Raw genomic sequence first — 58,245 nt, 5'->3', positions numbered from 1 at the left:
TAATTGATCAATCGCAAGTGGTTGGCGCGACGCAATGGGTAGCCTAGATTAGATAGATAAACTAGAATTTTTTTCTAGTGTGAGAAATCGGAGGTATGGCGTGTGAGCATGTGAAGACAATCAAATGCGTGTGTCTCACGCTCATTGCGTGAGAGTTGGCAGCCCAGCAAAAGTACAGATGCCGAGTAATATTTCAAGGCAGGTTTTGTACCAAAATGTTATGAGAAATTCCAGATAAAGAAAAATACCTTATTATGACAAAGGTAAGCTCAAATGTGGACTTCTAATAGTAGTAAACAAGCCAGGGCCTAGATCTAGCATATTTTATGGAGTTTAGCCAAGTTTGCATCATCCGTTCATAACAAACACGCTGCTCGTCTCACCAAGAATTAAGTCTAATAAAATATATCACATCCAAATCACACATCCAGATCTATATTTTAACGTTGCAGAGCTTTCATCCTAACCTGATATAAAATGTTCTCCACACACACGGGAATGGTTTTATCATCCGGTTTACCTGTTTAACTGCAGCTCACCATTTTTCTCATCTTTCTGGGTTCACCAGGAAGTGGTGAAAAGTTAAACTAGGCTTATCTCTACGTCTGTTATTACATCCAAAAGCACTACACAGGTCTCTTGTTCTTTTAGATGTAACTTCTACAACTTTAGTATCTGTAGATCTTTACTGAATTGGGCTTACAAGCACTCGTGTACACTTGTGCTAGTCGCTGGCAAACACAAAGCTCACCAGGCAACATGGCCGCGTAAACAAATCCGCAGTTGCGATGACATCATGTGAAAGTCCTCTATAAGCCAAATAGACATCTCAGGTCATGTATACTGCATGCTTACCAACGCTACCGATTCAGGCGGTAGTCTACGACTTTTGACAGGTGAATACCACTGACTGCATTACAAAATAGTCAGCGAACACTGTTGGATTCACTCTTCTGATCTCGCTTCAGCTGTTTTCAGCACAGGGGATACAAGGATACAGCGTCAAAGTAGTCACATTAAGTGAAGCCGAGAGCCAATGGAACGGCGCGATAATAATTATAATGAATCTATATTCCTTTGGCTCTCGTTATAGCTCTACCCAATCAGCAATGAGGTAACATGTTACAACAAATTATACCAGTATTTGTAAAAAAACAACACACACACTGGTGAAACTCTGAAGGCAAAACAAGATTCACTATGACAACAACGTCAGGGAGACTTGGTCATCGGGTCATCCAGCATCAAGGCGAAGTGTGAGAAGCAAAGTAAAACCACGATTGCTGGGTTTTTTTTTGCTGATCAGTACAATTGAACTGGTCAGTGTGATATGCTAATGCATTTGAGATGGATGAAGAGAGAGAACATGAAATACATCTCAGATGTAATTATAGTTTATATACAGTAATATAGCTAACAACCGGCTAGTGGCCTAGTGGTTAGCGTGTCCGCCTCTCTATCGGGAGATCACTCACGGTCCGGTCATACCAAAGACCATCATAAAAATGGTACCTACTGCCATCTGACAAGGTACGCTGCAATACAGATGCGAGTGGGGAGTCAAACTCTCATGGTTACCAGAGGACTAGCCCCCCACTGTAACCCTAGCTATGTAAAAGGCAAGAGGCCGAGGGCTACGGAAATGGAGATCGGCGCTGCCCGATGCGCCACATGGCGTGGGAAGGACTTTTGAATATAGCTAACAGCTTCAGTTCATATTAGAAGTGTTCAGGTCATCATCAGGTGAAAGTCTGAAAGCTGAGATTCAAGTACTTATAATCGTTATTTAATATTTATTAAATTCTTATGATTGCATTATAACTTGGCTCAATCTGCTGGTAATTTGTAATGCATTTCAATTCAGGAAATGTGCTGTTCAAAGAAAAATTATTTTATTTCAAACATCATTGTTTTATTCTTCCCCCGTTTACTTCCTAATTTAATCTCGGCTAAAACCTAATCCCAGACCAGCATAACACACTCCAAGGAAAGCGCTATCTACCCTCTTCTGCATATACGAGCTTCCAACTGCTTGTCTCATTGTGATTGACAAGTGAAGGAATCTATGCCCCTCCCACTCATTGGGAATGCCCAATTTTGCCATCTTGGACTCCTGGTCATGGATTTGAACTCGAGATATATCATTTGTTCAGTAAGATCACTGGTATAAATTTTTCTGCACTTTTCAACCTCTGACTTTTTTTAGTTTAAATGCCAGGCTTTTTATTTACGGCATGTCATTTAAATTATAATTATAGACCAAGTGTTAATGGAAATGCATTGAATGAATATTTAACTTTGAGTACAGCCATATCTCACACACTCCTAATCACGCACTCATTTATAATCACTTGTATAATTTTCCCTTGTATTTAATCACCCACTATATCACTCAGTCACTTATGTTAATGAGATGGGCGTATTTCTCAGCATCATCTGTAATTCCATTGGCTGATTCATGCACAAGACAGGCTTTCCTTTTTGAGCAATGCAGCGCTACCAAGAAAAGATGCCAGAGCAACCTGGTTTCCATGCACATGCATATTTTATTCGTCTAATCGATAATCAACAATGAATGTAAACATCATTTAACGAGACAGACAAATGTTATGGAGTTAAAACTCTGTACTCTGAGCATCTACGGCACCTGAAACAAAACAAAACTTTTTTTTTTTTATTTTACTGTAACATCGAAAGAACATAGCAACACATTCAGGATCGCAAGCTCCATGAAACCTTTCCGAAAGCTCTCGACACGAACAGGTTTCTTCTCGCAGTGTAGTCGTGACAGTGACGAGGACCGGGCACACGGGTGCGGATATGTGCCAGATAAATAAATGCCTGGTCTTTCTGTGCCTGCAGCTTGGCAACAAGAGTAGCTAATGGGGTTCTTTTCAGTTGAACAAAAAAAATAGAAGTTAAATAAATATCTTGGCATATCACAATGAGTAAAATATATATAAATATAATTTTTTAAAAATGAAGACGTTTGGTGTTTTGGACCAAAGCTGTGTCGGTACCGTGAAGGATTCACATTGTGCTGCGAGTTTCGAGTGATTCCTATTAAGGTTTCGTACAAATAGCACTTAGTTTTAAATGTAATTCCAAGGATCACAAGCACCATTAGATATGTAAGCATGACACGACTGATTTTAAAAGAGAACGATGACTAAAAGAAAATAAATTTGCATAAATAGGGTGAAGAATGGAAGGACGGTGGGCTGGAAATTTGCACGTCTCCAAGGGAAGCTTCGGTGTCATTTCTACACTTTTACTCCAACTCGTCCTCTGGGGCCACAGCGCTCACCTGCTCTGACGTCATACCTAAAACACACACACACACACACACACACACACACAGAGTAACCTTTATCAGTGATACGATGTGAATTCTCAAATCTGATTGGTCACAGGCTGTATGTAGCTGTTGATAAAGACACAACATTAAATGAAACTATAAACGGATAAAAAAAAAAAAAAAAAAAAAAAAACACTGCGTGGCTCTGTCCTTGATATAAAATAGTTAATGGTGAACAATGCCTTGGTATAAGAGGAATAAAACACTTTATGCCGTGTTGTTCGAGGAAAATAATCAACTTCAGAGTGGTAACAGTAGCTCCACTTTGTCATACCATACCGGCATTGATTAATTTCCTCTAACAGCACATCCCGGAGTGTTTTATTCCAACCATAATCCGTGTATCTAGAGCTTTCTTCTTCTTCTTTTTTTTTATAACCTAGACTGTATCTTAAATGTCTTTGGAGATATATACACACACACACACGCGTGTGACCAACAGAAATTATTTGTCACTGTTGAGATCAGCAGAAAATTAAAGGCAGCATGAGTGATTTTTAAGTCGTTACAATTTTCAAATCCTGTCAGGTGAGAATAATTTTGTCACGTGTTTTTGGCTAAAACTGAAACTCTTCCTTGAGACTGTCCGGTGTCAGTAATGTGAGTGTGTGTAATTCAGAAAGAGAACAGATGAGGCAGTGACTCTGTACTGGGTTTTAGACGGCGTGTCCTCCAGTGTACGGTGTGTGAAACGTCCTCAGGGTGACTCGGAGTTCAGCTGCAATCAAATGTTGCCAGTAAAGAAGTGGTTCTTCTGAGTAAGTGCATCACTCGCAGATGGTTTCTATTTTTAGTCCCGGTGTTTCTTAATGCTGTTATTGATCCGCCTCGGCAACTCGCAAGAAACACGTGATGAGTATAACCCGACAGCTCGTGAAGGAAAGCACGCACTGTGACGCAACCGCAGAGCAAAACACTGAGGGCTCATACAGTTCGGATCATTACCTCAAATAAATCCCTTTCGTTTTCAGCTGCTCTGGGAGGAAACAAAACCACCTGCACCACACTGCACACCACAATAAATTATTGGACAAATACCAGGTACTTATTAGACAAATACCAGGTAATTATTGGACAAATACCAGGTAATTATTGGACAAATACTAGTAAATTAATGGTTAAATATCAATAAATTATTGCATTAATACCAGGCAATTAAATGGTTAAATATCAATAAATTATTGGATAAATACCAGGTAATTAAATGAATAAATACCAGTCAATTAATGGTTAAATATCAATAAATTATTGGACAAATACCAGGTAATTATTGGATAAATACTAGTAAATTAATGGTTAAATATCAATAAATTATTGCATAAATACCAGGTAATTAAATGGTTAAATACCAATAAATTATTGGATAAATACCAGGTAATTAAATGGTTAAATACCAATAAATTATTGGATGATACCAGGTAATTAAATGAATAAATACCAGTCAGTCAATTAATGGTTAAATATCAGTAAATTATTGGACAAATACCAGGAAATTATTGAACAAATACTAGTAAATTAATGGTTAAATATCAATAAATTATTGCATAAATACCATGTAATTAAATGGTTAAATACCATTAAAATTATTGGACAAATACCAGTTAATTACTTTACTGGTATTTGTCCAATAATGGTTAAATCAATAAATTATTTAATAAATACCAGGTAATTAAATGGTTAAATACCAGTAAATTAATCAGACAAATACCAGTTAATTATTGGACAAATTTTGAGTAAATAATGGATAAATCCCAGAATGTGCTGCACTGATCAGAGTCTCAGAAGTCTTACTTGAGTTGTCGTCATCAGGAGACTTCTTTTCCTCCTCCATATAGCCAAAGCTCAACAGTTTGGACATGTTCACCGGAACGGTGGCCTTCTTATCATGTGACCTGCAAAGGAAAACAATCAAAAACTTACTTTTTCAGCACATTACCGTTTCTATAGTAACAGCTCATACACACAGGTGTACCACTCAACATTGAGAAAAAAAAACAACCCTTGAGTTCTTTTTTAATTTTCTGTGAGAATGTGATGAACACTTCTGGAAGGAGTCTCCAGTGTGAGTTTTGCACCACAGGAACGCTGCATCCCCTTGGCAGTGTATATTTGTGTTTGCTGTTAAAAAAAAAAAAAAGTGGGAACCCTGCCATCATGGAGAAACCTACATTCTTTTGTACTTGTTGGCCTCATCGATCTCCTTCTGGCTCAGGGAGAGTTTCTGCATCTCCTGAGTGGCGTGACCCACCGGTGACTTCTGTACGAGGGAGAAAAACATCATCACTCCATCATCCACCTTTCCTTTAAAATGAAACTATGATGCACATGAGTGGTGGAGGTGAGAGGGTGGGTTAACATGCTCTTTAAAAATACAAGCATTATTAAAATAATGAAGACGACCAATCCAAAATAGCAACTGAAAATCAGCAGCAGAAATGAAAAGGGGAGATGAAAAGGACGAGCTTTAATGAGGGATAATTATTCCATTTGCTCCAATTATGAACTAATGCCTGTGGAAGAAAATGTCCACCTCCACAGGTCCTCATTACCCTACAGCGACGCACGTTACTGTCTCAGGGGTTCGTGAGAATAACACCGCAGTGGGGGCTATTATTATAAACCCCTGTGAACTTTCTACCAAAACATTTCTCATTAAAAAAAAAAAAAAACTGGCATTAATGTTAGCATAGTAGTGATAACTTTTATCTGTTGATAAAAAAATTTAAAATAATAATTCACCAATCAAACTAATTTGATATTTGTATCAGTTAATTATGGAAAATATATTATTAATAAATAGAGATGGCATGATACCACTTCTGCTTCCAACAATGAAGCTGTTTTTTTTTTAAATTAAAAAAAGCTTTTCATTTTAAAATGATTTTTAAAACCCGAAACACTGTACGATCATGACAGCTTTGCTTATAAGATTAAACTCCTTCACACAAAAATCATTAAAAAAAAGTATAAATATAATAATAAAATCAAGCTGAATAAAAATAGTCACGTCTCTTTACAGGTAAACATTTCCAATTATTCCAAAACAAGCACACACAAAAAAAAAAATTCCAATCTCAAGCTTTTCCATTTATTCCAGAATTAATCCAAATCAATTTATTTTTTCCTCCAAATATCTGATACACCATTTTATCAATCTGATACTCGTCCTGTGTATTGGATCAGTGCCATCTCTAATTAAAAAACACAACAAAAAAACCCCACACAATAAAACCAGAACTAGTAATAAAATAATATGCGTAAGTTTTTCCCTCCCCAGCCCCCTTTAAAAAAAAAACAACAAAAAAAAAAAAAAAAAAAATTTTTTCCTCTCCTGTCTTTTTTCTTTCATTTTATAATTAAACTTGCATTATCACATTTACATGATTATTTTTTTCTTTCCTTCCTTTTTCCTCTCTCTCTCAGTCTCTCTTTAATACAGGCGGTTAGTTAAAGTGTCCATGCTGCAGCAGTAAGGTGGTAGTGGGAGGGGCTAAACAGAAAAAAATAATAATGCAGTGGGGAAAGTGAAATCTGTAAAGGATCCACTAGCAACTAAATGATCATGAATGACACAGAAACAAGAGAAGAGCGTTTCCTATCTAACGCAGATGAAATGCGGTGGCATGGTGGCACTGATGCGGCGGCGCTTTGTTTCACCTTGTCTTTGCCAGCACCAGAGTCATTGTCCCATGCTGAACAATCATCAGTCCCAAACGGGGCCACCAGCTTCTGCGTGGGTGCTTTAGGCTGGCTGCAAGCACAAAATCACCGTTTACATCTGCCATTCAATAAATAAACCAGAACGATAACAGGAACTAACTTGTTTCAAAAGGCTGTTAAACGTCACTATAAACGGATAATCATTATGACCTCGTTCTTTAATCAATACAAAATCGTAACTGTTTTCAAACCGCTGTAGTGTTTGAGGAATAAAACACTTCGGGACGCGGTGCAACTTCAGGGTGCTGACAGTAACTACAAACTACGCTTCCTCACACCATGCCGTCGTCGATTATTTTTCTATAACAGCAGGACACGGAGCGTTCAGGGTTATTAATCGCATCATGGCAACCTGAATCCAAAGTTTACTCATGAAGTCCTAAAAACAGACTCATCTAAACTGCTACTCCAGATGAAATCCCACTTGTAGGAACGCAAGACGCGTCCCTGCATGGGAGGAAAAAAAAAAAAAAAAAAAAGCGTGAGGCGACAGTTTCAGTAACAACTCGCCAAGTCATCGCTTCCTACCCGGCGTCTTCATTCTGCTCAGCTGCCTTCTGCAGAGACGTACGACAGAACAGCGAACGCAGCTGATAATCAGATCTCACCTTTCTTCATCACCAGAGAACCAGTCCAAGGCCTGGGAGGTTGTGGATTTGGCGTTGCCTTCCTCAGGGTCAAAGGACAACAAACCTGGAAGGGAAAATGCCAAACAGTCAGGATCGTCCCATTCACTGCTTAAACTCGAGAAGTGTTGGATTAGAGTGCTTTCACACTTGACACAGTGCAATGGGAGGACAAAAATATACAGTGCACATGTGTGACTGAAAAACAACTTCTTTCCATGGGCTGCCAGGACACTTTATACGCACACGGGTCGCTAAAATCCTCTTTTGCTTACTTTTATGAAGTGCAATAACTTTTAACTATCTTGATTTTACTTATTTGTTCTATTTTTATGACACGACCAAATATGTTTTTAATACACCTTTAGTTGTGACACGTCAATTTTGTTGTATGGGTGACTGTGCAAGGACAATAAAGGCTACCTTATCTCTTATCTATATTATCTTATATTCTGTTTTTCCCCCTCTATTGCCAGAGCACACTCTCTCCCCAATCAGCACTATTATCATGTCCTGTATCACATGTTGCACTGTTATTGCGACAGTTCCACCAGACCTATGGCTCTCTCACTTCACACGGCTCTACGCTACTATGGATGTACACTTGTGTTCAAAATAATAGCAGTCCAACACGACTAACCAGATCAATCACTGTTTTTGGTGGAAATTATATTACTACATGGCAAATAATTTATTAGTAGGTGTAGTAGAGTCATAGAAAACCAACAGACCCAACATTCATGATATGCATGCTCCCGAGTCTGTGTAATCGAATAATTAAGTGAAAGGGACGTGTTCAAAATAATAGCAGTGTGGAGTTTAATTAGTGAGATCATTCATTCTGTGAAAAAACAGATGTCAGTCAGGTGGCCCTAATTTAAGGATGAAGCCAGCACATGTTGTACCGTACATCCATTTCTCTCTGAAAACCTGAGAAACATGGGTCGTTCCAGACATTGTTCAGAAGAACAGCGTGCTTTGATTAAAACGTTGATTGGAGAGGGGAAACGTATACTGTAAAGAAGTGCAGAAAATGATGGGCTGCTCAGCTAAAATGATCTCCAGTGCTTTAAAATGGACAGCAAAGCCAGAGAGACGTGGAAGAAAACAGAAGACTACCATTCGAATGGATGGAAGAATAGCCAGAATGGCAAAGACTCAGCCAATGATCAGCTCCAGGGTGATCAAAGACGGTCTGAAGTTACCTGTGAGTGCTGTGACAATTAGAAGACGCCTGTGTGAAGCTAATCTATCGGCAAGAAGCCCCCGCAAAGTCCGACTGTTAAAAAAAAAAAAGACGTGCTGAAGAGGATACAATTTGCCAAACAACACATCGACTGGCCTAAAGAGAAATGGAAAAACATTTTGTGGACTGATGAAAGTAAAATTGTTCTTTTTGGGTCCAAGCGCCGCAGACAGTTTTTCAGACGACCCCCAAACACTGAATTCAAGCCACAGTCCACTCTGAAGACAGTGAAGCATGGTGGTGCAAGCATCATGATATGGGGATGTTTCTCTTACTGTGGTGTCGGGCCTATTTATCGCATACCAGGGATCATGGATCAGTTTGCATATATCAAAATACTTGAAGAGGTCATGTTGCCTTATGCTGAAGAGGAAATGCCCTTGAAATGGGTGTTTCAACAAGACAACGACCCCAAACACACCAGTAAGCGAGCAGCATCAGGGTTCAAGACCAACAAAATGAAAGTTATGGAGTGGCCAGCCCAATCCCCGGACCTTAATCCGATAGAAAACTTGTGGGGTGACGTCAAAAACGCTGTTTCTGAGGGTAAACCAAGAAATGCAGAGGAATTGTGGAATGTTGTCAAATCATCCTGGGCTGGAATACCTGTTCACAGGTGCCAGAAGTTCTCAGAAACCGTGGTTATACAACTAAATATTAGTTTAGTGATTCACAGGAATACTAAATCCTTAAGATTTTTTCAGTTTATACAGTAAATATTTGGAGTTTGTAATGAAAAATGCAGACACTTATTTTTTTGAACAGCCCAATGTTCATTTTTCTTCATTTTCTGTGAAGTAATTAAAATATTGATACATTTTTCTTCACGTTTTGATGTAGAATATAATGTGCATTGTTCCCAATGCATGGAAATAAAAACTATTATAAGGATTTTGAGCTTTACTCACGTTTTTAAACACACTGCTATTATTTTGAACACAACTGTAGATGTAGTGCCAAGACCAATTCTTGTTGCTGTCTTTTGTGAGCAATTGTCTTTATTTAGCTCTGTCCTTATTCTATACTATATTCTATTAAATTACATTTATTATACGTTTTTATTCCATCCACATTCACTGGATATGAGCAATCGTGCGCTCTGATTAGAGCAGCCAATCAGATACTCGGATATCAGCTCATATAGACCCTTTTCACGTGACGTCACGACAAACGCGGCCACCATTTTGGACATGAACTACCAGTAGTCTACCACAGCCAACAACGAGGAACGACGGCGAAGCATCAAAAGGAATATAGCCATCAAAGAAAGTTTTTACTTTCAGCAAGACTTCCATCATGCCATTATATTGTTGTGCACCTGGATGTAGTAACCATCAACACACAAGGCAAGATTTATCATTTTATCGGATCCCGACGGAGAAGATGCATGGTCTCTAAAATATTGGCAAAATAATGTTTATTGACATAGCAATCGTGTGTAACGGGAAGCATTTGCATATCCGAAGTGTTGTGTTTACATCAAAGATAAAATAAACCGATATGACAGTGACTGCTGCTGCCAGGTTGGGGACACAAACTAGTAGAAATGAAGTGTGCCAACAGTGCCAACACACTTCCTTTGGGGTCGATTCTGCTTTAAGGTAAGATGCATTTAATTATTCGTCTGCTGTGGGTTTGGAATCGGTAGCCTGAGCGATTCGTTCATGTTTGTGGTGCCGTTTGTTTGTTGACGCGTGTTGAAATGGAAGATTGGTTGTTGACATGATTTCCAGTGATGCTTTGGTGCTGCTGTGGATCAGATGTGTTGAGTAGCCTGACTGTTTTTTTTCTCTTGCGTGTGGTATCACTGTTGACGCGAGGTTGTTTTTTGAACGTGCCAATGCGGACACGATTTCCCCTGATGAGTTATGACTTCAGACGCGATGTGTGTGTGGAGTCCGCGTGATATGTGCGTAAGATAGGCTTCTCATGTGTTTGGAGATCCGCGCTCTGAGACAAGCGCAAGCACCCCCCTCGGGAAAAAAAGGGACCCCCCGAAAATATCGGCATAGTTCGAACACTGGGTTGGAGAAAGTAATGGCAAATAGTGAGTGCACAAACCATAGAAGGTAAACTGTACACAGCGCCAGGGCAGTGTGATGGTATGTCTACTTTTAGATTGTGTTAGCTTATCAATGAACACACTCATCACTCGACGAGTTTCACGTCTTTACGACGGATACTTAAATGTGTGTTAGGTATTATTGTTGCAGTCTAAGCAGTCATTGTAGCAGCTAGATGAGCGAGAACCGAAAGGGTCTGTGCCATAAACCGTTATTTCTTCATGTCCAAAATGGCGGTCGCGCTTATGAAGGTCACGTGAGTGAAGAGTCTATACTGTGAGTAGAGAAAAACAAAATGGCGGAGCGTGTTGCTGAACCAACCGAGGATGAAATAAAAACTACTCGAAAACAAAATACAAAGCAACAAAATATGGAATGAAAGTATTTGATGGTAAGAATGCATTTTTTTCCCCCCAAGAATTATTATTATCGAATTTTTCACAAGTTGCTCCTGTCATTTCAGCAGTTTGTTTACATTCTTCACCTTTTTTAGACTGGTTCAAAAGCTCAAAAGAAGTTTAAAAAAGTTACAGAACTGAAATGCCCAAGGAAGAGTTAAATAAATGTCTGAAGCTATTCTATACCTTGGCATGACAACAAGACGGCACTTCCTACCAAAAAAACAAAACAAACCACTAAAATCAATTCATGCAGCCATCGATAGGTTTTTAAGAAGTCCGTTTAAGCGGAAATGATTGTGTCAGACATTTTGCATAAAGTTTTTATCGATTGAATTTGAAAAAAATTAAAAATGCCCCATTTCTCAAAATCCAGTGAATGTGGAAAGAATAAAACAGTTATTCCACTCAATCTCGTCACTATGCTATGCGCCTCACCAGCTCGTGTACGACCCGATTTTGTGGAATAACTTAATTGTCTTATCTTGGCACTTTGCTGGGATGAAAAACTTCTCAGCATGACCTCGGACGCTTTTTATCTCCTGACCCATCAGGTCGTGAGTTTGTGAGCGGCGAGTGAGGAAAAACAAACAAGTGCTCATGAAAAATCTTGACAGGCTGCGAGTATGAGGAGATATCAACCTGGATACGAACAAATTTATTCGTTTAAAAAAAAAAAAAAAAGTCTCTATTCACAGAACTCATAAATTCAGAAAACATTCATATCCCACTCGTGCTCGTGAGTGGGTGTAAATTTACGCAGATGTCGACTTGATCAGCTTTAGATCATATAATCTGCATGGCGCTCCATCAGAAACACATCCTCAGGCTTCTTCATTCGATCAGGGCCTAAGAGCACCAGTGAGAACTCTGAAACACCAGGGCTTTATATTACTGCCATTAATTAAAGAAAATGTCAAAATGAATCATTCAGGTACGACAGAGACTGCTGCAACGATTTATCGCCCACTTATTATTATAGATGACTTGCAACCACATGATCAAAATGTGCTACGTCATGAGCGTCCGCCATGATGGTGGATATACAAAGCAACGAGGACGGCAGCCACTGAAAGCGTGTCTGCAAACAATGCTGAATTTTCTCAGTATTATCATGATTTGAATGCTTGAATAAAGATTCAATACAAAGAGAAGATAGATATGTGTGGGTTTTGACCCATATTATTTAAAAAAGTCAGGTTTTTCTGAAGATAAGATGCTTCTACCGACCATCGAGTACGAGTACAGGTAATTTCGTCCAAAGCCTTTTTTTATCGGCACTATCAGTTACTTTATATTTCAGGTTTGTTTGTTTGTTTGAAAAAAGGAGGAATTCTCAATGGAACTTGACCAAAGCAAAACACTTTTTTTTTTTAAAGCAAATGAGTGCCATAGTATGGATCATGTTAAACCTTTAGGTGCAGAGCAGCGCTCTCGTGGGGGCTTCGCTTGCGAATCCCGGGCTGAGGCGCAGTCCTACTGACTCGAGACCGTGCTCTTTCGAAGGGGGATGCTTAGAGGGAGGTGCCTGTAAAATTTGGCTTTGCTGCGAGCTCTGTTGGCCGAGTTATTAATTACAACCCCGATTCCAAAAAAGTTGGGACAAAGTACAAATTGTCAATAAAAACGGAATGCAATGACGTGGACGTTTCAAAATTCCATATTTTATTCAGAATAGAACATAGATGACATATCAAATGTTTAAACTGAGAAAATGTATCATTTAAAGAGAAAAATTAGGTGATTTTAAATTTCATGACAACAACACATCTCAAAAAAGTTGGGACAAGGCCATGTTTCCCACTGTGAGACATCCCCTTTTCTCTTTACAACAGTCTGTAAACGTCTGGGGACTGAGGAGACAAGTTGCTCAAGTTTAGGGATAGGAATGTTAACCCATTCTTGTCTAATGTAGGATTCTAGTTGCTCAACTGTCTTAGGTCTTTTTTGTCGTATCTTCCGTTTTATGATGCGCCAAATGTTTTCTATGGGTGAAAGATCTGGACTGCAGGCTGGTCAGTTCAGTACCCGGACCCTTCTTCTACGCAGCCATGATGCTGTAATTGATGCAGTATGTGGTTTGGCATTGTCATGTTGGAAAATGCAAGGTCTTCCCTGAAAGAGACGTCGTCTGGATGGGAGCATATGTTGTTCTAGAACCTGGATATACCTTTCAGCATTGATGGTGTCTTTCCAGATGTGTAAGCTGCCCATGCCACACACACTAATGCAACCCCATACCATCAGAGATGCAGGCTTCTGAACTGAGCGCTGATAACAACTCGGGTCGTCCTTCTCCTCTTTAGTCTGAATGACACGGCGTCCCTGATTTCCATAAAGAACTTCAAATTTTGATTCGTCTGACCACAGAACAGTTTTCCACTTTGCCACAGTCCATTTTAAATGAGCCTTGGCCCAGAGAAGACGTCTGCGCTTCTGGATCGTGTTTAGATACGGCTTCTCCTTTGAACTATAGAGTTTTAGCTGGCAACGGCGGATGGCACGGTGAATTGTGTTCACAGATAATGTTCTCTGGAAATGTTCCTGAGCCCATTTTGTGATTTCCAATACAGAAGCATGCCTGTATGTGATGCAGTGCCGTCTAAGGGCCCGAAGATCACGGGCACCCAGTATGGTTTTCCGGCCTTGACCCTTACGCACAGAGATTCTTCCAGATTCTCTGAATCTTTTGATGATATTATGCACTGTAGATGATGATGTGTTCAAACTCTTTGCAATTTTACACTGTCGAACTCCTTTCTGATATTGCTCCACTATTTGTCGGCGCAGAATTAGGGGGATTGGTGATCCTCTTCCCATCTTTACTTCTGAGAGCCGCTGCCACTCCAAGATGCTCTTTTTATACCCAGTCATGTTAATGACCTATTGCCAATTGACCTAATGAGTTGCAATTTGGTCCTCCAGCTGTTCCTTTTTTGTACCTTTAACTTTTCCAGCCTCTTACTGCCCCTGTCCCAACTTTTTTGAGATACGTGTTGCTGTCATGAAATTTCAAATGAGCCAATATTTGGCATGAAATTTCAAAATGTCTCACTTTCGACATTTGATATGTTGTCTATGTTCTATTGTGAATACAATATCAGTTTTTGAGATTTGTAAATTATTGCATTCCATTTTTATTTGCAATTTGTACTTTGTCCCAACTTTTTTGGAATTGGGGCTGTATTAAAGCCGGCTGGATCATGTTAAATCTTTAAGTGTGGTGCAGCGCTGTCATAGGATTTCGTTTGCGAATGCCAGAATACCTGAAATATAAAATAAATCGATAGCGTGTATGAAAAAGGCTTTGGACGAAGTGTCCTGATCTCGTCTCCTCTCCTCTCCGTACTAAGCCTCAGAGGTTCCTCGCCCTCTTTCCGAATCACGGATGGAATTCTAAAAAATCGGAACGTGCCACGGTCACAAGTCCTGTTGTGACCACAACCGTATACAGCACAAAGATATAGCATCGCAACAAAGAGAGTTGCGCACGCGTGACTACGTTTTGTATGGAATGTCGCTTGACCTCACCTTTGTATCTCCAACAATACGGCCGACATCCGGGTTTCTATTTTGCTTTGACGTCACTTGGAAGTCAAGGATTATTATTATTATCGACAAAGAAGAGAGTTAAAACATCTTCCATGTCTCTGTTTTTGACTTTACCCTGACTGCTCATTTCGTGCTCCAAACATTTCAAGCCCGTGACCTTTTATGGAGATTTGTGGGCAGTACCATATGCAAATAAGCAATTAACATAATGTACTAGAGTACTCCAAAAAAATTAATTCTGTAAGTCAGCTTGAGCAAAATAAGGCCCAAAGTGTGTGTTATTGCAATGTTTAGCATTACATCACACTTTAACTGTTTGAAATTCTGTTGATTAGGTTAGTAGGACTAGCTGGGACGGGTAAGCGCGTTGCTATGGTCACAGTGTGAGCGTTCATAAGAAAGACGTGCAGTAATGAGAGTGAGCTGAAGATGGCACAGGAGCAGAGAAGACGCCGAGTGTTCACCCTTGTGGCCTCCTTGCTTGGCGAGTTTAACGTAGTCCGAGTCGGTGGCCTGAATTCCCACTCGCCTGCCCTTGCTCTTTTCCACCGGCGCCGTGTTGGCACTCTGCGACAGCCCGGGAATCTGCGATGCGGGACCGGTGGCACCGTTGGAACAAGGAATGCTGGCTTTCATTCCTGCAACAACATTACAACCACAGCGTCATCAGTGAAGAAAAGACACAGCGGTTAGCTTTCAAACCTGCAGGAATCTCACAGCCATGTTGCACTGATGGTTAAAACCTCACCGGGTTTAGTCCGGCGGTAGTTGGGCTCTGTAGACATGTCCGATGTTTCAGATCAGCACAGAGATGCTGTGAAGAACAAAAGAGCAAAAACGGCATTAACCAACAGCTCAAGGATCTACAGAAAGACTTCGGTCAAATATTTCCACGTGCACGGTGTACGGAAACGTCCGTATACTTTCCCAACACATCACGAGCGCATAATGAATTATTCATCACTCTGATATATGAATTAACCCAAGCCTCACTAACTCAAAACACAAATCTACTGAAAAACAAATAACTCGAACCTAATATGCTTTTTGTCAGTGGAAAGTTCAGGAATAAAAGGTCTATGGCTCATATACCAGCGTTTCCCCAGGTTTGACCACCATAAATTTAAGACTTTAAGACCTTTTTAAGACCACTTAAATGAGAATTAAGACCTACATCGCACCCATTATGCGGTCGTAGAACACCAGATCAAATTCCCAATAATGACAAATGTTTCAAGTAAAAATACTTTTATAATAAAAGTTATATACTTCAGTCATTATGTGCACTGCTTATCGAATCTTCACATTCAAGACAAAAAAAACAAGTCTAAACCTGGAAGAAAGGAGCACAACGTAGGGTCCACGTCACGGCCTTAAAGGTACACAAAAATGCAATCGGCATACCAACACATTAATGCCAAAGGTGTGCACTCACCAGTCAAAAAGCCAAACTGAGGGCCTCACTCGAGGCCTGAAGAACTGTCTCTGAACTAATTATGACCACGCACCCAGAGATGATACTTAAAATAAAAAAGTGATGTGGGTGTATTTTTTTAAATAAAATATCAAAACATTCACAACACTCTAAACAGACAAACTCTTTGTCTTAGTTTCCCAGCACTTGCTTCAACCATTTTACATTTTGTACCCTTGTAAACGAGGGAGGGAGAGAGATACAGAGGGGCATAGATAGATAAGAGACGAGGGGGATAGACGGGAAGAGAGATAAGAGGTAAGCCTAAAGTCTCTTAAAAGATGCACAAAAATGCAATTGGCGTACCAATACATTGGTACAATGGTGTACACTCACCAGTCAAAAAGCCAAACTGAGGGCCCAACTCAAGGCCTAAAGAACTGTCTCTAAACTAATTATGACCAGAGATGATAAACAGACAAACTCTTTGTCTTAGTTTCCCAGCATTCAACTTGCTTCAACCATTTTACTTTTTGAAGAATAAAAAGAAATGTAAATACTCCTAGTAAACAAGGGAGGGAGGGAAGACATAGATGTGGAGGTGGATAGATAGGATGTCCATTTGTTTACTTTTCATTGTCTTGTTAAGACTTTCGTCGAACATTACGACGAATCCACTACTTGCCTCGTTAACGTCTTTGACCAACTCCGGTATATAAGGAGCAAGACCGAATTTTGTCATGCAAGACGTTTTGTTTTTTCCACAGGAGAATGTTGTGGCGACTTCCGAGTCTAGGAACATAGCCTTAAAGAGTTCGCTTATGCCCTCATTCGAGCTGTACGAGTGGTGTTCCGTAATTGTTTTTAAAATCCAGAGCACCTCTGCCCGAAGTGTCGGGGTTCCACCGACACCCATCATGCCACTGCTCGGCCCTTGTGTTGTTGCTAGCCTTGCCGATGATGTCTGGCTTGGCTGATGCTGCTGACGTTCGACAGTGGTGCTCGTGCCAACTCCAGGTGCATTCAGAGATTGAACCGTGCAGAACTGAGCGATGGGCTGGTGGCGGTGGAGGGCAGATGCAATGTGCTTTGAGCTCTTCATGAGAGACTCTAAAGCGAAACGACCTATAGTGGACAACTTGAAGGTCTTTCGACAAACAGCATCTTGCTTCAACGTCGCTTCCAGGAACCTCCCTCACCCAATCACGGTACCTTTCATCTGAAAGCCACTGCTGATTAAAACGACACTTCCCCATGCTGCGATTCGCGGAGTCTCCTCTCCACCACGGACTCCGATGATTTCGCCGGCGCGAAAATGTATCAATATTGTTTCTTTCTTTGCGCATACTCCAAGAAATTCACTGATGTTACGCAAAACCCACGTTTTCACATTGTAGAATAGTATGAGTAAATTTAAGACCTTTGTTTAAAAAAATTAAGACTTGGGCAAAGCAATTTAAGACTTTTTAAGGCCTTAATTTTGGAATATTAAATTTAAGACTTAAGACCCCGCAGCTACCATGTATATGCGAACAGCAACTTAATTATTGTACAACAGCATGTGTGATAAGACAAAAATATATCACGATACACATCATACAGGTATGATGATTTTATTGATGCAGTTTCGCAAGCACAGAAGAACATTAAACTGAGAAAGCAGAACTTTTAATTCTGGGGGATGCGACGATATAATACTGATCTCATGATAACCATACATGATCATATGAGTAGTAGTAGTTGTGCTAGTAGTAATAATGATAATAGCAGTAACAGTAATAGGCATTAGTATAAGTACACAGGTGATTATTGGAAATTGAGTGCGCTGATTGGTTGAAAAATTTGGACTATTTCTCAATAATCACCTCAAGCAACTTGGCAAAATGGCGGCCGATCACTTTGTCATCGTAAGTGAGGAAGAATTACAAATGATGAAAGAAAATGCTGTTCTTAAAATATAAAAGCACTAAAGATGCTCCAAAGTTTGGTCTGAAACTATTCAAGTCAAGTCAACTTTGTCAAATATGCTCTACATGCTCGACATACAGCACAGATGAAATTTCAGTCCTCTCTGACCCACGGTGCAAACAGGCAATGCAATAAATAAAAATAGAATAACTGAAACAATATAAACACTCTAGATAAGAAATAGACATAGACCAAACACTCACAGGTGTGTGTATATAATTAATATATATAAAAACAGTGTGTGTTATATTATATATATATGCAAACACCAAATAAATAAATATGTGGAAGTTTCAAAATTCCATATTTTATTCAGAATAGAACATAGATGACATATCAAATGTTTAAACTGAGAAAATGTATCATTTAAAGAGAAAAATTAGGTGATTTTAAATTTCATGACAACAACACATCTCAAAAAAGTTGGGACAAGGCCATGTTTCCCACTGTGAGACATCCCCTTTTCTCTTTACAACAGTCTGTAAACGTCTGGGGACTGAGGAGACAAGTTGCTCAAGTTTAGGGATAGGAATGTTAACCCATTCTTGTCTAATGTAGGATTCTAGTTGCTCAACTGTCTTAGGTCTTTTTTTGTCGCATCTTCCATTTTATGATGCGCCAAATGTTTTCTACGGGTGAAAGATCTGGACTGCAGGCTGGCCAGTTCAGTACCCGGACCCTTCTTCTACGCAGCCATGATGCTGCAGTGTTTCCCACAGACCAGGTAGCAATTTGTGGTGCTCCACTGTGCCGATGAGGGAATCGTGCGCGGTGGTGTCGTGGCGGTTGGTGGAGTCGGTCATTGGGGTGTATGCAAAGTGTTTACAGCGGGCGGTGTTCAAACACACAGTATTTTTCTTCAGAGTCCCCTGCTGGGACCATTTTAAAGGTACAAGAAGCATTTGAGATTATTCAGTTCAATCTAAATTCTTTTAAGTTCTTTAAGAGAAGACAGCTAAAACAATTTTTACCAGAACCCTGCCTGCTTTCATTCCTCGACCCAACTCTACATTACAGGGCAGGCCATTAGTTTGCTGGGCTTGATGTTGGTGGGAAACCTGTCTTTTAAATTTATGAAAATTACTCACCAAAATTGAAGTTAAAGTTTAGTTTTTACGGGAGATGCACCGATTGCAATTTTTTGGGCCGATTCCGATTTTCCATGGAGCGTGACCTGCCGATACTGATTTTGGCCGATTCCGATTTCATTTTTTCAAACCACTTCACAGCACACACAAAGACTATTTTCTTTTTATCTTTTCTTTAATAGAACATTCTGCCAGATTTTCAGTAATAAATTTTCAACACCTCAAAGGTTGAAAAACAAACAAAAAGACATTGTTCTTTGTAAAATCTTTCTTCATGTTTGGTATTAACATATTAATTCCTGAAATAGGAAATTCACACAAACATTTTTTCTTTTCCCATCCAATATCTGGCACAAAAACAACTTCCCCCTCATATATTATTTGCCTACTGCTATGGAACACACTTTCATAAGCCTGTTTAGATCTGAAAACGTATGCCTTATAGAACAACCCATTTCCTCATTCAGTATCAAAATACAAAAATAATTTCCAGTCATACTTATACCATAGCCATTCTATCATCTTTGTCAAATGTGTATTTGTAGAGTAATTTCCAATGGAATCAAGTGCAACCAAGGTTGTAAAACAGACAAAAAGACGTTTTTTTTCTTTCTCTCTTTGTACAAATCTAACTAGATGTTTGGTAATAGGCTAACGTATTAATTCCTGTAATGGGAAATTCACACAACCACAAACATTTTCTTCTTTTCACATCCAATGTCTGGGACAAAAAAAAAAAAAAATCACTATATTTGGATATCCAAATATAGTGAATTATTTTTTTGTTAACGGCGCGCGCTGGAGCCAGTTAGGCGCGCAGGACTGACGCTGTTCTGCGCAAGCGCAACACAATCGCACTAGAAAGCATGTTCAAGCTGCCAGTGTAGCTGCAGTCGTTTTAGATGCGAATTACGAGTATTTCCACTTTCATCTCTCTGTAATACACAAGTTTTGATCGGCAGAAAATTGGCATATTTTAATTTTGGCCGGCCGGTCGCCGGTCATGGCCGATTACATGAAAATCGGCCGATTCCGATCAGCAGCCGGTCAATCGGTGCGTCTCTGGTTTTTACCTTAGTTTTTTGCCTTTTTGGTGGCAATCTTTCAATCATTCTTTAGTTGACATTCAAGGAATAAATTGCAAAAAACAAACTGGAGGTTTTTATTTTAAATATTGAACTCAACCAATACTAAAATGAAATAAATAGTATAATGTAACAAAATAAAATATCATAATTAGATGTAAGAAACCACTTAAGGCAACACCAAGGCAACTAATAATAATAAAGCATTACCCTAATTGGTGCAAAGCCTGCATGCCCTATCAGAACATTTGATTCTGCGTGGCTTCCTGAAAAAAACCTCAAGTGCCCTATCGTAAGGGAAGTCACTGCTGAAGCGGGATAAACGGGATAATGCAATAAGGCCGGTTCCTCGTGTCAAGCTGCTACTGTATTAGGCTGGGGAAGATTCACCGATGCACATCGGAAAATCGATACGACCTGTTAAGATGCAGTTGCATCGATTTGCAAACGTCGCATCGGAAAAAACCGCACATAAACTCGAGATGCATCGTATCTAAACTGTCTGCATCGATATAAACCGATTAATATCTTAATTTAATACATATAATGAATAAATTATAACATAACAGTTTAGAAAAGGGTCTGGTATTTCTGGGTTTCATCTCTCTATCTCTCTCCTACTCAAGTCTCGCGCGAATAGGCGGGTCCAACCTAGCTTTCGAATAGGATAGAGGCGGAAAGTCAGCCAGATAGCGGTTAACATGGAGGAAGACAAAACAGACATTGTTCATTCGGTGGTGGGTTTCAAGTCTAACGTATGGAAAGATTTCGGGTTCTACAAGCAAGGGGGAGAGCTGGACAAGACAACGGCCATATGTAAACTCTGCCGTTCCAGAGAGACCTGTAAGCACTTTATGTTGTACTTCCTGTGTTTCAAAATAAAAGGCACAGCTTTAATGCTTCAAGTGCCATAACTTGAACTACTCTGTATTCCATGGTGCACTTTTTTTCTGCATTGCATCGTATCGAATCGCATCGTATCGCACTGGACCGCATTGTATTAGAATTAAATCGTACTGTATCGCAGCATGCGGGAGAATCGTATCGCATCTTAGCACTGGCAATTTCATTAATCTTGAATGTATCGAATCGTTGGCAGTGTATCGAGATGCGTATCGTATCGCTTTGATTATGAAGATTCCCATCCCTATACTGTCTGCATCAAAATTGGTTTATAGCCTGACTCAGGGATGTCCGTTTCCTGTAAGCCAAGAAGGCTATGATAAAGCTCATCACGAGCACGACGTAGGCTACCTTTTAAAATAAGGGGGCGGAAGGTGAATCGGGAAGGCTGTGTTATTTTTAATTAGCCTAACAGGCCTATTTGCAGTCCGGGTATATGCACACCGGCAGGCCTGTGGACACGTCTCTCTCTCTCTCTCTGTGTGTGTGTGCACGCACGCGCGTGAACGAGAAGAAAGAGCACTATGAATGAACGGAACGATACGCAACGGAAAATTTTTTCTTCAAAATCGCGAGTCTGATTGTGTGGCGATAGGAATCCATTGTGCGCCACACAATGGTCCATGTATGGGAAACCCTGTGCTGTAATTGATGCACTATGTGGTTTGGCATTGTCATGTTGGAAAATGCAAGGTCTTCCCTGACAGAGACGTCGTCTGGATGGGAGCATATGTTGCTCTAGAACCTGGATATACCTTTCAGCATTGATGGTGTCTTTCCAGATGTGTAAGCTGCCCATGCCACACGCACTAATGCAACCCCATACCATCAGAGATGCAGGCTTCTGAACTGAGCGCCGATAACAACTCGGGTCGTCCTTCTCCTCTTTAGTCCGAATGACACGGCGTCCCTGATTTCCATAAAGAACTTCAAATTTTGATTCGTCTGACCACAGAACAGTTTTCCACTTTGCCACAGTCCATTTTAAACAAGCCTTGGCCCAGAGAAGACGTCTGCACTTCTGGATCATGTTTAGATGCGGCTTCTTCTTTGAACTATAGAGTTTTAGCTGGCAACGGTGGATGGCACGGTGAATTGTGTTCACAGATAATGTTCTCTGGAAATATTCCTGAGCCCATTTTGTGATTTCCAATACAGAAGCATGCCTGTATGTGATGCAGTGCCGTCTAAGGGCCCGAAGATCACGGGCACCCAGTATGGTTTTCCGGCCTTGACCCTTACGCACAGAGATTCTTCCAGATTCTCTGAATCTTTTGATGATATTATGCACTGTGGATGATGATATGTTCAAACTCTTTGCAATTTTACACTGTCGAACTCCTTTCTGATATTGCTCCACTATTTGTCGGCGCAGAATTAGGGGGATTGGTGATCCTCTTCCCATCTTTACTTCTGAGAGCCGCTGCCACTCCAAGATGCTCTTTTTATACCCAGTCATGTTAATGACCTATTGCCAATTGACCTAATGAGTTGCAATTTGGTCCTCCAGCTGTTCCTTTTTTGTACCTTTAACTTTTCCAGCCTCTTATTGCCCCTGTCCCAACTTTTTTGAGATGTGTTGCTGTCATGAAATTTCAAATGAGCCAATATTTGGCATGAAATTTCAAAATGTCTCACTTTCGACATTTGATATGTTGTCTATGTTCTATTGTGAATACAATATCAGTTGAGATTTATAAATTATTGCATTCCGTTTTTATTTACAATTTGTACTTTGTCCCAACTTTTTTGGAATTGGGGTTTTTTATATATATATATATATATATATATATATATATATATATATATATATATATATATAAATTGGAGCAAAAGGGACATAAAATAACAGTCAAGGGCACTTGAGGTATAGCAGGTAAACATGAAATAAGCAGTATAAACAAACTAATAGCTGTTAAGGTGAGGTAGTGCGGAATAGTGCAAATGAGCGAGGTAAAGTGAAATGTGCAGTCCCTGAGTTCAGTGTGCGAATGAATGTTGAGAGCATGTGTGTGTGTGCGAGCAGAATCTGTGGCAGGGGGCAGAACAGGGAGGGAGTTGAGCCTCCTGACCGCCTGGTGAAAGAAACTGTTCTTGAGCCTGCTGGTTTTGGCCCGGAGACTCCGCAGTCTCCTCCCCGACGGCAGCAGGCTGAAGAGGCTGTGAGATGGGTGGGTGGGGTCACCTGCAATCCTGATGGCTTTGCAGGTGAGGCAGGAGTTATAAATATCCATAAGAGAAGGGAGAGAGACACCAATGATCCTCTCAGCTGCTCTCACGATGCGCTGCAGAGTCTTGCAGCAGGACACGATGCAGGCACCGTACCACACGGTGATGCAGCTGGTCAGGATGTTCTCGATGGTGCCTCTGTAGAATGTGTGCATGATGGGGTCCGGGGCTCTTGCTCTCCTCAGCTTGCGGAGGAAGTACAGACGCTGTTGGGCTTTTTTGGCCAGTGATGCGGTGTTGTTGTTCCAGGACAGGTCTTCAGAGATGTGCACACCCAGAAAATTGGTGCTGCTCACCCTCTCCACTGCAGCACCGTCAATAGTTAGTGGAGCATGCTGGGTGTGCGCTCTCCTTAAGTCCACAACAATCCCCTTCATCTTCTCCACGTTCAGGCGGAGATTGTTGTCCTTGCACCACATGGCCAAGCGGCTCACCTCACTCCTGTAGATTGTCTCATTGGCATTGTTGAGGAGACCCACCACAGTCGTGTCATCTGCAAACTTAATGAAGAGGTTGGAGCTGGATGTTGGTGTGCAGTCGTGGGTCAGCAGAGTGAAGAAGAGGGGGCTCAGCACACATCCTTGGGGGGGGGGCTGTGTTCAATGTGATGGTGTTGGAGGAGTTGCTGCCGACCCATACATTGCACAGTTGCACAGGGAGGTGTTGAGTCCCAGCTGGTCCAGTTTATGAAAGAGCTGCTGAGGAATGATTGTGTTGAATGCTGAGCTAAAGTCTATGAACAGCATTCTGACGTACGAGTCTTTTGTCTCCAGGCGGGTGAGGGCTGAGTGGAGGGCAGTGGAGATGGCGTCATCGATCGAGGGCAGACTTGATATGCCGCATGACTAGCCACTCGAAGCACTTCATGAGGATGGGAGTGAGTGCGACAGGGCGGTAGTCATTGAAGCAGGACGGAGACGGCTTCTTTGGGACTGGGATGATGGTGGTGGCTTTGAGGCACGTGGGGACAACAGCCTGGCTCAACGAGATGTTGAAGATGTCTGTAAAGACATCTGTGAGCTCCTCGGCACAGTCTCTCAGGACACGACCAGGAATGTTATCAGGACCCAGGGATTTCCGTGCATTTGTCATCCTGAGAGCTCTCCTCACGCTGTCTGGGGACAGCGTCAACACCTGGTCGCCGGGAGGTGGTGGGGTTTTCTGTGCTGTGGTGCTGTTGTCTGCCTCAAAGCGAGCGAAGAAGTCGTTCAACTGATTCAGCAGAGAGGTGGAGTTATCACAGGTCTGTGGCGAGGGCTTATAGTCTGTGATGGTCTGAATCCCCCGCCACAGGTTCCTGGTGTCTCTGCTGTCGTTGAAGTAGTCAGCAATGTTCCTGGAATACTGTCTCTTGGCCACCCTGATGCCTCGTGACAGGTTGGCCCTAGCTGTCCTCAGGCCCACCTCGTCCCCAGCTCTGAAGGCGGCGTTCCGAGCCCTCAGGAGCCTGTGGACTTCCCCTGTCAGCCATGGCTTCTGATTTGCCCAAATGGAGATGGTTCTGGTGACTGTAACGTCGTCCATACACTTCCTCATGTAGGCAGTGACGGTCTCCATTCAAAGGGAAGGTGGAATTGGGATTTATTTTATCCATTTCAAAACAAAAGTATTTTATATGACGGCGTAGACAAGTGATGCAAGTCTGCGCTGCACCGTTATTACTTTTACATGCGCTTTTGAAGTTTGAATTAAAAAAAAAAAAAAAAGTGTATTTATGCTTAAACATTTATCCGCCTCAGGCTCAGGGAATATCGGTGAATAACTGAGACAAAGTTGAGGTTATTATTCACCAATATTCACATCAACTTCGGTGTATAATTGTTAAATAATCGTGATACTCTTTGATAAAGCAGTAGGAACAGTAGTATCACTTGCAGTCGCAGTAGTAATGATCATAGCAGTAACAGTAGTCAAAATAGATGTCATAAAAGTAGAAGAACTAATTGTAGATGAAATCATAGTCATAGTAAACAAACATAGCACGGTGATTCTTCAGCAGAGAGGCCAAAAGGATGATATTTATTAACACTGCTTTAACTTGCCAGCTCAGTGACGTTGCTAAAGTATGGAATCCAAGGCAAAATGTACTGAAAGCCATATTTAAAAACCATCACAACCCTAATTATCGCAATGTCGCTTTGTCTCATCTCATCTCATTATCTCTAGCCGCTTTATCCTTCTACAGGGTCGCAGGCAAGCTGGAGCCTATCCCAGCTGACTACGGGCGAAAGGCGGGGTACACCCTGGACAAGTCGCCAGGTCATCACAGGGCTGACACATAGACACAGACAACCATTCACACTCACATTCACACCTACGCTCAATTTAGAGTCACCAGTTAACCTAACCTGCATGTCTTTGGACTGTGGGGGAAACCGGAGCACCCGGAGGAAACCCACATGGACACGGGGAGAACATGCAAACTCCACACAGAAAGGCCCTCGCCGGCCCTGGGGCTCGAACCCAGGACCTTCTTGCTGTGAGGCGACAGCGCTAGCCACTACACCACCGTGCCGCCCTTAAGAAATTCAAGTTCAGTTTTTTCCTGACGCAATTCCGTTCCCGAGTTTTCTTTCCTCAGAAAAGATTTTACGTTTAGAGTTAAACATAGGCAATTTTTCTATGCTTTTTGAGGGGCAAAAGATACCCCATACAGTGTGAAATTTTTATTTAATACCATTATCTTGGGGGGCGGCACGGTGGTGTAGTGGTTAGCACTGTCGCCTCACAGCAAGAAGGTTCTGGGTTCGAGCCCCGTGACCGGCGAGGGCCCTTCTGTGCGGAGTTTGCATGTTCTCCCCGTGTCCGCGTGGGTTTCCTCCGGGTGCTCCGGTTTCCCCCACAGTCCAAAGACATGCAGGTTAGGTTAACTGGTGACTCTAAATTGAGCGTAGGTGTGAATGTGAGTGTGAATGGTTGTCTGTGTCTATGTGTCAGCCCTGTGATGACCTGGCGACTTGTCCAGGGTGTACCCCGCCTTTCACCCGTAGTCAGCTGGGATAGGCTCCAGCTCGCCTGCGACCCTGTAGAACAGGATAAAGTGGCTAGAGATAATGAGATGAGAATGAGACCATTATCTTAAGCACTGCAAGTTAAAAAAAAAGTTACCACATTTTGCTGTGAACGTAATTCCGGTACTGAAGTTCCCAGTAGTAGTTCTAATAGTATCAAGAGTAGTAATAGACATAAGAACAATAGTAGGCGTAACAGTGTTGTAGTCGAGTCACTAAACCTCGAGTCCGAGCCCAGTCTCGAGTCCCAAGTGTTCAAGTCCAAGTCATTAAAGAAAATTTCGAGTCGAGTCTGAGAACAAAACTCCAACTGCACCATTTGACGGCGTCTGTTTTAGCGCCATTAACACGAGTTTGTTCCTGAACATGCCGTATGAACAGGTGAATGGGCTTCTCTTTATCAGGGAGTGTGAAGTATTCTGTCAGAGATGGTTGGGAGACGGATGTAAGTGCAGAAGGTGTGTTTATTAATACAAGTGAAGACGGCAAACAATCCAGAACGGCAGGCAAAATCGTAAAATGGTGAAATAGGCGACAGGTCGAGCGAGGCACAAACAGGCTATCGTAGACTCGGCAGAATCAAAATGAGAAACAGGAAATCAGGAAACCAAACAAGGCTCGGTCATGTGTCAGTAACACAACTGAATACTTTGCAAAGTAAGCACGTTTTTAGAGTTTTTATATCGGCGCGCTGATTGCACCTTAATCCTGTGCAGGTGCGAGTCGTTTACGATTTAGGATGTCGATAACTGTAGACAAAGGTGTCACATGATCTGATACGCTAAGTAATCAGGAATCAACTCTTTTTTTTTTTTTTTCCAGTGGAAGTTTGAGTAATTATTCATGCACAATTTACGTACTGAAGGTCTTTTCTACTTTTGCAACGGCCAAAAGATCGTTAAGGTGTCGATAATTGTAGCCGCCGCTTTAAAAATAATCAAGAATGGCTCGAATGTCTCTCGAATATAACCCTGAGATTAACAAAGCGAGTTTTAATTAAATTATCTTGTTAGGTGACAAATAAACGCAAATGTTTTTGAAATAGTAACGTACACTACTGTTCAAAAGTTTGGGGTCACCCAGACAATTTTGTGTTTTCCATGAAAAGTCGCACTTTTATTTACCACCATAAGTTGTAAAATGAATAGAAAATATAGTCGAGACATTTTTCTGGCCATTTTGAGCATTTAATCGACCCCACAAATGTGATGCTCCAGAAACTCAATCTGCTCAAAGGAAGGTCAGTTTTATAGCTTCTCTAAAGAGCTCAACTGTTTTCAGCTGTGCTGACATGATTGTACAAGGGTTTTCTAATCATCCATTAGCCTTCTGAGGCCAAGTTTACATTAGACCGTATCCGTCTCGTTTTCTTCGCGGATGCACTGTCCGTTTACATTAAAACGCCTGGAAAAGGGAATCCGCCAGGGTCCACGTATTCAGTCCAGATCGTGTCTGGTCCGGTGCTGTGTAAACATTGAGAATACGCGGATACGCTGTGCTGAGCTCTAGCTGGCGTCGTCATTGGACAACGTCACTGTGACATCCACCTTCCTGATTCGCTGGCGTTGGTCATGTGACGCGACTGCTGAAAAACGGTGCGGACTTCCGCCTTGTATCACCCTTCATTAAAAAGAGTATAAGAGTATGAAAATACTGCAAATACTGATGCAAATACTGCCCATTGTGTAGTTATGATTGTCTTTAGGCTTGCCATCCTTCCACTTGCAAGTGGTAAGTGACTTGCGCACAGCGGCTCAGTCCCGAATCACTGCTCGTGTGCTTCACTCGCGCGCTCTGTGAGCTGCGCAGGGCCGGAGTGCGCACCCTCCAGAGGGCACTCGCTGTTCAGGGCGGAGTGATTTGGAGCGCAGCCGCTGAGGAGGAAGCGATGAGCCGCACTGACACATTTCAACTTAGTCATGTGATTAGTGTATCCGTGTATTGGCGTTGCTGTGTGCACGCGAATCGTTTTTAAAAACGTTAATCTGATGATCCGCTGATACGGTCTAATGTAAACCCCACCTAAGGCAATCAGCAAACACCTTGTACCATTAGAACACTGGAGTGAGAGTTGCTGGAAATGGGCCTCTATACACCTATGGAGATATTGCACCAAAAACCAGACATTTGCAGCTAGAATAGTCATTTACCACATTAGCAATGTATAGAGTGGATTTCTGATTAGTTTAAAGTGAAAAGAACAGTGCTTTTCTTTCAAAAATAAGGACATTTCAAAGCGACCCCAAACTTTTGAACGGTAGTGTATATTTACTAATATCTGAAGCAAAATACTGTATGTATTTTATTTATCTGTTGACCTACAGGAAATTTTAGTGCCACTGATTTATTTTGCACACAATTAAAATTATTTCTGCTTCTGACTCAGCTCAGCTCGCCCATCAATTAAAACTGAGTGTCATCTTTAAATGAGAGCACAAGTTAATATCAAATATACATGGCTGGTAGAGAAGTAAGTAAGCAAATAAATAAATAAATGTCAGTGGTGTGAGATTACGTCGAAGCTACAGCTAATTATCTTCAGCTAACCGTCCACACACATTAGCCAGCTTTCATTTCGACCTCTTTCACTTTACAAACAAACAATTCGGGAGAAAAAAAAATTCAACTAAACTGATGAAACATATATTGTTTTAGTCAGGTTAGCCAGGCTAATTAGCTCCCGTGCTAAAGGCAGGGCGAGGCTTCTGGTCGCCTGGTAACACACACACAAAAAAAACAACCCACAGGCTCAGGCGCGCGCTGTTAGCCTCGATAGCATCACACAGTCCAGAAGGGTTTCGCGGTTAAATATAAAATAAATAAATAGATATTAAAATAACGCGTAAGTCTCTAAAATACAACCGTCATCCTGTGTATGGTTCGGTTATATTTAATGGTGATATTTAATAAATGCGCTTACAGTGTCGGAGCGAGTGGAAGAGCAGACTGCTAGCGTCTCCTCCTGAAGAAGCCTCCGCTCTGCGCTTCGTCGCCGCGTCACACTGCAGCGCTGCTGAACACAAAGCGCACCGGCGCCCCCTACTGACACAGGAGCAACACAACACACACACAATGCTGCATTATGTGACCCATTTAAAGCGAGACGGCCTTTCATCTCATCTCATCTCATTATCTCTAGCCGCTTTATCCTTCTACAGGGTCGCAGGCAAGCTGGAGCCTATCCCAGCTGACTACGGGTGAAAGGCGGGGTACACCCTGGACAAGTCGCCAGGTCATCACAGGGCTGACACATAGACACAGACAACCATTCACACTCACATTCACACCTACGCTCAATTTAGAGTCACCAGTTAACCTAACCTGCATGTCTTTGGACTGTGGGGGAAACCGGAGCACCTGGAGGAAACCCACGCGGACACGGGGAGAACATGCAAACTCCACACAGAAAGGCCCTCGCCGGCCACGGGGCTCAAACCCAGGACCTTCTTGCTGTGAGGCGACAGCGCTAACCACTACACCACCGTGCCGCCCCTGTGGTGATTGTGATATATGTTTATTTCTGTAATATCTCACAAAAATGGCAGCACGGTGGTGTAGTGGTTAGCGCTGTCACCTCACAGCAAGAAGGTCCTGGGTTCGAGCCCCGGGGCCGGCGAGGGCCTTTCTGTGTGGAGTTTGCATGTTCTCCCCGTGTCCACGTGGGTTTCCTCCGGGTGCTCCGGTTTCCCCCACAGTCCAAAGACATGCAGGTTAGGTTAACTGGTGACTCTAAATTGAGCGTAGGTGTGAATGTGAGTGTGAATGGTTGTCTGTGTCTATGTGTCAGCCCTGTGATGACCTGGCGACTTGTCCAGGGTGTACCCCGCCTTTCGCCCGTAGTCAGCTGGGATAGGCTCCAGCTTGCCTGCGACCCTGTAGAAGGATAAAGCGGCTAGAGATAATGAGAATGAGAATATCTCACAAAATATCAGGCCATTCTGTTCTGTGGCTGGGAAGTTATTTAATTTGATGAGATTAAAGCAAATAATGTGCATGAAATCGCTCGCTTTGCGCAGTCAAGCAGACAGAGGAAGTCCGTGTGTGTGTGTGTGTGTGCGCATGCACAGGTTTACCATCATTCTGTCACTAAATGAACAGCTGATCACACCGAGGTGCTCGCTGAGCACCGATATTTATTAGTTCGGTCCTGCGTTTCCTTTCCTTCGTATATGGCCCTTTTCCACTACCCTTTTTCAGCTCACTTCAGCCCGACACGGCTCGCGTTTCGACTATCTAAGAACAGCACGACTCAGCTCGCTTCAGCCCTGCTCAGGCCCCAAAACTCGCACGGTTTTGGAGTGGGGCTGAAGCGAGCCAAACCGAGCTGAGTGAGGCTAGGGGCGTGAGCAGACACTCCCCTGTGCACTGATTGGTGAGGAGGAGTGTCCTCACACGCCCACACACGCCCCGCGAGCACGCTGGGATCTGTAAACACCGTAAACCCGGAAGAAGAAGAATTATGAATTACGAGAATTATGAAGCCTTATGCGCCTCGCCTCATCTATACGCTCTTGCCAGTATCTGTTGGCGTTGTCGGTGACAACAAGCCACAGCACCAAGACCAGCAACACTAACGACTCCATGTCCTCCATGTTTATTGTTTACTCTCTGGGTTGTGAGACTACCGCTTAAAAGGTCACTGATGTCACTGTTTGTGCCGCCTAACAACATCACCTGACGTCCACCCACTTTCGCTAACTCCACCCAATGTGTCCACCCACTTCCAGCCAGCACAGTTCAGCTCGATTGTAGTCGAAATGCAACTCCAACAGCCCCGCTCAGCTCGACTCAGCCCAACTCAGCACGGCACGGCTCAGCCCAACTCAGCCGCGTTGGTAGTGGAAAGCGGCAATAGAGTGCTTCGAGATCAGCGCGAACCCGGCGGCGGCCATATTGGAAGTCAAACGTCGCTGTGTCAGTGCATTGTTGTTGCTCAGCGAAGCAAAATGGCGAATACGTGTGTCATTGTTGGCTATAGTAGCCGGGGGAAAAAGGGTGGCAAAAGCTTCCACAGACTCCCTAAAGTCGTGACAAACCCGGGAATTGCAGCACAGGAGAAAAGCGAGCGGAGGAGACGACAGTGGCTGGCTGCCATTAACCGATCAAATTTAGGACAACTTGACTGTATCCAGATTTGTTCTGATCACTTTGTGACAGGTAGGTTAAATTGTCTTGAATTTCATAGTTACTAAAATAAATGTGATACAAACTATTATCTTTCCTATGTACTTTCAGCAATGATTAATGGATATATTTGTCACATTAGGTAGCTTATGTCTACTGCAGTGCGTTGTTGCATCAAATGGCATTTAAGATCTAGGCCTAGTAATGTTTATGTACACATGCTGTTAGTACAAGTTACATACTAGGCCTACATTTTATTCACTGACTAAAATAATTGATAATTATGCGGCAACAAGCTGGGGTCAGCTTTCCATTCCTTCTCACTAACAGCGTATGGATCTACATTCCCAATGAAACGTACCTTCTCAGCATAACGCTCCCGTGCCTGCTTATCCAAACTTTCACAGTAGTGCTCCATCACTTCAGATGTCTAAATTCTTAAAAAATCAAAGCTTCTAAGCCCTCTAACGCGGAAACGAATCGGTGAATGTGTACTCTATGATGTGTACTCTATGCGCGCTCTGGAGCGAGTGACTTCCAAGATGGCCGCGCAGACCGCATGGTTACTATTTTTAGCATCATCTCGGAGCACTCTATAGAACATAACGTCTTTTCTTCTCGCTTTCTTTCTGTTACTGTAGTCGGTCTTTCACGTTTCATTTGCACACTCACGTCCTCCATTTTTCTCTCCTGTTTCAAATTTGTATCCCACAATGTCTTGCGCGAACGGTGAAAGCCCACCACGTGATGTCATGCACGGCGTAGTATCTTGAATTGAGTCATGGTGAAGCAGCGTAGAATTTAGGGCCATGTGGCTCTAAAGTCATTAATTGTTCTATTTTAAAATAATAATAATAATAATAATAAAATTGGAAGTCTGTGATTCGAATTCAGTAGCTTTCGGTCACTAAACAAAAATAATTTGGTGTCGGGGAAAATTCTTTTTATGACCTACAGTTGAAAAATCCGAAAGGCCGTCTAGCTTTAAACATAGTTCTAAATCTTCTTATTATTTTTTGGTCCATGAGAGCTGAACTTTAAACGCATGACTAGAATATGTGTTTTGGGTAAAGATTAGATTTCAAAACCATACAAACCTACACTGTAGAGGGACAGCCATGATCTAAAGTTTAGAGAAGCAGCCTTGGGTCCAAAGGGTTGCTGGTTCGAGTCCCTGGCCCAGCAGGAAAATCCATGGCTGAAGTGCTCTTGAGCGAGGCACCTCACCCCTAACTGCTCCCCAGGCGCTGTGTGTGTGCTCGTTGTATGCCACTGTGGATCAGAGCGTCCGCTAAATGTCTGTAATGTAACTTGTAAAAAATGTCCAACACTACGACTAATATATATATTTTAGTCACTAAAGACTAAAAGAAAGCCGAGCTCCTGATGAGTGCATGAACAAAATATTTGCAAAGGCACAAAATCAACCTGAATAGAATAATAATATGATAGCACGTGTGTGTATTTCACCTCAATAAACTGCTGCATTGTCTTGTGACAGTGATAAAAATTTCGTTGTCCGGTGGTCAAGTGTTTATGAGATACGTTGCCTTGTATTTAGTAATATTACTACTGTTACTACCATGACTATAACTACAACTTCTACTCTTATACTCACCGGCCACTTTATTAGGAACACCCCTACCTCCACCTGCTGTTTTGTTTTCTGCAGTTCTCTAATCAGCCGTTCCCTCGACAGCAGCACGATGCATCAAATCACGCAGATACAAATCAAGAGCTTCAGTTAATGTTCACAATGTTCAAACATCAGAATGGGAAAAATTGTGATCTCACAGTGAAGTGTGACTTTCTTTCACTGTGGTATGGGTGTTGGTTCGAGTCAGATGGACTGCTGGCTTGAGGATTTCAGAAACTGCTGATCTCTTGGGGTTTTCACATACAATAAACAGTCTCTGGAGTTACACAGAATGGTGCGAAAAACAAAAAACAAACACAGAGTCAGTAAGTGAGAGACCGTTCTGTGGGTGGAAACGGGAAAAGCCTTGTTGATAAGAGAGGTCAGAGATCAGAAAATGGACAGGGCTGGGTTTCCCAAAAGCCTCTTAACGCTAAGAGCATCTTAACTAGGAGAGAGAGTGTTCAATGTGCTGCTTGCTCTACCGTTTAACGATTATCTTTGTGCTGTGATGCTTTTGGGAAACTCAGGCCAGATTGGTTCGACTGGCTTTTTTGCCCGGAAGGATATAGTAACTCATATAATCACTCTTTACAGCTGTGGTGAGCAGAAAAGCATCTCAGCATGCAACAGCAAACAGAAGAACACCAGAGGTGGACAGTAATGAAGTACATTTACTTGAGTACGGTACTTAAGTACACTTTTTGAGTATCTGTATTTTACTTGAATATCATTTTTTTTGGAAATATATAACTTTAACTTCACTACATTTGAAAGACAAATATCGTACTTTTCACTCCACTACATTTCTGTCAAGGTCCTCGTTACTCATTACTATGAAGCAGCTTTGAAAGCGGATGTTTTTTCTTTTCTTTTCTAAAACGTGATGGTTTTTCCGCAGGTGACACTGAGAGCCGATCAGTAATCACTAGGGTCACGTCACGTCCATAGACTGGATAAAATCAAGTTCAATTATTTCTCAACAGCGTTATTTAACACGATCAGTTGATGGCAGAATGGAAGGAGGCGGTTCTTCTGGGGAATGAACGCACCCACGGCTTTACCTGGAACCCATGTTTCAGTTTTCAGAAAGGAATAAAGTGTTGTTTTGTTTTAAATGTTTGCTTTGTTTGCCGAAAACGAATCGCATCATGGCCTACAAAAACTCGCCAGAAGCATATTGAGGGATATAAACGTTTTATGCCAAGAGAAAGCTTGCAATGAAGCTGTCTGTGCTTTTAGAGCTAGCGATAATGTTGCAAACGTAGCTATGCAGTCTGGTTAGTCAAATGACTTTCTATGGATTTGCCCGCCAAGTTGCCGTAGCCTTGTCCACGGCTAACGTTAACACATAGCTAGTTAACTTGGACGCTGTTAGTTAGCATGTAAAAACAGAGTTACGCTAACATGAATAACGTTAACTTATCTGAAGTCCTTTCAGAAATATGTTTTAGCATCATCTTGCCAAATAAACAGAATGTAGAAATGTTTCTTTTCTAGTAACGTTAGCTACCCAATATGATTTTGAGTTTGAAAAGCGTTTGCTAGCATGTCAGGTGGAGTTTCACTGACTAGCTAGCTTAACGTTAAACCACCGTGATGCACAGCATGCGTTCATTTTGTGAATTTACATTTCTGTCTTTGGTAATGGCATTAGGTTTTGTAAGCGTTGTGGCTATAATACAACAATGCGTTGACAGAAAATCTCATCTCATCTCATTATCTCTAGCCGCTTTATCCTGTTCTACAGGGTCGCAGGCAAGCTGGAGCCTATCCCAGCTGACTACGGGCGAAAGGCGGGGTACACCCTGGACAAGTCGCCAGGTCATCACAGGGCTGACACATAGACACAGACAACCATTCACACCTACGGTCAATTTAGAGTCACCAGTTAACCTAACCTGCATGTCTTTGGACTGTGGGGGAAACCGGAGCACCCGGAGGAAACCCACGCGGACACGGGGAGAACATGCAAACTCCGCACAGAAAGGCCCTCGCCAGCCACGGGGCTCGAACCCGGACCTTCTTGCTGTGAGGCGACAGCGCTAACCACTACACCACCATGCCGCCACCACGTTGACAGAAAATGTACTTTTAATACTTAAGTATTTTTAAAAGTACTTTAACTTAAGTAAAAATTTGACTGGAGAACTTTCACTTGCATCGGAGTAACATTTAACCAGTGGGATCTGTACTTTGACTTAAGTAATGAAGTTGGGTACTTTGTCCACCTCTGAAGAACACACTGGGTTCCACTCCTGCAGCCAAGAACAGGGATCTTAGAATCAAGAACAAGTTCCTATTAAAGTGGCCGGTGAGTGTAGATCACTACTACTCTTACTACAAGTATAAAACCTACTATTACTACTCAATAATAATAATAATAACAATAGAAACGAAACATAGTTTAGTTCATTACTTGATTTAATGTTTGATTTTTCTCAGATTTGAAATTATTATTGTTATTATTTTAGTTCAGTAATGTTGTGGGCTGATGGGCCGTAAATCGCTGACTGTGCTGGGAATTTAAACATTTTGCATTGTTTCATTTCTCTTCAGTGTGAACACGGAATTGCACTTTACAGTAAACAGAGTTGATGCTGAAGCGAAAGTCCCGCGGGGTTTCACTGCAGTCACGTGACTCTGAGTATCAAAGCAACGACACGGCAGATTGAGAGACAGAAGCAGACAGACAGAGACAGAGAGAGAGAGAGGATGACAATGAGCTCGGTGATGTACATTAAAAAGCTGCTGAAGAAAAGCAGTCGAGCGGCGTGTGTGAGCAGAGAGAAACCAGGATGTACAGTGAGTCTTTAATTCTTACAGCTATTCATAATTACTTCATTAATTATTTCTCACCATTTTGTGCCTTGTGATAGTGATGTGCAGTGACCATCTCAACAATCTCAGTATCTCGAAGGAAGTGTGTTTCAGTGAATATCAGTCAGATTAGCAAACTGCAATTTTTTTAAAAAAATAAATAATTATATAAACAAACAGGCTCGTTTACAGCAAATCAACTGGGATTACCAAAGTGTGTTTAAAAAATATTAAAGATTACTTTAACTTGGAGTATCTGTTACTTTAACATACTGTATGTTGCTGGAATATAAATGTAGAAATGTAAAAAAATATATATTTTTTTAATTCATACTGTGAAACTCAGTTTAAAATGAATTTTCCCAGGCGATGATGGCGGAGACCAAACACACAACACACTACTCTGAAAGGTAAGAACTGCTTATTACAGACGTTATCGACTGATATGGATTTTAAATCTGGATTTATGGCAAGATTATGGAATTCAGGTTCAATTAAATTCCTTTATGTGTGTGTGTGTGTGTGTGTTACAGGCGAATTGTGTTGATATTGAAGAAAGACAACGAGGCGTTTGGATTCAATATCAGGGTAAAGATCAGATCAGAAAGTTTAAAAATGTGTCATGAATTTTTTTTTCACTTTCCTCAGAGGAGATGATGCTTAAACTCTCTCTCTCTCTCTCTTTCCTATAGACCTATGAGGAGAACACTACCGACGCTGATCTGCTGACATGTGTGTGTTCAGTGAAGGCGAACAGTCCTGCAGAGAGCGCAGGTTTAAGGACAGGTGAGTGTTTTTGTCCTTTGACTTGACCTCTAACATAATTACACACACACACACACCTGTGTTCCATACCTCCAGTGTACATTGGTTTAATTCTCTCTCTCTCTCTCTCTCTCTCTCTCTCTCTCTCTCTCTCTCAGGTGACGCCATCATTTGTGTCAACAGCATTTGTGTAAAAGGTTTTGAACATCAGCAAATCGTTGACCTCATTCAGAAGGGCTCCTCCTTACTAAAGTAAGATTTGGTGATTCATGAATTCACAAAGAATTCTTAAGCGACAAACGTTTTCCGTCAGCGTCCCGTTCATTCTCAGGAACGATTCAGAATAAATATGGTGGATTAATGACAGCAGGAGGCATTGGGAAGCACTGAGGTGTTGTGTGCTGCCAAGGGAGTAACTTTGATTTTGACATTGGTGGGGACACAAAAGTGATCCAAGGCAGAGCTTCCGAAAGGTGTTTTTTTTTCCATTAGCAATCATAATTTCATGTCATGCAGATCTTATAGGTTAACGAGGGCAGCCGTGGCCTAATGGTTAGGGAGTTGGTCTTTGGATCCCAAAGGCAGAGCTTCCGAAAGGTGTTTTTTTTTCCATTAGCAATCATAATTTCATGTCATGCAGATCTTATAGGTTAACGTACATTGGTACATTAAACCAATGTACACTGGAGGTATGGAACACAGGTGTGTGTGTGTGTGTAATTATGTTTGGTTCAAATCCCTCCCTACATCTCCATCCATGGCTGTGTGAGATACGGGCGGTTGATGGGCTGCTGTGGGAAGTGTGCTGCTTTTACAGCAGATGGAATGACAGCTGGGATAGCCAACCATGCAAGTTAGCGAGAAACGGGTAGCTAATCTGAGAATGATATCTACGTTAGAGGGGGGATTATTAGCAGTAACCCTTTGTGTGCCATGTAATCATTGCTCAGGTTAGGACATCGGTTTTATTGATCGTGATTACACAGTAGCAGCTGAATATTGGTAGGGACACATCCCTAGCGTCCCTACCCAAAATTACGCCCTAGTGTGCTGCATATGTACAGTATTCTTAGTCAGGAATTTTAATAAGTGTGTGTGTGTGTGTGTACACAGTGTGTATTTCGGATTAGTACTGTGTACTCGATAAATATTTTGAATATGTTGTCTTAATACGCTTCGTGTACTCACTAGTATTGTTAGGAGCTGCTCTGAAAAGATACTGGGTACTCAATCGGTATTGTGGATTCAATAATAATAATAATAATAATAATAAGTTGTCATATTTACAGCATCTCTGTGTTGTTTGTGTGTGTAGGATGGAGATTGTGAGGGGAACGTCAGTGAAACAAAAGGAACTACAAAAGAAATTGGAGCACCTACAGGTAAAGGTTCACGCCAACACACACCACACACCTGTCCCATCTGTCTGTATTGTACCCATGGACTTTTTTTTTTTAGCGTGTCGATTATTCAGCATTCTGTTCTGTAGGAGTTTCGGGGAAATGCAGCTATACATTGCTGACAATGTTCTCTGTTTTTCCCCCAATCTCACAGAGGCAGCTCAGAGAGAAGAGGGCGGAGCTGAAGGCGCTTATCACGCAGGAAGAGCGCCTGAGAGGAGGTGTGTAACCACAAGTGTGCGTGTCTGTGCATACGTGTCAAAAGACATAAGGGGGTTCCCATCAGTAAATGAGAAGAGCATCATTTCCTCGTAACCCTACATCTTAATGAACATCGTGAGAAGTGTGTGTGTGTGTGTGTGGGTTCACTGACAGGAAGACACATTAACAGAGAACGTCTGTGAAAATGCAGTAGAAAAGAAAGAAGTCTATCACTTTTGTACCTGTTTCTGAGAACACACATCAGTTCGTGTGCTTCGGTCGACACTGATTTTATACAAATAGCTGCCAAACACTCTGAGCTACAAACCTGCACTCGACAAATACGCACCGTCGACACCCTTTAATGACTTTAATTACAAGTCGATAAACAAGCGTTTGCCATTTTTGAGGAATATCAGCAGTGAGTCATTGTGAATACAGAAAACGTCGAAAGTGGTGAATATCGCAAGCGTGGACTGTTCACGTGGAATTTTCTCAAAAGCGTGATGAATCCACCATGACATACCCGTAGTAACGATGCAGAAGAATTGCTGAGAGACTTAAGGGACAAAACGACAAACCTTTACAGACTTATATTACTTTACAGAAACAACAAGTATCATTTTAGGAGACTCCGGCTATGATTAACTGAAACGTTATTTGAGAAATAAATAAATAAATAAGGTCGTACCTTAACTGTTTTTCTTCTGCCTAGCTACTTACTTAGTTCGTTACATTTCTGTCAATTTTTCCCCCCATAATTCCCACCCACCAGACAGCTCTCCCATACCACACGACTGCTCACAACCAGTGACGGCGAAGGTCATCGCATGCTTCCTCTGAGGCGTAACACACTCGGAGGAAAGTGTTGTATGCCTCCGCCCACTTCTGTATTCATACGTCCATCCTACAATTGGCTAACGTCGCTGTAATTGACAGCGGAGATCGATTACACCACACCTCCCGACCTGAGAGTACGGCCAATTTTGCTCTCTTAGGCTCGTGGCATCATCGAGATCCGAACTTGCGATGTCCAGATTTATGTTCATTTTAATCAAATATTATAAATATTTATGCTTTTAAAACAGTAAAACAATAAACCTCGACAGGGTGTGTATTACAGTCACAATTCAGTGTTTAAAAAAATCATTATTATGATTTCATGATTATGAAAATCATTATTCCTATTATTAAAAATTATGCTTGCTGTGAATAATATTCGCAATAAGCAATTCTTTCACAATGCAATCTTAACAGGAAGCTTTGCTTGCTAAGCAATATAACGTACACAGATCGGATGTTTTTAGCTTGTTGTAAGCATTGAGCTTGACATAAAATCTGGAGAGCTCATAGGCTCGTCAGAGTGAAGCCATCTGTCCGCCATCTTACCAGTCACATCACATGGATTTGGTTTATGTGTCAAACCATCGTATTCGATCAAACTTGCCTCAAGAAAAGTATCTCCTGACTTTTTATTCCCTTTCATTACCTCCTGTTATTTTCTCAACTTTACCCCCATTCCTTACATATCTTTATAGTTCTCAGCTTCACTGTTATTGGTTGTTTTTCCCTTTTCCAGTTCAGTCTCTGATCATTTTTTTGAATGGCTCTTTTACTACTATAATTATTTTTATGGAGATTATTTCAGTTTTTCTCTTATACAATGTATCTTTCTCTTTCATATAGTCCTTCCTTTCTTTCTATCTATCTATCTATCTATCTATCTATCTATCTATCTATCTATCTATCTATCTATTATTATTATTGTTGTTGTTGTTGTAATACTAACACAGAGGCTGTACAATACTTCTTTTCTGTTTAGGACAGTTGTTGAAACAGGATTATTTTCTCATGTTATTTGCCATTTTCACTTCATTCTCACAGTCGTGTCTTCACAGTGTTTATTGCTCACAAGCTGCATGAATATTGTTACAGTGAATTATGTGACCAATAAACACTGTAAAGACCTGACTGTGAGAATGAAGTGAAAATGGCAAATAACATGAGAAAATAATCCTGTTTCAACAACTGTCCTAAACAGAAAAGAAGTATTGTACAGCCTCTGTGTTGGTATTACAACAACAATAATAATAATAATAATAATAATAATAATAATAATAATAATAATAGGTAGAAAGGAAGGAAGAAGAACTATACGAAAGAGAAAGATACACTGTATAAGAGAAAAACTGAAATAATCTTCATAAAAATAATTATAGTAGTAAAAAAGCCGTTAAAAAATGATCAGAGACTGAACTGGAAAAGGGAAAAACAATCAATAACAGTGAAGCGGCGCGCTATAAAGATATGTAAGGCATGGGGGTAAAGTTGAGAAAATAACAGGAGGTAATGAAAGGGAATAAAAAGTCAGGAGATTTTTCTTGGGGCAAGTTTGATTGGATACGATGGTTTAACACATAAACCAAATACACACAATGGGAGTGGTAAGATAGCGGCCAGATGGCTTCCCTCGTCTCTACAGCAGGGAATAGGCTCTGAGCTCTCCAGATTTTATTCAAAGCTCAGTGGTTGTAAATATTTTATAGATTTAAAACCTGCCTCGTTAATACAGGATTCATTGACTGAGATGCTGATACGGCTTTGAACATGGCTCAGCCAATCAGATATAAGAAGCAAAATGATCTGTTTTGTAATTAAATCAAATTTGGACCAATTTGTCAGTCTATACTGATACGAACCAATGAGGAATGCTCCATAAGCCTCACTTGTTCCTCATCCCAGATATTAGTAACGTAACCATAAGCTACTTTGATCATTAAAGCTAACAAGAGCTCATATTAGATTTTCAAATAAATCATAATCATAGAAAGAGGTCTCAGTGCTGACTCTGTCCCTTATAACCTTTACCTTTGCGTTAACCTTTATAAGATTTACTTCATGCAAACATAGTCGTTTTGCATGTCTATCAGAGAACACCTGCCTAATGTCCCAATTTTTATTTCAGCTCAAATAATTTAATTTAAGTTTGGACAAACTTTGAGTAGACAGTTATTATGGTGTCCTACTTTTACTGAAGGATCTTGTTATTTTTTGTTGCATTAAACTTGTGGAAATCTTACTTTATTTCAGTATTATACATTATATAATTTATACCTTTGTAAAGTACAGTACACTGAGCTAAAAGTCTTTACCCTTGTTATTTTTAGGTGAGCTACGCTGCACACCGCCTCGGTCCTGCCTCGCCTCAGAGGAACCAACACTCTCTTCCAGTCTCCTTCTTCTTCAAACCTAAGACTCTCAGAGGACATCGCCCTGTGAACTTGTGCATTAATATAAACCTGTGATTTGCAGCTACGGAGCTGCTGTTATCGAAAACTAATCAACGCCTTAACATCTGACCAGTCAGATCTGAGTGTTCAAACAGTGCCGTGGAAGAATACATGATATTACAAGGCAGTTTTGTTTTGTATCTTTTTGTATTTAAGAAAACCTGTATAAGAATAGATTTATACAGTATTTTGAGGTATTATTATTATTTAATTTATTTAACTATTTTAACTATTTTACTATAAGCTGTGTTTTTATATTTTATTATATATATTTGTATTTATAAATTTATTTATTTATGTGTAAGACATTCCGACTGTACATGAGTGCTAATTAAACACATCATGTTTCAGTAGCAGCCTTTGACCTTACTTGCATAATATCACAAATCAGCGATCTTTCCTTGCTCCGTTAATGAGTCACACGGCTTCTGCGGCTTGTTGATTTTATCGCTCTTGCATGTCTGAGAATCAATCCGCAATCGCAAAAGTAAGCAAGAAAAGGTTTCATTAACTCCTACGCACTCCCACGCTGATTAACTTTATCACTGATTAAAAAATGCAGACGTCTAAATCTAAAATATATATATATATATATTCATTCCACTTGGGCGGCACGGTGGTGTAGTGGTTAGCGCTGTCGCCTCACAGCAAGAAGGTCCTGGGTTCGAGCCCCGGGGCCGGCGAGGGCCTTTCTGTGTGGAGTTTGCATGTTCTCCCCGTGTCCACGTGGGTTTCCTCTGGGTGCTCCGGTTTCCCCCACAGTCCAAAGACATGCAGGTTAGGTTAACTGGTGACTCTAAATTGAGCGTAGGTGTGAATGTGAGTGTGAATGGTTGTCTGTGTCTATGTGTCAGCCCTGTGATGACCTGGCGACTTGTCCAGGGTGAACCCCGCCTTTCGCCCGTAGTCAGCTGGGATAGGCTCCAGCTTGCCTGCGACCCTGTAGAAGGATAAAGCGGCTAGAGATAATGAGATGAGATATATTCCACTTGATGATGCTTTGGTACTTTTACGTGACATCAAAACCCGTGATATCTATCATATCATCTCACAAATTGCAGCATGACTTTGCATGACCGGATATGACATCACTATGACACGTACAGTATGAGTACATGGGGGGGGGGGGGGGGGGAGAGTTATGTCAGTCTTAGGTTTGAGTGAAGTGAAATTGAGTTTCATTGCACCTTTGATGTGGCTCCAAGAGACTTTTCTGAGTCGTGTAAATCTGTGATCGTCTTTCCCAGATCTGCACTGAGCTCCTTGGACTTTCCAATTGAAAGAAAGAAAAGGAAAAAAGAAAGCACAACTTTATTCATCACACACTTGTGAAATTTCCTCTCTGCATCTGAAGCAGTGAACACACACATGCACACACATGTGAGTAATGAGCACACACACATACCCAGAGCAGTGGGAAGCCATGCTAACAGTGTCCGGGGAGCAGTCGGAAGTCAGGTGCCTCGCTGAAGGGCACCTCAGCCCAAGGCTGTCCCATATTAACCTAACCGCATGTCTTTGGACTGTGGGGGAAACCGGAGCACCCGGAGGAAACCCACGCAGACACGGGGAGAACATGCAAACTCCACACAGAAAGGCCCTCGCCAGCCGCTGGGTTCGAACCCAGAACCTTCCTGTGTTGAGTTCAGAAAACCCCGCCCAGGAAAAAGAACAGTGCAAAGAATTCATTGAAAGCCCAGTATTGCCATGATATAAAATGATCATACAGTCTGGCTGTACAGTCCTGTCCAAAAGTCGTAGGCGCATGTAAAGAAATGCTGTCGACCAAAAATAATGAAACGAAATGTTTCAACGTTTTTAAAAATACTATAAACAGTAATCAGTGAGCCATAATAAATGAAACAAAGTCAATATTTGGTGTGAGATGATTCTTTGCTTTAAAAAATAAATATAAATTAGTAGTCTCAGGTCCAGTGAGTGCAGTTGATGCGGAAATGAGCTGTAGGTTTTACTGAGCATCTTACAGAACCAGCCACAGTTCTTCTGGACACTTTGACTGTCACACTCGCTTCTTCATTTTGCACCAAAATGCACCAGTAGCCTTCATTATGTTTTCTTTTTTAATCTGAAAAGTGCTCTATTATGGAATATGCTGCTCAGATTAAAAAAAAAAAATTCCTGTAATTTTGTGCTGGAAAATGAAACGAATGTTTGGAACTCTAAATTGTTTTTGTAATGTTTTGACTCGATAATGAATGTAGAAGTCATAAAATAGAAATGTATAACAACGTTTGTATGGAAAAAAATAGGGGGCTACAACGTTCGCACAGTACTGTATATATGTACAGTTGTGGTCAGAAGTTTACATACAGTGACATGAATGCCATCTTGGATATGAATGTCATGTCAATATTTGGGCTTTCAGTCATTTCTTTGAGCTGTTCTTTTTCTGTGGCAGAATGATTGTACAGCATACGGCTTTAATTAAAAATAAATACACTAGAATTTGGTGCACAAATTTTAATTTTCTTTGGGTTTTCTGAAATCAGCACATACATACATACAGGATAAAAAATATTCATACAGCACACCTAATATTTGGGTAAAATGTCTCTTTGCAAGATTCACCTTGACCAAACATTTTTGTTTACCATGAACAAGCTTCTGGCAGAATTCTGGTTGGATATTTCATGACTCTTCATGGTAGAATTGGTAGAGTTCAATTAAATTTGTTTTTTTTTCTTGGCATGGACTTGACTTATCAGCACGGTCCATATATTTTCAATAGGGTTAAAGTCAGGACTTGTTTTAAGCTTAATGTCAGCCTGCTTTATCCTCCACAACCAGCTCTGATGAGTGTTTGGGTTCATTGTCCTGTTGTAACTCCCAAGTCATGTTCAAGTTTCTGATGGTTTATGCTGAAGAATTCTGAGGTAGTCCTCCTTCTTCATTATTCCATCCACTTTGTGCAATGAACCAGTTCCACTGGCAGCAAAACAGCCCCAGAGCATGATGATCCTACCACCACCACCAGCTGGTACAGTGTCCCTCTGTACATGGTGCTCATTGTGGCCAAACAACTCAATCTTTGTCTCATCTGACCATACAGCTTTCCTCCAGAAGGCTTTTTCTTTGCCTGTGTGGTCAGCTTCAAACTTCAGTTAAGTTTGAAGGTGTCAATTTTGGAGCAGGGGTTTATTTCTTGGACAGCAGCCTCTTAGTCCATGGTGATCTGAACTGTAGACAGTGATCCATCAGCTTCCAGTTCATGGCAGGGCTGTGCCACGGTGGTTCCCAGGTTGTTCCTGACCATCCAAACCAATTTCCTTTCAAGTGAGGGTGACAGTTTAGGTTTTCTCGAAGCAAAATGGCTTGGCAAAGTGACTACACCTCACAATAGCTTGGATACAATTGTTTGGACTGATCTTGGAATTTGCAGTTGTTTAGAAATGACTCCAAGAGACATTCTGGAGTTGTGTACATCTGCGAGCCACTTTCTCAGATCTGCACTGAGCTCCTTGGACTTTCCCATTTTACTGTGTGTTGGTCAATCCAACGAGTGCTGTGAACAAACCCTTTTTATGAAGGCACAGAGAAGCTACCAGCTGTAGTCAATCATGATCACTAACAGGAAGTTAAGAGACCTCAGCCTTGGCAAGATAAGAGACATTTTGGCAGTTTCAGCACCTCTGAATTAATAATCTAAGTGAGCGTATGTATATTTTTGACCCTGTATGTATAATTTCGATCCTGTGATTTCAGAAAACCCAAAGAAAATTAAAACTTGTGCACCAAATTCTAGTGGTTTTTTTAATTAAAGCTGTATGCTGTACAATCATTCTGCCACAGGAAAAAAAAAAACAGTTCAAAGAAATGACTGAAAGCCCAAATATTGCCATGACATTCATATCCAAGATGACATCCATGTCACTGTATGTAAACTTCTGACCACAACTGTATATAATCCATATACTTCTATAAATTGTGTAAACTGTTTCTGGAACAGTATGTTAAAATATATTCTGACATATTTCTGTATTATACAGCATCAGTCAAAAGTTTGTACACCCCTACTCTACTCATTCATGTACAGGTGTTTCTGTATCCTGTATTTTCTACACTGTAGAACAATACTGAAGATGTCAGAACTATTAAATAACATCTGGAATTAAAAACAAGTTTGATATTTTAGATTCTTCAGTGTATCCAGCGTTTCCCTTGATGACGCTTTGCACACTATTTTCATTATCTTAACCAGCTTCATGAAGTCGTCACTTCGAATGCTTTTCAATTAACAGGTGTGCCTCATCAAAAGGTAATTAGTGGGCGAGTTTATTGCCTTCTTAATGCATTTGAGATCAAAAAGTAAATAGTAAATAATAAAAATACACTTATTCTAAACAGCTGTATTCAACATCACAACTGTAGTAATCCATATTGTCAAGAACCGAATAACTGAGCAAAGAGAAACAACATCCATCACTCTTAAAACGAATGTGTTGGAAATCAACACATCTTTTGTGCAAGTTTAATTTCAACAAGAGTTGTGTTATATTTCAGAAATATTTAACACCAAAATTGCACAAATAACAAATAATGTGTTAAAATAAACAAACGTTCTGTTGTCCCAATCTGGACATAGAGATGTGTTAAAAAACAACGCAAGTTGTGTTATTTTCAACACGTGTTTTAAGAGTGATCATTACTTTAAAAAGACAAAAAATGACTTTTAATTCATAAAAATAAACAAAAAAACCCCATTAAATTAGGAGGTGTGTCCAAACTTTGGACTGTTTTTGTACTTATATGGTCATGTATCAGATATCCGTATCTGAGCAGTGAAGGGAAAACCTCATCAGCATTCCAACAGGGTGTGTGACCGAGCCGGTGTGTCTTCTGTGTCTTCTAAAACCACACACGAGTGCAGGAGAGAGGACGGACCTCAGCTCATACGCTCCAACACAGGAGACGATGGCTGAACGTCAAGGAGACCCTCCTTCAGAATCCGCTGACCACAAGCCTGAACCCAAGCAGGTGGCTGGAGAGAATGCGACGTCGCAGAGCAACGCTGAGGAAGGTGGGGAAATAATCATGGGCAAATCTGTTGGGAACTGTAAGGTGTGAGTGGTTCAGTTGATTTTACTGCTCGTCAGTGTTATTAGAAGAATTATATTTATTGTAGATGATGTGCCTGGTTGGGTGAGCTATGTCAATAGAGAAGCTCTGAAAGAAGAAATCTTTTATTTATTAGCTGGATGAGGCATTTCATTTCATACAGACCACACTGTCCTTCCATCTTTTACTCTACTTCATCAGAAATGAACAGAAATTTGATAATTTGGTTCAACTCTATGTGTATGTACAAGTATACACATTCACATACACATGCACTTACAAGTGTTTCCAAAATTGTGATATAAAACATCTTTTTAAAAAAAATTCTGTGATTTTTTTTTCAACATCAACCCAGTTTCACTTTAAAGAAAACCATCAAAATGAATTTTACAGAGTTCCTCCAGAGACAATATTTGTCTATTCAAATCCAACTCAAATGCCTCAAAGTGCATTTGCATCATGGGTTCAGCAGTGCACCAGCCAAACACCAGGTCAGCCAAAGCCCTGTGGCTTCATGTATAAATCTTTATGTAGATTTTAATCCGAAAACTTTACATACACACATAAATGTTGCTGATTTCATATATATCTAGACATAATCGAGGATATTACACAGTGGCATGAATATATGAAGTTTATCTTTGACTGGGGAACATAACGAGTGAAATATTTTCAACACGAGAAGATAAACTTCATATCTTCATGCCACTGCGAAGTTCTTTATATTATATTAATTTAAATTTTGAACTGGTTCACCATTTTGACAACGCACGTCTGGTCAGTGGCAAAACACTGGGAGTGACATCATCGGAGTGAAATATCAGGAATTATTCTATCCACACTCACTGGATATGAGCAATCGCATGCTCTGATTGGCTACTCTAATCAGATACTAGGATATCAGTTCATATACTGCGAGTAGAGAAAAACAAAATGGCGGAGCGTGTTGCTGAACCAACCAAGGACGAAATAAAAATTCTGCTTGAAAACAACCCCCCCAAAAAACAATAAAAAGCAACAAAATATGGAATAAAAGTATTTGATGGTAAGAATGTATCTTTTTATAAATTTTTCAATAATAATAATAAAAATAATAATAATAATTTATTGTTATTATTATTATTATTACATTTTTCACAAATTGCTCCTGTCATTTCGCCAGTTTGTTTACATTCTAAGCAGAAATGATTTTGTCAGATTTTTTGTATACATTTTTTATTGATTGAATTTGCCAAAAATTAAAAATAAAAATGCTCTGTTTCTTAAAATCCAGTGAATGTGGATAGAATAAAACAGTTATTCCATTCAATCTCGTCGTACGTGGCTTATAGTCGGCTATCAGCTCACGTACGACTTAATTTTGTGGAATAACTGTTAAAAATGCGATTTTTTTCAACACGAGCAGATAAACTTCATATCTTCAAGCCAACGTGTGATTTTTTTTTTTTTAATTAAAACGACACATTCAAAGGACCCAAATTTATCAAAACAAAATGTATCATCGATTTCCTCACGGGTGACGTATAGAGATTTATGTCACGGGTTTGGTTCTCCATGTCCCGGATGGAGCTCGGATGAAAAATATGAGTGGTGATTAGTGTAGTTACCAGTAAAACACTCATGTCGATGTAATTTACCTAATTGCAGCATGAATATCATGAAAACAGTGTGTGTGTGTGTGTGTTTGTGTGTGTCTAGATGAGCTTTAGGTCCTGCCTTGTCACCTGTGCAAATGCGAATTCGCCAGAAAAGGTTGCTTGACTCCGATGATTTGCTTATTCATAGTTGTGACGTGATTTCTCGGGAGACGTTCTTCATTTATATTCCTATTCAAATCCACCCCCCCGCAAAAAAAAAACCAAACAAACAAAAAAAACCCACCCCCTTGTATTTGGAATCATTATATGGATTGTATGATGATGATGATGATGATCATTATCATCATTAGTCCTCATTGCCCATACCAGAGCATGAAGACTCCACCAAAGCTTTCCAACGTGCTCCATCTGGAGCCCATCTTTCCAGGTGGCCCCAGATCCATCCTTTTTCCCCTTAAATGTCCTCCTTTGTGTTTCCTTGGGCCTGCCTGTGTTTCTCCATCCATCAGGAGCCCATCTGTTATGGACTGCAAAGTTAATAAAATACCTGATATGTCTTTTCCTGGTTGCTCTTTTGTGATGCTAATTTTAAAGGTTTTGCATTCCGAAGGCGAATTCAAAACACTTTATGAGAGAGATTGTGGTCGTTTATCTCTGTGGTCACCACCACAGCTCAGTTCTCTATTTCCTGTGAAGTTCAGCTCCAGAACGCTCTCCTCTAATTCATTTTGTCCACAAACTTTAAAGAGACGTCATGACAGAGGATTAGCTGTCTGCCACTCATACCATGAGAAAAACCAAAAAACCCCACAAAAAAACATAACTTGTCATCTCCAGATTGGGTCGACTCGTTGCTGTCAACTCTGTGGAATTCTTCAGTCTGATTGGCTTTGATTGATCCTGGTGTTTGTCTTTTCTAAACACAGTGCCAACTGCAAGGAGCCTTTTACTGAACGTCTACAGTGTCAGAGCATTAACACACGTTTAACAACGCTTTGCAGTTTCTTGGTCACATCACAAACTGTCTTTTTTGTTTATTGCCTTAAAAAAAGGTTTATAAAGTGTTTCCACGTGCTCTAATGTAAATGAGAAGGGGAACTAACATCAGAAACATCACCACAACAGTAACAGTAACTGTGGATGGATAAAAAAATTATGTCATTCTTTCACAGCTGTTGTAAAAGATTGAGGGCATGCTGTTACTAATCAACATATTAAATCATCAACCTCGGGGTGATAACTGCTTCTCTACTTCATCACACCTTACTCCTTACTGATTTTATTGCTGTAAATTAAGAACAGAATCGGACCCAGGATACAGCCTTGGGGGACGCCTGTATTTAACACAACACTGGATAATGGAATGGAAATAAACTTAAAAAAAAAAAGCTCCAATACACCATTTCGTAAAACTTTCTAAAACCTTTACAGCATCAAGACTGAATTTGGAAGACGTTTATATTAAATAAGACCAACTGTGAGCTACTGCTCACTTATGTATCCCCCCGCTCTCACTTATATCAGAATGCAAGTGATTGAAGGAATAGGACACTTATTATGAATGTTGACTTCAACAAATAATTAACTCTGAAACAAGTAAGTAAAGAGCAGTGTCTCTCCCCAGGGGTTTCAAACAGCATCCTGGTAAACTGTCATTCTGAAACAGCATTTTGATTCTTGAAATAGCGTCAAAATCCACCCTGTATATTTTGTAAATACATTCAGTCGGTAAACAGGAAGTCAATGTGCGACAGACCTGAAAATGGTACACACGGTATAGAACCCCAAGCTGAAGCTCGGTACCAAGTACCAAGTGGCTATGATTGTGGTTGCTGAGAAAAAGGGTGTTTTGGACGGACAGAGATACGGAGATACAGTGGTGCTTGAAAGTTTGTGAACCCTTTAGAATTTTCTATATTTCTGCATAAATATGACCTAAAACATCATCAGATTTTCACACAAGTCCTAAAAGTAGATAAAGAGAACCCAGTTAAACAAATGAGACAAAAATATTATACTTGGTCATTTATTTATTGAGGAAAATGATCCAATATTACATATCTGTGAGTGGCAAAAGTATGTGAATGTTTGCTTTCAGTATCTGGTGTGACCCCCTTGTGCAGCAATAACTGCAACTAAACGTTTGCAGTAACTGTTGATCAGTCCTGCACACCGGCTTGGAGGAATTTTAGCCCGTTCCTCCGTACAGAATAGCTCCAACTCTGGGATGTTGGTGGGTTTCCTCACATGAACTGCTCGCTTCAGATCCTTCCACAACATTTCGATTGGATTAAGGTCAGGACTTTGACTTGGCCATTCCAAAACATTAACTTTATTCTTCTTTAACCATTCTTTGGTAGAATGACTTGTGTGCTTAGGGTCGTTGTCTTGCTGCATGACCCACCTTCTCTTGAGATTCAGTTCATAGACAGATGTCCTGACATTTTCCTTTAGAATTCACTGGTATAATTCAGAATTCATTGTTCCATCAACAATGGCAAGCCGTCCTGGCCCAGATGCAGCAAAACAGGCCCAAACCATGATACTACCACCACCATGTTTCACAGATGGGATAAGGTTCTTATGCTGGAATGCAGTGTTTTCCTTTCTCCAAACATAACGCTTCTCATTTAAACCAAAAAGTTCTAGTTTGGTCTCATCCATCCACAAAACATTTTTCCAATAGCCTTCTGGCTTGTCCACGTGATCTTTAGCAAACTGCAGATGAGCAGCAATGTTCTTTTTGGAGAGCAGTGGCTTTCTCCTTGCAACCCTGCCATGCACACCATTGTTGTTCAGTGTTCTCCTGATGGTGGACTCATGAACATTAACATTAGCCAATGTGAGAGAGGCCTTCAGTTGCTTAGAAGTTACCCTGGGGTCCTTTGTGATCTCGTCAACTATTACACGCCTTGCTCTTGGAGTGATCTTTGTTGGTCGACCACTCCTGGGGAGGGTAACAATGGTCTTGAATTTCCTCCATTTGTACACAATCTGTCTGACTGTGGATTGGTGGAGTCCAAACTCTTTAGAGATGGTTTTGTAACCTTTTCCAGCCTAATGCGCATCAACAACGCTTTTTCTGAGGTCCTCAGAAATCTCCTTTGTTCGTGCCATGATACACTTCCACAAACATGTGTTGTGAAGATCAGACTTTGATAGATCCCTGTTCTTTAAATAAAACAGGGTGCCCACTCACACCTGATTGTCATCCCATTGATTGAAAACACCTGACTCTAATTTCACCTTCAAATTAACTGCTAATCCTAGAGATTCACATACTTTTGCCACTAGGTTTAACTGGGTTCCCTTTATCTACTTTTAGGACTTGTGTGAAAATCTGATGATGTTTTAGGTCATATTTATGCAGAAATATAGAAAATTCTAAAGGGTTCACAAACTTTCAAGCACCACTGTACAGACGGACAGAGGTAAAACCCCCCCAAAACAAAACAGTATACCTCCCATCCTTTGGAACGGGTGTATAATATTTAATCACAGATGTGACATTGTGATGTGTTCGATAACAAGCATACTTTTGAAGCGTTCTGTTTAGTTCATCATAATAATTTTACATACACAAGATTTATAATTTCGCCAATTTTTGTAAATAATGACTAAATGTATTTGATTGGCCGTTGATTGTCAGGTCAGCTGATCTCAAACCTCAGCACATTTACATCTACAGCTACATCATGGAGTTCAGTTTTATCATTTGGTTTTGGATAAACTGCAAAAAAATGACGTTTTCGCAGGTGATAATATCTTGCATAGGATGAAAAGTGTGTATAAAGTTAGAATCAAGCAAATGTAAGATTACTGAACCTATTTCTAGACTTTTTTTTAACCAAATCCAAATTTTCCTTCCAGGCATAAATGCTTAAAATGAGCAACGTGATCTGCCAATAGAACGAGACGATTTCAAGGTTGAAAATTGTTTTGGAGTAAAATCATAATTGGAAATATCGGATTAAAAATATGACTATATTCAAAATACTTTCACTTGCTAAGACGCCATTTGTTGCAGTGTATAAATGCTGAACACTAGACCAAACATGAAAAGGTCTTCAAAACCATGGAGAGCTTCACGATCCACAAAGCCAGAGAAGCCTGAACAGCAAATACGGGAGAGGACAAGTCAGATCTCATGTGCATCGTTCTGACTGACACTTCCATGAGCTATTTTGTACAACGCTGTTGCTAATCATTCCTCTTTTTCTTTCTAGTTGCCCCCAAAGATGCTGCGGCGACAGAACAGAAAGGCGGCGCGCAAAGCGGCAATGAGCCTCCAAAGAACGAGCCAGAAAAGCCTGAGGAGCAGAAGGAAGAAGAGAACAAAGAGAAAAAAGAGGCAGAAGAAGAGAAGAAAGAAGAGAAAACTAATGGAGATGTAGGAGGAGAAGAGAAGAAAGAAGAGAAAAATGATGGAGATGGAGGAGGAGAAGAGAAGAAAGAAGAGAAAAATGATGGGGATGCAGGAGGAGAAGAGAAGAAAGAAGAGAAAACTAATGGAGATGCAGGAGGAGAAGAGAAGCAAGAAGAGAAAACTAATGGAGATGGAGGAGGAGAAGAGAAGAAAGAAGAGAAAAATGATGGAGATGCAGAAGAAGCACAAGAAGAAGAGTCCTCTCCTCCAGCCAACAAATACCACACCGTGAACTACAGGAAGATTAAGAAAGGATTCGCCAAGCAGAGGATCAGTGCATTCGAAACCCGGGGTGTGTAAAAGTGTCAACACACACACACACACACACACTTCAAATCTATTACATTTTATTTGTACAGCACTTTGAAGAATAGAAAATGGCACAGAGCAGCTTGACACAGATCCAGATGTGGATTTAAAGCTCGAATTAATTAACAAGCCACATTTGTCCTGAATGTCTGTAAGCAGATGTTGATGGAAGGAGTCTCCAGTGTCAGTTTTTCAACACAGGAAATCTTCAGGACAAACTTTTTTGCGGTCACATTTACATTTTTTTCCACGTCATTCAACATTTACAGCCACTTTTGTTCACATAGTTTGCAGTAACATTTTTTGCCTCCACCAGGTGATGTTTTCACCTTCATTTTTCTGTCTGTTCCCAACATAACTCAAAGTAGTGAATGGATTTGGATGAAATTTGGTGGGCAGCTTTAGTATCATCCTCGGTTCAAGTGATGTGATTTTGATGTTGATGATATGTAGTGTGTTGTTGGTATGCTCTCTAGCAGGTGCCTTCTAGCTCAAACTTCTGCAGGTACATTTCTCAATTTTTGTCGCCACCAAAGTTTTAGTTACATTTTTGTTTAACACTTTGTTAATGTTTTTTTCTGCCGTGTTTATTAAAGTTTTTGCAGCCATATTTGTTCAAATGTTTGTAGCCATGCCTGGGAATCCTTTGGCTACCACATTTCTTAAAATTTTTTCAGCCAGGTTTGTTGATTAAAATTTTTTTCCAGCAAGGTTTGTTAATCTTTATTTATTTATTTTTGCAGCCAGGTTAGTTAATTTTTATTTATTTATTTATTTATTTTTGCCACCAGGTTTGTTGATTTTTTTTTTTTTTTTGCAGTGATGTTTCTTGATTTTTATTTATTTGTTTATTTATTTTAGCAGCCAGGTTTGTTGATTTAAATTTTTTTTGCAGCCAGGCTTGTTGATTTTTTTCTTTTTTAAATAATTATTTATTTATTTATTTTTTTCCAGCAAGGTTTCTTAAATTTTTTTGCAGCCAGGTTTGTTAATTTTAATTTTTTTTGCAGCAATGTTTGTTGATTTTTATTTATTTATTTTTGCAGCCAGGTTTGCTTAAAAAAAAAGGTTCAGCCTGGTTTATTGATTGATTGATTGACTGATTGATTGATTGATTGACTGATTGATTGATTGATTGATTGATTGATTGATTGATTTTTGCAGCCAGGTTTGCTGATTTATTTTAATTAATACATTTTTTTTTTGCAGCCAGGTTTATTTATTTACTTATTTGCAGCCAGGTTTGTTGATTTTTTATTTTTTTTTGCTGCGAGGTTTGTTAAAATTTTTGCAGCCAGGTTTGTTTATTTCTATTTATTTATTTATTTATTTATTTATTTATTTTTTGCAGCCAGGTTTATTTATTTATTTATTTATTTATTTATTTTTTGCAGCCAGGTTTATTTATTTATTTATTTTGCAGCCAGGTTTGTTGAGCTTTTTTTTTTTGCAGTGAGATTTGTTTGTTAATTCTTTTCTGCCGTCAGGTTCATTACAATTTTTGCAGCCAGTTTTTTTTTCAGGTTTGCTGATTTAAAATTTTTGCAACTAGTTTTGTTAATTATTTTGCAGTTGGCTTTGTTGGTTTTTATTTCTTGTTGTGACATTTGTTAAAATTTATTGCCACCATATTTGTTATTTTTGCAACCAGAATTGTTTATTATTATTATTATTATTATTATTATTATTATTATTATTATTATTATTATTATTTTGCCACTTGGTTAGTTAAAATGGCTTCTTATTGACCTCAAGTGATCTTTACAGAAAGCCGGGGGGGGGGGGGGGGACGACAACAACAACAACAACAACAAAAACAACTGCATTATATGGAGTAAATTGTGTTTTCTTAAAGCAGAGATGTCGTGATATTAAACCAGATTTTTCATCATTTCTGTCTGTTTACATCATCTTACTGTTTTCCCAGACTGACATATCACTTTAAATATCCAATATCCATATCAGATCCTGTTTGTGACTGATTTATTTACTGAGAGATTTATGTATTTACTTAGTAGAAGTTTATAATTACAGTAAAATAAATTGCAAGCAATTTCGTGTTCATGATTTCTTTAAGAAGCTTCTGATCTCTTCATGAACTGTTTTGTACTTTGTGATAACTAATGGTTGTTTGTTTCTATGGTTATTAATTACGACTGCAGACTTTGCGAAGTTGGAAGAGGAGGGAGAATCTGAGGAGCAGAAGGATGGAGCCACGACAGAAGAAGGAGCAGCTGCTAATGAAGCTAATCAAACGAACGGAGAGGCCGGATCTCCTGAAAATGGGACTTCTGAAAACAGCGATGGACAGAAAGAAGGGCAGGATGGAGAGAAAGAAGGGCAAGATGGAGAGAAAGAAGGGCAAGATGGAGAGAAAGAAGGGCAGGATGGAGAGAAAGCAGGTGAAGAAGCAGGAGACGAGCAGGAGGACAAGAACAGCACAAAGGATGGATCAGGCAAGAACTCTGGTATCTCCAAGTTCTTCACTGTGAGCTACAGGAAGATCAAGAAAGGCATCACGAGGCAGCGGGTCGACGAGTTCGAGTTCATGGGTGTGCAGCAGTGAATTCACACACACACACACACAGAAATGCACAAACTGTACATAACAACAGTCTCATTTTGAGTCAGTTGTGGTTCAGTTCCATTTTATCTGTAAAGCACTTTTTAGTGAAGAACCCGAGAAATGTTTACGTTCCTTTCTGTAAATTTCTACAATTCTGAAATGATATGAATTTATATTTTCACATACAGTACACAGTAAGTGCATTTTCTAAAGTGGAATTTAAAGGTGGTGGTGGGGGTTAATCTGTTGGGGGGGGGGGGGGGGGGGGGGGTTGGGGTTCACCCCGGCCCCCCCAGCTCCACCCCACCACCCTCAAGAAAAAAAAAAAAAATTCAACAACTGAAAACTCATTTCCTGCCATTCTAAAATATATATATTTTTAAAATTCACCAACACATGTTGAGCAAACGTTACGATCACGTCTCATAGTGTGTTGTATTAAATTGCGCTGTTTGTTCTTTTTATGTTTTCTTGTCTCGCTATATGTAATGACGGAAATCTATGAGTTGTTGTATGAAGACAAGTCCAGATATTGTGGCCAAAGTTGAGCAAATTGTTGTTTTTATTTCCATATTTACAAGTAATCTTGGGGAGGCAGCAGGGTGTTTGCTCTGCTCTCCTCTCCTCCTCCTCCTCTCCTCCTTCTTATTTTAGAGGATCATGGCAGTTTTTTAACTCTAAGGGAAGTTTACAAAAACTCTAAGGCCTAAAGGTTACAAAAACAGCTTTGGGACCAAAAGGTTGCTGGTTCAATTCCCTTGACCAGCAGGTAAATGTGTAGGTGGGGGAGAGAAAAAACTTCATCTATGGGGCACTGAACCCCCAACTTCTCCCTGGGGCACTGTAGCACAGCTGCCCACTGCTGTAAGTGTGTGTGTGCTCACATCCCTGGATTAGTTAAACAGAGAAAGCATTTCACTGTGATCTAATGTACATGTGATGAATAAATGGTTAAATAAAAATGTATTTTTAATATTTTGGCCCCGACACAATGAGTCCTACTGGTTCTCCAACTGAATGGAGTGTGTTTACTGAACTGACTCCTTATTTGTGTCAAAAAAAAAAGAATATCTAGAATTTGTATTTTTGAGATTTACAGAAAATTGGTCTGTTATTGTGAAGTTTTTTGTTCTTTAGAGAAACAGTTCTTCAATACTGACTGATAAAATACTTTGTAAATTGTTAAAGAGATGTCAGTAAACGTGCTGGAAATTTACTTCATTTCCAAGTCTCAGTTTTCTGGGGAAAATTTTCACTTTATACAGTACATCCCACAGTTGTGTATGTTATGTGTGTTGTGTTGTGTGTTGTGTTATGCTGTGTGTTGTGTGTGATGTTGTGTATTGTGTGTGTTGGGCGTGTTATGCTGTGTGTTGTGTGTGATGTTGTGTTGTGTGTGATGTTGTGTGTTGTGTGTGATGTTGTGTTGTGTGTGATGCTGTGTGTTATGCTGTGTGTTGTGTGTGATATTGTGTTGTGTGTGATGTTGTGTGTTATGCTGTGTGTTGTGTGTGATGTTGTGTTGTATGTGATGCTGTGTGTTATGCTGTGTGTTGTGTGTGATATTGTATTGTGTGTGATGCTGTGTGTTATGCTGTGTGTTGTGTTGTGTGTTATGCTGTGTGTTGTGTGTTATGCTGTGTGTTGTGTGTGATGTTGTGTATTGTGTTGTGTGTGAAGTGTGTTTTGGGCGTGTTATGCTGTGTATTGTGTTGTGTGTTATGCTGTGCATTGTGTTGTGTGTTATGCTGTGTGTTGTGTGTTATGCTGTGCGTTGTGTTGTGTGTTATGCTGTGTGTTGTGTTGTGTGTTGCTGTGTGCTATGCTGTGTGTTGTGTGGTGTGTGATGTTGTGTATTGTGTGTGTTGTGCGTGTTATGCTGTGTATTATGCTATGTGTGATGTTGTGTATTGTGTGTGTTGTGCTGTGTGTTGTGCTGTGTGTCATGTTGTGTATTGTGTGTGCATTGTGCGTGTTATGCTGTGTGTTGTGTGTGTTGTGTGTGATGTTGTGTATTGTGTGTGTGTGTTGTGCTGTGTGTTGTGCTATGTGTGATGTTGTGTATTGTGCTGTGTGTTGTGTGTTATGCTGTGTGTTGTGTGTGATGTTGTGTATTGTGTTGTGTGTTATGCTGTGTGTTGTGTTGTGTGTGATGTTGTGTGTGATGTGTGTTTTGGGCGTGTTATGCTGTGTATTGTGTTGTGTGTTATGCTGTGCGTTGTGTTGTGTTGTGTGTTATGCTGTGCGTTGTGTTGTGTGTTATGCTGTGTGTTGTGTGTGTTGTGTGTTATGCTGTGTGTTGTGCTGTGTGTGATGTTGTGTATTGTGTGTGTGTGTTATGCTGTGTGTTGTGTGTGTTGTGTGTTATGCTGT

The 58,245-nt window shown here is 40.5% G+C and overlaps 3 protein-coding genes across 3 annotated transcripts; 2 read left to right on the top strand and 1 right to left on the bottom strand.

The window, feature by feature from the left end:
• Positions 1-2,526: 2,526 nt before the first annotated feature.
• On the bottom strand, positions 2,527-29,679 carry c4h7orf57 (chromosome 4 C7orf57 homolog). The gene is made up of 8 exons (XM_060918666.1): positions 29,582-29,679; positions 15,712-15,777; positions 15,428-15,601; positions 7,687-7,771; positions 7,016-7,109; positions 5,527-5,615; positions 5,150-5,250; positions 2,527-3,324 (listed from the first exon to the last, which is right to left on the bottom strand). Exons 2-8 carry the CDS (start codon positions 15,746-15,748, stop codon positions 3,272-3,274), a joined length of 633 nt encoding a protein of 210 aa, XP_060774649.1. The 5' UTR covers positions 15,749-15,777; positions 29,582-29,679; the 3' UTR covers positions 2,527-3,271.
• A 6,412-nt stretch (positions 29,680-36,091) lies between these two features.
• On the top strand, positions 36,092-42,134 carry si:dkey-276j7.2 (cytohesin-interacting protein). The gene is made up of 8 exons (XM_060918667.1): positions 36,092-36,226; positions 36,608-36,651; positions 36,775-36,829; positions 36,934-37,027; positions 37,165-37,258; positions 38,322-38,388; positions 38,561-38,627; positions 41,775-42,134. The coding sequence occupies exons 1-8, from the start codon at positions 36,137-36,139 to the stop codon at positions 41,858-41,860; spliced, it is 597 nt and encodes a 198-aa protein (XP_060774650.1). The 5' UTR covers positions 36,092-36,136; the 3' UTR covers positions 41,861-42,134.
• Positions 42,135-46,817: 4,683 nt separating this feature from the next.
• Positions 46,818-55,887, top strand: LOC132884212 (cilia- and flagella-associated protein 251-like). The gene is made up of 3 exons (XM_060918033.1): positions 46,818-46,935; positions 52,798-53,289; positions 55,469-55,887. Exons 1-3 carry the CDS (start codon positions 46,830-46,832, stop codon positions 55,870-55,872), a joined length of 1,002 nt encoding a protein of 333 aa, XP_060774016.1. The 5' UTR covers positions 46,818-46,829; the 3' UTR covers positions 55,873-55,887.
• Positions 55,888-58,245: the final 2,358 nt, after the last annotated feature.

The sequence above is a fragment of the Neoarius graeffei genome, chromosome 4 (assembly GCF_027579695.1).
Source record: "Neoarius graeffei isolate fNeoGra1 chromosome 4, fNeoGra1.pri, whole genome shotgun sequence".
In the NCBI taxonomy this organism is placed as follows: Eukaryota; Metazoa; Chordata; class Actinopteri; order Siluriformes; family Ariidae; genus Neoarius; species Neoarius graeffei.
Note: the sequence above shows the minus strand (reverse complement) of the source record. Positions and strands in the feature narration are given on the sequence as shown.

Bases quoted from the DNA above. Each gene is read 5' to 3' on its own strand.
- c4h7orf57 (XM_060918666.1), bottom strand. From the start codon at position 15,748: ATGTCTACAGAGCCCAACTACCGCCGGACTAAACCCG. The intron at 5,616-7,015 runs GTGAAACAAAGC...TCCCTCGTACAG, and splicing joins CTGGTGCTGGCAAAGACAAG to AAGTCACCGGTGGGTCACGC. The intron at 3,325-5,149 runs GTAAGACTTCTG...TGTGTGTTTTAG, and splicing joins TCCTGATGACGACAACTCAA to GTATGACGTCAGAGCAGGTG.
- si:dkey-276j7.2 (XM_060918667.1), top strand. From the start codon at position 36,137: ATGACAATGAGCTCGGTGATGTACATTAAAAAGCTGCTGAAGAAAAGC. The intron at 36,652-36,774 runs GTAAGAACTGCT...TGTGTGTTACAG, and splicing joins ACAACACACTACTCTGAAAG to GCGAATTGTGTTGATATTGA. The intron at 36,830-36,933 runs GTAAAGATCAGA...TCTTTCCTATAG, and splicing joins CGTTTGGATTCAATATCAGG to ACCTATGAGGAGAACACTAC.
- LOC132884212 (XM_060918033.1), top strand. From the start codon at position 46,830: ATGGCTGAACGTCAAGGAGACCCTCCTTCAGAATCCGCTGACCACAAG. The intron at 46,936-52,797 runs GTGGGGAAATAA...TTTTCTTTCTAG, and splicing joins GCAGAGCAACGCTGAGGAAG to TTGCCCCCAAAGATGCTGCG. The intron at 53,290-55,468 runs GTGTGTAAAAGT...TTACGACTGCAG, and splicing joins CAGTGCATTCGAAACCCGGG to ACTTTGCGAAGTTGGAAGAG.